This window comes from Diprion similis, chromosome 1 (assembly GCF_021155765.1).
Source record: "Diprion similis isolate iyDipSimi1 chromosome 1, iyDipSimi1.1, whole genome shotgun sequence".
Lineage (NCBI taxonomy): Eukaryota > Metazoa > Arthropoda > Insecta > Hymenoptera > Diprionidae > Diprion > Diprion similis.
This window is the reverse complement of record NC_060105.1, coordinates 2467644-2538757: the sequence shown is the minus strand read 5'-3', so window position 1 is coordinate 2538757 and position 71114 is coordinate 2467644. Positions and strand designations below refer to the sequence as shown.

General features: G+C 40.0%; 6 protein-coding genes across 8 annotated transcripts in view; 4 read left to right on the top strand and 2 right to left on the bottom strand.

The window, feature by feature from the left end:
• Nucleotides 1-8508, top strand: part of LOC124406218 (neurotensin receptor type 1-like) — an 8532-nt gene extending 24 nt beyond the window's left edge. The window contains exons 1-3 of the mRNA XM_046881577.1: nt 1-991; nt 5883-6088; nt 7517-8508. The exon at nt 1-991 is cut by the window's left edge and continues 24 nt beyond it. Coding sequence (XP_046737533.1) covers nt 1-991; nt 5883-6088; nt 7517-8407 — 2088 coding nt within the window. The 3' untranslated portion in view covers nt 8408-8508. The remainder of the gene's footprint in view (nt 992-5882; nt 6089-7516) is intronic.
• Nucleotides 8509-12128: 3620 nt separating this feature from the next.
• On the bottom strand, nt 12129-28684 carry LOC124410281 (pyrokinin-1 receptor-like). Its single transcript, XM_046888531.1, has 3 exons — nt 27785-28684; nt 15292-15518; nt 12129-12937 (listed from the first exon to the last, which is right to left on the bottom strand). Exons 1-3 carry the CDS (start codon nt 28647-28649, stop codon nt 12173-12175), a joined length of 1857 nt encoding a protein of 618 aa, XP_046744487.1. The 5' UTR covers nt 28650-28684; the 3' UTR covers nt 12129-12172.
• A 6265-nt stretch (nt 28685-34949) lies between these two features.
• LOC124410267 (neutral ceramidase) lies at nt 34950-70168 on the bottom strand. Of its 3 annotated transcripts, XM_046888510.1 has the most exons (16): nt 70051-70168; nt 69812-69971; nt 66312-66490; nt 65659-65802; nt 64604-64780; nt 63623-63750; nt 63211-63409; nt 62551-62757; nt 43445-43567; nt 41177-41371; nt 38673-38903; nt 38474-38569; nt 37932-38102; nt 36027-36142; nt 35318-35486; nt 34950-35240 (listed from the first exon to the last, which is right to left on the bottom strand). In XM_046888510.1, exons 3-16 carry the CDS (start codon nt 66444-66446, stop codon nt 35193-35195), a joined length of 2139 nt encoding a protein of 712 aa, XP_046744466.1. In that variant the 5' UTR covers nt 66447-66490; nt 69812-69971; nt 70051-70168; the 3' UTR covers nt 34950-35192. The 3 variants fall into 3 exon arrangements, with proteins under 3 accessions (XP_046744466.1, XP_046744457.1, XP_046744475.1); XM_046888501.1 differs by having other exon boundaries at nt 69812-70167; XM_046888519.1 differs by lacking the exons at nt 69812-69971; nt 70051-70168 and adding an exon at nt 68667-68839.
• On the top strand, nt 50481-52688 carry LOC124410291 (cuticle protein 8-like). Its single transcript, XM_046888543.1, has 3 exons — nt 50481-50590; nt 51784-52035; nt 52392-52688. The coding sequence occupies exons 1-3, from the start codon at nt 50492-50494 to the stop codon at nt 52686-52688; spliced, it is 648 nt and encodes a 215-aa protein (XP_046744499.1). The 5' UTR covers nt 50481-50491.
• On the top strand, nt 54953-56259 carry LOC124410306 (cuticle protein 19-like). The gene is made up of 3 exons (XM_046888568.1): nt 54953-55067; nt 55548-55799; nt 55895-56259. The coding sequence occupies exons 1-3, from the start codon at nt 55059-55061 to the stop codon at nt 56192-56194; spliced, it is 561 nt and encodes a 186-aa protein (XP_046744524.1). The 5' UTR covers nt 54953-55058; the 3' UTR covers nt 56195-56259.
• Nucleotides 61032-62312, top strand: LOC124410298 (cuticle protein 8-like). Its single transcript, XM_046888557.1, has 3 exons — nt 61032-61140; nt 61228-61527; nt 61901-62312. The coding sequence occupies exons 1-3, from the start codon at nt 61132-61134 to the stop codon at nt 62189-62191; spliced, it is 600 nt and encodes a 199-aa protein (XP_046744513.1). The 5' UTR covers nt 61032-61131; the 3' UTR covers nt 62192-62312.
• Nucleotides 70169-71114: the final 946 nt, after the last annotated feature.

Sequence of the window (71114 nt, the reverse complement as noted above, 5' to 3'; positions counted from 1 at the left end):
GGCAGGTGGCTCTACCGATACCAGGAGACGGCAAGTCCAACGTCGTTCTCCCTCTCGGAGGAGGAGGTGGCCTCCTCGTCCTCGGGTCTCTTCGCTGGTGCGACGGGAACTCCGGTTCCCTCGGGGTACCGGAGCACTTGGGGGGCGCGCCGGGACCCCCTCTACATCGTGATCCCGGTGACGGTAATATACGCGGTGATATTCCTGACCGGCGTCGTCGGGAATGTTAGCACCTGCGTGGTTATAGCCAGGAACAAGTCCATGCACACGGCTACAAACTACTACCTCTTCAGCTTGGCGGTGTCAGACTTGCTGCTCTTGGTCTCCGGACTTCCGCCGGAGATGTATTACATCTGGTCCCACTTCCCGTACGTCTTCGGCGAGGTCTTCTGCGTCATTCAGGGATTTGCTGCCGAGACTTCGGCCAACGCGACGGTGCTGACGATAACGGCGTTCACCGTCGAACGTTACGTGGCCATTTGTCACCCCTTCCTCTCGCACACGATGTCCAAGTTGACCAGGGCGATCAAGTTCGTTGTTGCTATTTGGCTCGTCGCTCTCTGCCTCGCTGTGCCGCAGGCCATGTCCGTTGGCATCGTTTATGAGACCTTCGACGACGGCAGGATTCCGTACGAGGATCACTACGTCTGCCTTGTTAAGCGAGTCGTCATTCCTCACGCCTTCGAGATCTCCACCTTCGTATTCTTCGTCGCTCCCATGACTCTTATCACTGTTTTGTACGTGCTTATTGGACTCCAGCTTCGACGGTCCAGCGTTATCGCGAGAGGTGGGGCAGCCGGAAGCAGCGTTTCTCTCAAGGCCAGGGGGATGTTTAAACGAAAGGAACGACCCTCTACAGAAGTCGTCGCTGTTATGCTGCCCGAGACTTGTCCGGCACAGGGAAACGATCCGAGTCTTAACGATGATGGGAGGAAGAATTACTCGAAGAATGTTCAGAACAAGGCGACGAGGCATGTCGTCAAAATGCTCGGTGAGTTTCGACTTTGTTCATTCATCTTGTAATTAAAAGGCATGTTTTATTAATGGAGACTCGTTGAGGAGGTTGGAGAACAAAAAAATTAGGTCTTTCATAATTTTATTACTGTAGATAGTCGCACGTTGAATATTTTAGTATCACTTATCAAATTATTATTCTATTGCTAAGTTCTACAAAAATAGAAGAATAATGAATTTACTGAGATAACTTTAGATATTGATGCTTAATTGTTTACTTAAAAATTGTTTAAAAACTAGCAGATTCTTTCGATTCCACTCTACAATAGCTCCTACAAATACTTAACGATATCAGGGTAATAAAAAATCAAGCGTTTTAGTCATTTTGCAATAAAAACTCTTTAGAATTGAACGAACAACAAATAAGCAAACAAATCGAATAAATCCAATGTATTTTCAAACTCCATTTTGAAGCGATTTGAAATGAATCATCGATATCAGTTTCTTTTTTACATAAAATACTAAAATATTTTCTTCATCTGTATTTTTTAACAGATATATAACAGATCTGATAATATTCATTGTTCGACTATCTCGTAATAAAATTAATACGCAATATTCATTTTTGGCTTACGAACCGCAGCCAACTAACTCGATCAGCTTTTTTTCCCTTCGTCGTATATTTCCCCCAGGACTTTTTTTTATCTACATTCACGTCTGATGCATCGTTATGAGCCGCCCTTATTTGAGGGCATGAAAATGAGCAAAGAAAAAGTGAGTCGAGGAAGGCTTTATACGATCTTAAAATTCGTGGCCGCTGTTTCTGCCCAAGTTTTACGACTTCGGAACTAGTTTCCAGCGGTTTCGGGCACCGAAATATATACGTTCTACACGTCTCAGACTTAAGTAACCCTCCCTCGGTGTCAAAGTGCTACTTTGTCGCTGGTCCATGCACACATTCAGCTAATACGGGATGCTGTTCGTCAGAACCTGCATGCGAGGTTGAAATATATCGTTGTAACATTCGCTGCAAGCTGGTGATTTGCGGAGTGAAAAACTAGAACGTTGGAGTCATTTTTCACGGTATTTTATAGTTACGAATTTATCTGCTGCACAGGCGGAACGATGCCGAGTCCTGGAAAAAAATCGATCAGTCTTTTTTTCGTACCTGTACATATGGGGTATTCTACGCCAACTCGACCAGTCTTCACTTTTTTTTTTTTTGTAATATTCTACTCGGTAAAAAACGTGACCTGAATTTTTTTTTAAATTTTATTTTTTATCAAACCGTTTATTTTTTATAAATATTTGAAGTCGATTGCGAATGCTCGTTTTTTTAAATCTGAAAAAAACTTTCTTTAACGATGCACTTTGAAAGTCATTTGAAAATTGTGAAATAACGATTTTTCCCTGATATTTTTTTCTCCGTTTCATTTTTTTTTTTTTTTTCCTTTTTGCGAACTAACTGCAAAAGTTACTCCGCGACATTCTGCTCCGGCAAGAAAGGGCGTTATTCTCGACTTTATGTTTCGCGGCTTCGTAATCGACGGCTCTGCAGGTTCGTACCTATTCCTTTAGTTCTGGCCTTACGGCTGCAGACGGCAAATCGTCGCCAACGATCATTAAACTTAAGTGCCTCGCTTCGCCAGGGATTGACGCGATAAATTACGACGCGCGAATCTATACGTGTGTTACATTAACGAACCCCTGCTACGTGCTTATGCACGTGTATGCCGAATATGGAGGGTGAAGTTGCAGAATTTTTATAAATAATCGTGGAACCACGAGGAAAGAGAAAATTTGTAAATCTATTCACCATTTTTACAGGCTCAAAGTATCGCCAAAGAATTTATCCTCGTTAATGGTATAATAATTTGAAAAATTTGTGAAGACAATTTTCTCAACCTGCAACAAAGCTTGCGGAAAAAATTAGCATCTTGTAACGTTAAAATTTCAACTTTTCGACTGATTTAAAAATTACACATCCGTCTGTCTATTTGTCGGGAATTAATTATTGGATTTAAGAGCAAAGCCTCGCTCAACAGTCGACTAGATCACCGGCTAACTACGAACGAATTAATTGCTGGTTACTGTTTAATGTCATTGATAGTCTGTAATCCGAAGTAATGAACCCCTGCCTCGAATAGATACGAGCCCAATACACCTTAACCGTTATCACGCCATTAATTTCGGCTACAGAAATTCCGAACCAAAGGTCAGCGCTTAAGCCGATAACGTTAGAGAATCGCGTTAAATACGAGGAAAATTTTCTGTGACGTGGGTATAATTAGTTAGGATTTTCCACCGAAATTCGTTTTCTCTTCTTTTTCTTTATGGATTTAAACGAACTGCGTTTGCAGAATCTAACTTTATATATTTGTGGTGGTGAAAGTAATTTAAAAAAAAATCTTATAAGTCGGTGTAAGATTTGGAAGTTAGAGGAAATAAAGTATCATAGAAAAAGACCTCCTTTCTTCTCTCAATCTTCGTTTTACTTCCGTTCTTTGGATTACATCTGTAATAGCTCGTGTAATATAAAGTCGAGTAGAAGCGGACACCCGGGAACTGACATTTTTGTTATCTTTTTCGTGTTATTTTCCTTTTCTCTTTTATTTTTTCTTCTTTATTTTTTACTGTGTTGCCAATCTTTTCGGCAGGAAATAAGAAAAGTAAATTAGGAAAGATTATCTCGGTATCTCGTCAGCGTCGACCTGACGTGAGATAATCTTATTCAAATGTACGTGCGAATGTTTTTAACTCGACGGTATATCTATACAAGCTGAGTGTGATTTCAAATTTCCATTTCGCTTTTTATATTCTAATTGTATTGGTTTGTGTTCTTAAAAACTCATATTTTATTTAAAATTAATAAAATCCGTTAAATAATATGCAAATGAAATTTTTACCCCTTTTTTATTTCAGGCACGTCTGTTAAATTTTTTAAATCACACTCGCATTCATACGTTATTATTTATTCATTCAGCAGTAAAATTAAAATCAAGTTTTAAATATGTATAAATAAAATCAGGGTGTAACAGTTATTGGATAAAAGTGTATAAATTTGATAGTTGAAACTTAGCTTTTACAAACATGTATGTTAATTATTTCTGCTTTTGTTCTTCCTCGGCTTACAGAATTCATCTTTCTACTTTCTATTAAAGATTAATTATTTTAAATCCCTACAGAGTTCGTAGATTTTTATTATAACCACAGAATACGTTGTTAAAACGTTCTAATGATATTAAATACTTATTACCGTAAATTACCGTGAGAAAAAAATCAAAATTAATTTAACAAAATACTCAATAAAGACGGTTGAAGGGCGATCAAGCTAAGCTCGTAAAGCGAGTATCGTAAACGTTGCGTGATGAAAGCCTCGTGATAGACAGTTTAGTGAAAATTAATCACGACAGACTGTAAGCTTCGCCCTTTCAATCTGTCTTAGCAAAAACCTTTTGTTTTTAACGATCGCATGTTTGCAATCGCGTGGTAGAATTTCGTCGGGTAAAAATTGTCAGCTTATTTATTCTACGCAAAATTAAATATTACCGCAAGGATACGACTCGTAGAGTTTCTTTTCTCGACGATGAGAATTAGGCTACCTCAAAGCATTTGCCAAGCTGCAGGTGTATATTGTTTCGCTCTTGTAATTATACAGCTTAGGGAACAAATTTTAGGTAATTTTGACTTTTGTGCACCCTCCTGATGCAGAGGGTCCATCTGACGTAATTTTAAAGGGTGCTTCTCGCTCGCTTAGGTGACGAGGGTTCTTGCGAAGGTGACAGCAGGTCTTACGCTCTTGTATTAGGTACCTGGCAAAAGTGAGAAGATATGTAAGCTGTTTTCCCTTTATTCAGGGGGCATGGAACCAGCCGTGCAGGCACCGGAATACCAAAGCAGAATACAGCCGCGGGTAATCCAAGCTGCTGCAGGTGGAGCTACGGCGTTGAATAAATGCGGAAAATTTATTCCTTGAAATTTATATATGCAGGAGCGGAGAGAAATTTACAGTGAAGAAATGTTCAGGTTTATACGTATTTTTTGCAGGAGAAGGGCTGGCGAAAAATATTTTTCTACTGCAATTTTCATACTCCGTTTCCGCAATTTTATTCTTTACGCCTGATTTTCAATTTTCGAAATCAATTGACGCCGAATTCTTTAAAGTGAATTTTCTTACCGACCTTCTTTGAACTAGTTTTCTCCTTTCCTACGATCTTCTTTACCGACTTCCTTGAACTAGTGCTGAGTATTAAACAAGGACCTTTCCCCGTCTGTGCAGGCTAATTGTTAAGCGAAATTCAAGTCACATTAACGCGGGATGAAAGCTGCTCGTGGACGCTTGAATTTGGGTCTAAGAAACAGCACAATATGCCCTGTCAGAAATTGTCGCAACATTGGTGCATTGCGCAAAGTGTATTCGGGCTGAATACTCGGTATGTATACCGAAGTAATTCCTTGAGTCAACGGTACGAATTCCAACCCTTTGCGCAGGGCGTGCCACGTGCAAATTTAATTTTAGCCATCCTGCAACGTCGAAACGAGAACAGAATAATCCCAAACTTCATAAAATTGCTCGTTGAAAAGAAAGGGTGAATATTTTCCACCCCTACGAGTGGCTGGGAAAACAGACATTTCATAAAACGAAAATGCTCGGTTTCAATAAAAATTTCTAAGCACGGAGGGTCCATCAGGAGTTACGAAGCACGTGAAAATCGCTGGCTCTAGCTATCGCAAAATCTATCTTCCCGAATGGGTTTTAGGCCTTGATAACGGGCCCGTTTCTTTGCCTCACAAATCACCGACGGAGACTCCCCTGCCGAATTCAAATCGGCGAAAGATCCATCGTTCCATTTGTCAGCCACAGGCGCTTCCCGCGATTTATTGCACGCACAGCCAACTACTTTATCATTCCGATTTTCTATTTCCAGTCGCTGTTGTCGTGGCGTTCTTTATCTGCTGGGCCCCCTTCCACGCTCAGCGATTGCTCGCCGTTTACGGCACCAACCACGCCCCCCACATGGTCGCGGTTTTCAACGTCCTCACCTACGTTTCCGGGGTGCTCTACTACCTCTCGACGACCATCAACCCCCTGCTCTACCACATCATGTCCAACAAGTTCCGCGAGGCTTTCAAGGTAATTTCAATTCAAGTCGATACTCTAGTGGTAAGATACTCCTTACCCGTAGCGGTCGGTCAAAGCGGTGCCCCGAATACCGACACTGACCGATTGTAAAACTGGAATCTGCTCTACCGTTTACGAGGGCTGGAAATCTCTCCTTTACTGACTTCCGGAGTGCTGGGATCCTGCAGACAAGCATTGATTAAATGTCACCGGCTTTTCCGATGCAATTTGTTACCGTGATTCCGCCCCTTAGTCGTCTAAACTTCAGCGCAACGGTCGGTCAAAGCGGCATCCCGAATCCGCCAATCTGAACAAGGGTAAAACCAGAATCTGCCGTACCGGTTGCAAGGGCTGGAATATCTTCCCTTACCGACTTACGGACTGTCGGTAAACTGCGGCTGACCCTTGATCAGAGGTCAGCGTATTTCCCGACGCAATTTGTTACCGCGATTGTATCCTTTTGTCGTCCAGATTTCAAACAAGAAGCTATCGGGCCAACGAACAAACTGTACCGCGAACAGCTCGTCGAGGGTGGAAAATTGCCAATTATGGAAAGTTTGCAGTGTATCAAAGGTCGGGGTTTCCCCATAACGCCAAACTTTTAATTGATCATTCCTGATCAGTCGGGTGTATAATTACACAGTCACGAGTTTTCCCCTTTCAAAATTCGTGAAATTTGGTCGCCGTACAATAATCACTTGCTAGCGTGCCCTACCGGGCTCCAAGTTGCATCAAAGTTCCGTTTAGTCGCTTATACCGAAAGTACAAAATCTTTCCACGATAACGAGGGTAAAACGTTGTCAAGTCTTCGTATATGAACAATATACATTCGCTTGGATCAAGCTGTGCGAAAAGATTGTCACCTTGTATGCTGACTCGGAATATTTGACGGATAATTTTTTATCTCTTCCCAAAACATTGTTTTCGGATTTTCCTGAGACATGCGTACCGTGATAATGATTTAAATACGGGTATTCGGTTTTGTGTTTTTTTTTGTTTTTCTCTTTTGAGGGGATAGAAAAACAGAATTTGATGACTTTTACTCGATGTACGAAGTTTGTTTCGCTTGTACAAAACTGTCACGGTTTTATGTAAACTTTCATCTACCCAAATAAAAATTCCCACCATTTTAGAGACCCAAATGGAATTTGTGTACACGAGGGTTCAAAGATCGCGAGTTTTTCATATCACATATCTGTTGAAAAAAGGTTCAAGTCGTGTTTACTCACGTTCCCTCCACACGAACGTGAATCCAGGATTTTCTCATTTTCAGAAGAACAAGCGAGGCCCAGCCTCCGTTGCAGCAGACATCTGTTCCGCAAAGTAAAAGCAGAATACCTACCTACGTACCCATCAAATCCTCCCAAAAAATCCCCCGGGATTAACGCTCCAAAAGGTGGATGAAGTAAAACTCCCTCCTTCTCATTTATGTTGGGACAGGACACGCTCGCCCGATGCTGCGGCCGAGGGCGACTCGCCCGGCGAAGAACGGGGGGCGGCGGCGGCGGGGGCGCCTCAGGAGGCGTAGGTAGGTGCTACTCGATCCTGTCGGGACGATTCTCACAGAACAACAGCACGAGCAACGGAAGTGGCGTCCTGGAGGACGACAGAGCCTCCCTTGGCGGTGGTCCCCGGTTCCTGCAGGACTGCACGGAGGTGACAAGCCTGCGAGAGTTTCGACGACCTTTGGTGGTGTCGTTCCGTCGACGGCAGGCCGCGACCGCGGCGAAACCGGAAGCTCCAAAGCTGGAGAACGAGCTGCAGGAAGCGCTGGCTGACCTGGCAGATGACGCGGGGAAAATGTCTCGGTCGAGGAGGTCCTACCTGGACACTACGACGCGGGTTCTTTCCGCCACCTCCTCATCGGCAATCGGGAATAACGGTATGCATTTCCGTCTGATTTCCAGAGGGTCGACTGCTGCAGGAAACGACGACGAGGTCCTCGACGCCTCCAGGGAGACGGTTGTTCTCTTGGAATCGTACCGGACACCCGAGGGAACTGGCAACGACGAGGACGACGACGACGATGATGATGACGTCGATACTGGTGAAAAGGAAACCTCCGATCGTGATCGAGAAGAGGTCAGAACTCCGGCGACGATCACTTCCGGAACTTTGGTGGGGCGGGGGGTCGGTTATGCAGATAACTTTGCCAAAGTTGAGGACATTGAGATATTCCACGAGCACCGATTCGTCATGCGGGATCTCAAGAGGCATAATTCAGCCAGGATATCCGATCCTTCCGGCTTTTCCCGCGGTCAAGCCCTACGTCAGACGAACTTTGATTCAGAACGGTTCTTAGAACTCTCTACTTCAGGCCTCGAGGGCTGATTGTTAATGGGTATAATACCGAGGGTCACCCTCGGCTTGCTATTATTATTACACTAGGTCATCCGCTTGTTTTTTGTTGCACTTGCTATATGGCTGGATACAATTTGACCGGATTAATTGACGGAGGACGAAGACCCCCTTCGGGGACTGAAAAAGTTTTTCAAGGTATGAACACGATCCGTTAACTGAAAATCTGCGACCCATTATACGAGGGGAAAATTCCAAGAGGGGAAAAGAATGTAAACGCATCGGTATCTTGAAAATCAAGGAAATAGTGTGATGATCCTTGGAATCTGTAGAAGGTAAATTTCTGAACGTATAGATACAAAAACAGAGTTGCCACAATGGCGAGATTAAATTGCGTAGTAGGCATAAAATGAAAATAAAATAAGTTCATAGAGAATATATATGTAGGTAGGGAGGGGGGGGGGGGGGGTGGAGGCAAGGTGGGCACCTTAAAGTTTTTGATATCTCAAAAAAAATTTGGGGGCAAGTAGATCCCCTGAAATTTTTTAAATAACAAGAGATAATATTAACCACCTGAACTTTTTATTAAATATGAATTATTCGAAAATCATTTACTCGAGTAATCGCACAGCTCATAACGCAAAATGTTTCAAGTTGTGCTTTACTCTCAACTGGTCAAAGTGAAATAATTTTCTGAACTTGATGATTATGATTATTTTTGTCACGAGAAAGCTAGATAATAATTAAACATAATTGTTTATATGAAAACTAAAAAATTTTATTCTGATTTTAGGCATTATTTACTTAAGGGTCCCACTTTGCCCCACCATTTCCTAGATATAAAGGCAAGCTCGAGGAATAATAAATGGTGCGTACCTACGTATGTAGATTTATTTATCACGTGCAATTTACCCTTGAGAAAAGGCTCTCTTCCTGTTCTCCGACTTACATTTATCGTATACTCGCGAACAAATAACGTTGCGTAGATGTAAGATTCCGTTGTGATTTAAGACTTTCCATTTTTGGCAGAAAGTCGCAAGAGACATTCATCTCTTTTTTCTTCTTTTCAACTTTTTTTTTTTTTTTTTTTTTTTTTTTTTGAAGCACGTACGTAAGAAGTATTCATCAGCAGCTCAGGTTAAATCGTTTTTGGATCCGATAGACGAAGATTTTACGATTAGTACTCGAAGTTAGAAGTCAACAAAAGACAAGCTGCTTCAACCCTAAATCGTAAATTTAACTTGGCGTGTTATACCGATACGTTTTCCAATCAGCTTTACGTCGACGTTTGTAATTTACGGAACTCTGCGATCTTATATCTATAGAATTTACTTACCGGTAAACCCTCTTGCCTGAATGAAACCTCTAATTCTGAGAGTACGTAAATAAGACGATTACTCAATATATATGAACAAATTTATATACATATTATATGTGATAACGTTACATACACAATATTATAATAACGTGTTTTTTTAAATGTAAATATATATATAGTACATGTATATACATATATTATATATCTATGTACTATATTATATTTTTGTGGCTTATGAATAAAATTTATGCATACTCAGATTAAACAACGCAACGCGGGTGTATTTTAGGTGGGCATGTTAATTAATTATTCATCCGAACTGTCCGTCGTACCTACGAATCGTGAAAAAAATGAATAGAAAATGAAACTGTAATCATCGAAAAAAAATATAAAGGCCTCACCGTAAGGGCAGGTAAAATTTGCAATTAAATTTTCAGCGTCGAGAACAGGTACGTTGTGGATGGTAAAACGGGTAATGAAACAACAGTCTTGCAGATTTATTCAGACAATATATATATATATATGTATATATCTAATATATTCAACTCGTTGAATTTTGGTCACTTCGCGAATGAAAAACTGTTGGAATTATTACCAGAATTCAAAAAGTTACGTTACATACATACGTTTTATATAATTAATGCATGTCTGCCACAAATCCGTTATACATATAGTAACATTCATGAAACACATAAGAAATAAACGTACAGGAAGAGCGAAAAACTTGGAACAATATTTCCTGTTAAAAATTCATACGTAAAAACATATTATTATAGTAACATAATATCACAGAATTTCTCAATCATTTTATACCTGCATGTTAGAATTGAATTAGTTTTTTTTTTATTTTTTCATTTTCGAAAATTATCGTTTCGTTATACCTATACGTATCTATGGAATAGCTGTCCGTTGATTATTTCTCACTTCAGTAATTCTACTTCTACGCCAATTAATCTCGCATTTTTACAAACAAAGATATTTGCAATTTTACATCACGCAGTAATGGCGTCTATTCCTAATTCTATATCTCAAATCGTTGTCCGTCTGATTGACTTCATTTCCTTAAATATTCGTATACTTTAATTCGATTCTTTTCAATCAAAGAAAATTTGACATCATTGTTACTTTTTTTTTTTCTTTCTACTTTCCCTTTTCACAGCGAATTTCCAACAAATTAACATCACAATAAATCCATTCAACCACCTATGATTTTTAACAATAAGCATTGAATGTACAATGATCGATCGATTCTCTAACACGTCGTACATTTGGTCAGTTTTTTTTTTTTTTTTTTTCCCCACGGTATAATTATAACTCTAACTAATAATTAGGCATATCGCGATCGATCACACGAGTCGTTGATGAGTAGATTAAATTTATTTACATTAGCGCCGTAAAGTGTCATTGCGTATATATATACATGCAAAAATTTTCCCTGCTATACGTTTATAATTCGTTTTATCAGTTTGAGCTTGAACGTTATTTCAATCGTCATTTACGCGAGACATTGAGAATTCGAATTAAAAAAATAATTTGCCTGAATAATTATTGACGTGAAAAGCGGCAACGTTTTTTTTTTTTTCATTTTCTTCTTTTTTTCACTTCCTTTGGAAATTTTAAACACACGCCCACGAATTATACTTACAGATCGTTGATTAATTTGAAAATCATGAATTTTCATTTTCACGTTACAATAACTATGATTATTATATTATAGAGTAGCGAAAAACACGTCACCTTAACGTGAATCGTATCTACCATTAATTGTAGAATAATATCTTTATACAGAATACAATCATATACAAACAGTAACAAACAGTCGATGCGAAAATATATTACATATTATATTAATAATAATAATCAGTTATATTTGTACAATTTACACTATTCTTGTCAATTTACGAACGCTGTACAGCAATCTCAAATGACCCGTGAAAACAAGACTGGACAAAAAAAAAAAAAGAAATGTTAATGAAAAAAGGAACACAAAAACTACCAGTAATAAAAAAAAAAAAAAACACTCAGCGAAAACACTCTTGTCATCTCTTCCACGCGACTCGACGTTAATCGTTAATCCATCATCGATAATAACCTCATTAACCGCTCGATGACCGGTTTGGTGTAAATTAATCACCTCGAAAATCGAGTCTGTAACACGTCGTTCCTCAAAACAGCAGGCATATAATCTAATATAATATAATATAACATAATGTAACCCGTCCGATCGGGGAATGACGTGATGAATTTTTTTTACATCAACACACTGCAATATTATAACAACGAATTTCAAACACCCACATTTTGATTAATTATCATTTTCCTCATCTCGCAGCCTGCGTGCCTACCAACCAACCTGAACAACTTCTCAAATGACGATTTGTTCAACACGTCACTACGGTTTAACCAGATAAAAAAATCTCGTTACCCATAATTTCGAGAAAAAGAAGACGAAAGTGTCCCTCGGGAGCGCAGGTTTTCGCCTAGCCGTTCCCTGAGGCCCTAATTTCACCCTGAACCTCCCTCCTTCTGATCTCCTCCATGTAGGCGGAAAGCTCCTCGTCCATTGCTGTGTGGTCGATGTCCCTGAGGCTGGTGTTGCTGATGTTGCACGGGGTCATCGAGTACTCCTCAGGGTTTATCTGCACGTCAATGATGACGTTCTCCAGGGGTCCGGGGGGCGAATATCCCGCCCCACTTCCGGCGATGGGCTTTCGGTCCGAAAGCCACTTGAAGATGTCCCACCACCGGCGGGTCCACCGCCTCCCCCCGCGCCTCCTGTAGTAGACGATCGCCGTTCCTCGAACCTTTGCAGCCCCCTCAGGACTCTGCGGACTCCCCAACCGTCGTGACGAGCTTTTGCGAGCTTGCGACCACCGTCCTCGCTGATTTTGAACGCTGATCTTAACGCTGCTGGGGTTCGCCTCGCTGCTGCCGATTTCTGTGCTCAGCGTCCGACGAGACGAGGAACGCTTTCCCGATATCGGGGGGCGCGAATCGCACGAAGGGTTCTTCGAGACCAAGTTGCAACCCCCGCCCCCCGAGACGCTTTGCTGCAAGCTGTCGTCTCTGATTGACTGCGAGTTGCCCGAACAGTCCGTGCTTTCTTGGGCCCCATGTGGGCCCCCGTTTCGGCAGCTAAAGACGCAGTTTGCTCGCTGCTGGGACCGCGAGAGGGTCGAGTAAGAACGACGCTGGCTTCGCCTACCCTTGTAGCCACCGAGTCTACAGCAGCGGGAGAGGGTTTCCTGGAACACGTGGATACCCTGATTATTCCTCGATTTGCCGAAGAGGCTTTTTGGGAGACTTGAGATGATGAAACACGTGCCGTTTATGAGAAACAAATGAGAGGAAATTATACAGGGTTGCTTGCGAGGCTTTTCGGGGTGAAGAGTTTATACAATGCCGAATTTACAAGTATGTAATAATTTATTTTTTATGGAATTTGGAAATTGGGAAGATTGTATGAAACAGTATCTTGCATTTTTGAAAAACCGATATTACGAGCCTTTTGCAGTTAAAACGGAATAATAAAAACTAGGTTGAAATTAAAAACGGAAAAAGGGTAGAAAGGGAGCTCAACTCTCGCGATAAAAGGCTAATACGGTTGGCTTACAACTCTATTTGCTGAATTAACACGTGGGCGAGATCTGACGATTACGCTCTGAACTGGCTCTTTGGTCGTTCGATACATAAACCCGATTAATTCCGAAAAATTTAATGGCGGCACATAATCCTTTGGATTTACGTACGTGGTGGTAATTTCATGGACAGCAAGTAAAATTTACAGCTGTTTTAATATTTGAAAGAACATTCTCGGATGTAACTTCAATATCATAGTGATAAGTATGTCATTTTGAGCATAATTTTATCGATAATTTTGACTCTAAAAAAAATTGTATCTTACAATGATAACAACCAATTTTCATATACTTATCTTGGGCAGTCGTACGTTTGTTAGATGTTATTCGGAATTAGTGAATTATGATTTTTTCCACACTAAATCCACGTTATTTCGCCTTCTTTACATTCGCAACAAAAATTTTATTCCTAGTATCGTTACTTTCTTTTCCTAAATAAGCATATTATTCAACATATCAAAAACGTTAATGGCAGCGTTTATAGGTGTAAAATTCTGCCCCTCCACCCCCAGCTTGAACTTGATTTGTTAATAATCGATAATCTGGCATGGCAACACGTCTCGACGTTGTTTTCAACGAAGAATTTATTATTTTATTACGATCAGCATTCGTTCGAATATGTATATATTATACTTAATATTGAGATAAAAAAAAATTGGAGTGCGAAACTGTGATCGAAGGCCAGAGTATGAATTTGGAAATTTATTGTGTTAATGCTGGAAATCGCGAAACGAGGCAATGAAAAGTTTCGTACCTTAGGTGTAGCGCTTGATGATCGACTGTTTGCGTTATGGGATATTCTAACTGCAGCTATTTATGGTCGGTATAACCCAGAGTCGTTAAAGATGAACGATTTTATCTCACACTGGTTTGTTTGCTTTAAATTCGCTTCGAGTAAACACGATCGTTGCATAAGGTTCGAGCCGGACTTAATTCACTTGGAAAAGTTTTGACCGAGACTTGATTCTCGCGTTTTAACCGCAGCTTCTTTAACCGAGAGTTGATTTTTACAACATCGAGACAAAAGCTCTGCGGCTTTCTGTATTCGTCGCAAAATTATTCGGGCATTCTCCTTTGCGACGTTTCTCAGTTTTCGAGACTAAAAAATATCACCCGACAACCTTGCAAGGAGGGTGTGAAGCGTGAAATTATTTTACATCATATTCTCCAGGAGGGTGATGTCACCGTAGCTCAGAGCTCGTTACCGCTTCGCGAGTCAAATTCAAGCACCGCGATTTAACCGGTCGCAAATAAATAACAAGCGAAAAGTTGGCTAATAATAAAGCTCGCGGTTTCAAGTGGCCAGACACACTGATAGAATTCATTGACCGATTTATAAGCGAAAACACTATAATAATCCATCAGCGAGTAACGAAATATCAAGCACACGGTCGTTTTTATTTGAGTGACTGAAAAATTTCGGTCCTTTTTGAAAGCGATTCTTTTAATTGACAGGAGAAAAAGCAAAACCTGTTCCACGTTCAGTAACCGGTTTTTATCCCAATAAAACGGCAGCGTATTCACGGTTCGTGAAAGACGAAAAGAGATTTTGTATTTCTAAAACTCTGAAAGGGTAACGAGATTTTACAGTTAAAAATATCGGTCTCACATGTTTTGCCTTTTCCTACCTGAAACGAAAACGAAAGAGAAGTTTAATCTCAGCTACATGTACTTTGATTTCGTTGCTTTCGTCGCTTTTTTTTATCCGCCCGCGGTGGACTTTGAGTGTATACAAACGCTTAACCACTCTCCGCGATTGATTTTTTGCAAAGTGTTATTACACCAGCTGGTCAAAAGTCCGGAGCTTACGATAAGAAGAAAACTTTAGTTCTGTTTGAAACTTGAACGATATTTCACGGGCTTATCAAGTGTCAAGATCAGTAAAACTCAGAGCCTAACTAACGAGTTTTATTTTTCTCGACTCTTCATCAACGCTACAAGCTTCCGGTGTCAGGACTCACCATGAAAGCCTCGCGGAACTTGTTGGACATGATATTGTAGAGGATGGGGTTGACGGTCGTTGAGAAGTAGTAAAGAACCCCGGAAATATAGGTGAACAGCAAATAGAGAAAGGCCATCCAAGGACTGTTGGAGCTTATGTGGTCCACCGTGTTAGTCCCGTAGATCGCGATCAGCCTCTGGACGTGAAACGGTGCCCAGCAGATGAAAAACGCCACCACAACAGCCACTGGAATGAGAGAAAGAATAATTCGTCTATCATAATGTCAACAGCATTATCGTTGCTGGAATCGTTTGGGTTCCGGATATGCGTAACAGATGAGAAACCATCGTTAAAGACAGCAGCTTGAACTTTATGCGAAACGTGTGCAGCTGCATTTGGTACCAGCCATCCATCCATTCAAGAACTGCGTAACTAGTTCAAGCATCAAGATCACAGATGCTCGATCCAACGATCATTCAATAAAACGGGGAGAGAATAAGGAGAGGAAAGCACGTAGAGGACGGACAGTCAAGTCACCTAATTGACTCTCTTTACACATAGAAGACATGCTGTTAATTATGCAGGTTAGCCGAGCAGCACTTTGATTATAATTGACACCGCAGTGTGATACTGGCTTCTGATCAGAGACTGCAAATACGCGTTATTACGCATTGAATCATAATGACTAGGCACAACCCGGCCTGTCAAAGGTGATTGAGGTGGTGGTATTACACGTGGTTTACGCGTGGAAAACTTGGGCGAGTCATTTCGCTAGTTGATATCGAACAGCCAGCATTCCTGAGTAACTATGCTATGGATTTGTCTGTCATAGAGTTCATAATGTGCCGCAGGACTGTAATTAAAAATGCTAATTTGCAATCGTATCACGAATCTATCGCACTTGCGATATTTCGCCGGAGTCTGCGGTCAGTGTGACGTGACGGTATTACGAGTGCTGAAAATTATTGCCCACATATTCCATATCGTACAAAAGAAGCGTAACGAGGCACGTGAGTCGTTACGACCACCTGATGATCATGGCTAATGGATTCGTAATTGAAGGGGTCCTTAACACTAAACGTACCGGGAGTTTAGACATCGCTATACTTACTATAGTGAAATCGCGCTTGTGTTCATTTTTTTTTTCTTTCTCTGTTCCTCTGCCTTGTCGAGTCCATATTCTTTTTGACTTCTTATTCCTAGATATATTAGGGTGGCGCAAAAAAAAACGACTATGTTTTTTTTTTTTTTATTTATCGTATGACAGAATGTTAGTTATTGATGTTTCAAGAGCCCACTCCAAAGGACAGTTCAAAAAAGAATTTTCAAGAGGTTGCTCCGCATTTTTAAAAACGTCAGAACTCGTTAAAAATCGATTTTTTTTTATTTTTTTAAATTTTTTTCATCGTTACGGTATAATTTTATAGACAAAAGAAAAATAAGTTTCCGAAAGTTTCAGTTCAAAATTTGAATTTTCAAAGGTCACTCATAATTTTTTTTCAATTTTTTGGTGCATTTCTTTAGATCTTTTCGAGCGACCTTTTAATATTCATATTAAAATTTCATAAATTTTTTTTCTTTAATTTAGTAAGAAAGAATCGATAACAATACACCACGACATGAATTAAAAATCAAACAAAACACCGAAAATATAATTTTTTTAATTCAATTTTTTGACGATTTTTGACGTTTTAAAAAATTTAGAGTGACCTCTTAAAATTTTTTTTTTTGAGCTGTCCTTTGGAGTGGGCTCTTAAAACATCAAAAACTAACATTTCGTCACACGAGACTCAAAAAAAAAAAAAATAGTCGGTTTTTTTTTCGCCACCCTAATATATATATATATATGTACCATATATCGATGAAGCATAAATTATCAGAGGTCAAATCGCGTTCAATTTATCCGAAGGATTTCAGTGTCTCATCCAGCTTATCATACTTTTCGTACAATGTTGTATACATATATACAATGTTTATCCCCGAAAAAATACATCCCTCGTCAATGTTTTGAGAGCTAACACCGTTGCAGAAACGAGGTGCAAAGATTGGAACAAACGTTAACACTGGAATTGGTTATCCTAATTCAAACTTTACCTCCTCACGTATTATCATGTATCTCATCAGAGTGCCTGTTGCCATTCGAATTTTGACACAGAGTTACGTCGATGCGTGGCATGATTTTGTAACAAGAATTTGAAACACTTCCTCTTCTATGTTATCATGGGTTACCAACTAAATTAGTGAACTTTCGAACTTACTGAAGTTTGATGGGTGGGTGATGACGAGGAGCTGTTTCGGTCCCTGATGTAGTCGTTAATTGAGGACAAGAGAGACGGAGAACCGCGTGTATTAGGAGAAGCGAACAATTAACCCACATTTCGGCAATAATTGAAGTAAACGTGTTTTTTTTTAACTTGGACACGAGTTTGAACTTGGTTGATAACAATTACGCATGGCGAATATAATACTTTGATTATACGATTCGGAGTAGAATATTCAAAGTGAATAAGGAACAGAAGCAAATTGATTACCAAAATAGCCTATCGAAGAAGCTATAATGTTTATTAATTTGAATGAAATTGAATTCTTGCGTATAATTATCATGCAACATAGTTAATCATGATTAAAAACTAAGCAAGAAATTGGTACGCGTATTACGTGTGACAAAGTCCGAGTTTTTGAATGGCGTTGAATTGCAAGAAATTCGAACTTTCGACAATAATTTTTCTCGAATATCACACGTCGCAGGTACCACGTGGTCCCGACTTTTTAACGTGTATCAAATTCGAACCATCGCTCGTTCATACTTGCAAATTGTGCGAAAAAATATTATTCCAAAGTATATATTACGCACTCGAATTTATTTACTTGCGAGCTGATGCAGTCCCGTATAATCGTTTATCTTTCCTTGAGCTGTATTTTTATTACGCGAACCATTAACAAGCCTACGTTGCAAAACAAAGACGTGCCTCGGATAATTAAAGGAAATTTTAAACTCAAAGGTGACTGTCATCCGTGCAGCAGGTGTTAAGCACATCCAAAAACGCGAGGGACAACATGTTTCATGCTCTCTGTACTTTTTTTTTTTTTTTTTTTTTTGTTTCTGATGATTATTATTATTATTGTTTATTTTTTTGTCTGCTTTTTACCTGAAACTTTACTCACTCTCCTCAGTTGAGTGAGCATTGTTACAAAGCCGAAATTTTGTGGCGTGTCTGTAATTTTATTCATAAACGAGAAACTCACTGGTAACGTTATTAACGCGAAGTCAACGAGCCTTTTGATCTTCATGGATAAAAGGTAAGAAAATATGGAGGGGAAAGAAAAATTACTTGCACGCTTTGACGCTGATTTTTCAGACATACGCGTTTGTTCGAGGAAGTTTTTACATACATGCAATATACGAAACAAGCTTGACAAATGAGCAATTACAATTCAATTTACATGATTTATTTCAATATGTGTATACATACATATCCATGCATATATGTATATCTCACCGATGACTTCGCGTCGTTGTATTATATATGAGAAAAAAATATGTAAAAATTTTTGCATCCTGATATTAAATTTTCAATTTTACAGTAACACGCCGTACACGTACGCACGTAACCGATGTGTTTGTATAAATTTTGTGAACACGTGTGTAAGATTCGTGTATAATTGTCAATGTCGCATGAGGATCGATAATTAATTAAAGCGATCGTATCGGCTGATTTTATATGTACAGCTGTATAATAATAAGCTGCAGGTGCGATACGTCGACGCTTGAATTTTACGTTTCCCTATTCTTCTTTTTAGAATCGATCAGCATGCTGAGACTGAGTTATTTTATCCTTACGCGGAATCAGACTATTACGCATGGAAGTGATCCGAACAAATGTGAAACAAGAAAAAAGTACAATCGTAGTAAATAAATGACAAAACATCGGATGTCTGACCGTAGATAAAATAAAGAAATTCCAACCATCTTATACGGCGAGTGTATACATATAGGTAATGGCTTAGCACTGTACAATTATAATAGCATTTGAGCTCATGTTTGTCGCTGTAATGAAAAACAAATTTATTTATAACGATTGTTTTATTCAGCCGCGTACGCCTGTAAATCTGTGCAAAAACTCGTCACACTTGCTTCGGTATTAAAGAAAAAATAAAGAAAAGAAAAAGAAAAAAAAAAAACCTCTGCAAACCATCAATGCCTGTCAATATACACATTTTATAATCGTCATTGTACGATATATTCGACGCTTCGTATTATATTGATCGTTAACCGTTTCGTGATACCACGCGATTGTTTCTGTGAAAGAATAATTCTTCATTTTGTCCTTCTACTTTTCTCCTATTTTTATTATTCCCTATTTTTGCTAAATACCGTCGCCAATAGAGCAAATCAAATATACTTGCTACAGAAAAATATTGTCGTGAATTATTGTAATTACGATTTTTTCGAATGCTAATTAGTTTATTTAGTTTTTTAAAATATGCTGATCTCCAATACTATAGTCATGTGTCTACACTTATGACTCACATAGCTGAAATTATGTATAACGTATGATTAAAATCTTAACCACAAACATTTTTCGAGCGCGTGAGCGTTGTTTATTATAATCACGATGGTGTAAATCAGCGGGAATGTGAATCGACGTCGATTTTTAACTTTCTCTTTTTGTCTCTTGAAGATAAAAAATGGTAGATAAATAACTGCGATTCAGGTAAATCGGGAATCCCCTTGATGTTTGTTTGTTCCTTATAATATATTCAATTTCGTTGTGACGATGCATCTGGATCGCGTATCAGCATCGATAAAATTACGATTAAGTAAAGGAGGGTGGGGGGCAAAGTGGGACCCTTAAGGAAATAACGCCTAACATCAGAATAAAATGTTTAATTTTCACATGAACAATTATGTTTAATTATCATCTAGCTTTCTCGAGAAAAAGTAATGATAAAATCAAGTTCAGAAAATTATTTCACTTTGACAAGTTGAGATTAAAGCACAACTTGAAACTTTTCTCGTTATAAGCTGTGCAATTACTCGAGTAAGTGATTTCCGAATAATTCATATTTAATGAAAAGTTTAGGTGGTTAATTTTATCATTTGTTATTCAAAAATTTTAAGGTGCCCACTTTGCTTCGCCCTTTTCTATCGAATACCGTATCGTAAATTCGCGAAAATTTAAAGATTTTGAAAAAAGAATGATTCCGAATTTCCGATCACCTCCAGAGCTGCCAACAGGCATTTAACCGCAAAATGAGCGGGGAAAACTTGGCACGTGTGTAAAAACTGCAGCACGGGTAAAAGGCATGCAACTGCAGGTAACGTTCAGCTCTCACGCAACATAACGATTAGAGGTATTAACCTTGATACATATTCAAGGCAACTTTTACCGCGGACTTCTCTCCGTCACGATTGTCCCGTAAATTTTTGAGCAATTTTTGAACAAACTGCGAAGATCGGTGTTAAAAATGGAAAATATACGTCTAAAAACGAAACGATAAAATATTCAACAATAAATTTATAGACCTCAAAAAGCTTCAGTTTAGTTTACAAGGAGGTAAAGTCGAGTCGACAGATGTACGTTGAAGGTATTAGGAAAAAAGTCTTGGTAAAAAGGGAAAGCTGAGCCATCTGTAGAAATCCGGTTCGCTTGAGCTTGTTGAATCGTCGCAAGAAAACTAAGGGCAAAAAATGAATGAGATTGCTGAAAGTTTGTGGAGCTTAAATATACTTGAAACGTCGTAGCAGCGCCCCCCACCACGTCTCGACGAAGCACGTCTAAGAGGTTTTCAAAGAGTCTCAAATTGTGTTACAAGTTTGGCAAATGTGCCTCGACACGTATACCGCGTATTTTTCCGTTCTCAAAAAAAACTGCTTTTACATAGTGGGTCAAAAACAGATTTCCCTCGTTTTGTCATTGTGCTTTTTAAAGAGTCTCAAAGAGGATTCGCAAAATAAGTCTCTGCGCGTTGCTCAGTGGTTAAAACAAAAAAAAAAAAAAAATTTCCCTTGCTTTGTGATAAATGTTTAAAATAAATAAGGCATAGCGTAAAAATTACAGGGATTGATTCATTCGCAGACATTCATAATTGCAGTGTTCGGAAATTTCTTGCTTCGCCACGTATTTTTACGTCGCAGTTCCGGTTACCCCTCGCGTAAATCTAAAGTCAAGCATTTTGGCTGCGACTTTGATTACCTACACGTCCATATTCCAAGTCTTTTGTACAACTGTAATTTGCGAAGCCGGAAAGTAATTCCCAGTGCTGAAATAAACAAAAATATAAAAATAAACAGCGATTCAACAGGGAAGAGAAAAGTTTGTATAATACGTTATACTTTTAACGTAACGAGTAGTTTATTCGGAGAGAAAATTGAACGTATGTGGAAATGAAGCTTGATCCTGAATACGAAAAGAAATGGATGAAAATGTATATCGCGGAACAGATTAGAATGATCCATACGTAGAAGTAAAATTGGTAGGTATATACGCGTAATGTACCTTCAAGCTCTTATTAGTAATTACCCAAAATGGCAAACCTATGATCGTAAGTACATTCATTCATGTTTTCGAATGGCTCGCGCCTGGCAATGTACTTGAGCTTTGTAAAGTTCGCCAAGTGTCTCGTTGTGCTCATGAATAATTCAACTGCCGCACTTGGAGGGGGGGGGTTCAGATATAACAAAAATAGTAATTGACTGACGTTCGACTTTTCGAGGGTGATGATTACGGATATCCTGCAGGTAATTCGGCGCTTCGCTCCGCTGGCAGGATCCAATTACGCGGCACCAAGATACCTTGGCAATTAGATGAATACTCGGCAATCAAACGAGGGTTGAACTTTAGACAAAACATGGATTTGGAATTGAGGACTTTCGGGGAAGTTGTAGACCCGAAACTCAATGACGGAAGGTATCGTTGATTCAATGTAGTCTATGTAGGTAACAGATGTTAGAGAATCAGGCTCGATTGCCGGAGGCACGGAAGACTAAAACACGTCTCGGATTTCGATTACTCTCGACGTGAACAAGATGAACATGTCAAGATTCGCCCGGGCGAGTAATGATTTATCCCCAGGCTCTCAGGACTGTCGGGCGTGGGGTTGAAATTACAAATTTGAAAAGTCGCCAAGCGACGAGCTTCGGAACATTTTACCACTTTGTTCTTTTTTGTTTTGGATCGTCGATATTTTTATTCTCATTTTTTACACTCACTCGTTGAGTAAACTAACTACGCTGTGTGCGTATATTTTAATTTTCCGAATTTTTCTCTATCCAAATTTTATTTTTTGCAATTTTGCTCTATCGTAACTTGAATTTTCGGAATCTTGCATTTTGGAACTTTGAGCCGTCGGGCTTCCGACATCTCGAGACTTTGTTGCTTCGTAAAGGTTTGATTTCTTTACTTCAAATTTTGCCACTAAATAATTGCAAATTCGGAACTTCAAACCAGCTCCGACTATCGAATGAGGCACCATTTTTCCAACTTTCTTTATATTATAAAGATTTTTCCTTACTTCTTTTCATTATTTCATTTGCCCCTCACGGGACTTGGCGAATTCAAAGTATTCTTTCTGACGAAAATTTTCGGCTCCGATTAGAATTAAGAAAATACATTTTTCTACGAAAGCAGAATTTCTCTATTATCGAAAATTTCAAAACAACAAATGACTATAATTACAAAATCATCAGAGATCCCGAACAAACGATATTCTGAAATAAAAAAAATAAAAACACGCACATTGAAGGAACGAGATTTGGTTTTGCGAGCGCGAATAAATTAAGAGAAATGTAAAAACTCCGTTTCCAGGTGAGTACTCAGAGCGGGAATAAGTAACTCGGATCCAAATTGTTCAGAAATTGTTTCTAATGCAATTTGGTACGAAAGCGAGAAAAATTGGCTCGCCATAAACTTCGGGTTGGAAATTACAAGACAATGTAAATTAGCGTGTGTAATTCGGTAGATTTCGAGAACTGCCAACTTGGCAGAGGATCTTCCCGCGGGTATTACATTACGTTACGCTTTGGCAAATTTCGCGAAGACCTAAAATTGCGAAAAGATTTATCGACGTGTCGACATTCCAGAGATAGAAAATTCCAATTTAAGAGATGAAACTACGTATTTATCATTAGCAGCTGCCGCGATAAAGTTTGGCAAAATATTATCGACTCGAGGAAATAACGAGGGTGAAATATGATCGTCATTATGTAACGAGCTTTAAGCCGTTTTACGTCCGTAATAATTATCCTTTTTACACGAATAAGTGATAACCGACAATTAACGGTGCAAAGCTGAACGACAAGTTTGCGTAAAACTTGCCGCCTTTTACAGCGTTAACGGTGTTGTAAAACGTTGCGAATTTGTAAAATGTTCCGAATTTTTGACAAGCGATCCTGACCCCAGACAACAAAGATGCCTCGGATAAACGCCTTTCAGGCATCTTTAACCGTTTTTTTTTCCGTTTCTAAGTTTTTTTTTTGCCGGTTCTCCTTCGAGAATATTTAAATACAGCCCAATCCGGTCTGTCTTAAATTAACAAGTGTCAAGATTATTATTATAATTATTATATTCGGTCAATTATTTTATACAATTATTTGCATCGTACCAAAAATAAAATAAATATACTTTATATTCGCTTACATTGCATCGTTGAAACGATTTTTTTCTTTCAATCGACAATAAGAATGGAGATTTTACTGAACACTGTGATGTAAATCAATGCGACACGTTTACAATATTTTTTATTTTTTTTCTCATGTATAAAACTCACCAGAAGACGTTTCCGAAAAACGATTTTTTTCAACGCGTATATCGAAATCCATTAATTTAAACGTGACAGATAAATTTGATTTAACGTGAATAAAAGAGACGAAGAAGAAAAGAAAGAATAAGAATATTTGGACGGTTAAAGTATTTCTCTCTTCTCTTTGTACAACGATATATCAAATATATATATATATATAATAATATATTTTTTATATTCTTGACAGATGTGAAAATTCCGCCTATATATTACTCAGTATGTTCTTATGTATAAAATTTATCTGCCACGCTTAAATTATTGAAATTTAATCCATTCTTTGAATAAACGTTTATCGAAAACCTCTTCTAGCGAGAAAATTGAGGAACGTTGGACACCTAATTAATATGCGATTTGGCCATGATGAAATTATGATGATTGACAATTTTTTTTTCCTGCTTATCGTTTTTTTTTTCTTTTTTTTTTTTTTGCTTGCATAATAACTCCGTTATTTTTACCTGATCGCGGTCGTTACTTAACGGACGGAGTTGATACGGAGAGATAAAAATCGCTGGATATTGTTATACGTACATGAAATGACCAGATGCAGGTCGAGCCTCATAAATGTAGATAAAATATACATTATTCACACACATACGAGCGTGCTAAGTCTGTCTGCGTGAATTGATTGCGAACCTATATCACTAATCTCTCATTTACAAGGCGCGTTTTCCGTACATACAACCTTGCAATACTAAAAAAAAACGTCAATAAGTGAGAAATAAAGGCACAAACCGGTCGCTCAGACACTCTGAGAGCCTCGCGTTGCAGGGAGAAAGAGAAGAAGAAAAAGAGTAAAAATAAATTAATCGAGTAATAATTACTGCATGAGAATGGAAATCCCGTCTCAGCATAGATCGAAAAAATCAAAAAGAGAAAAGATCGAAAACCTATATGAGTTTTGCTGAACAATCGAGACTTCGATGTATTACACTTTGTTACAATAAAATTTATAAAATTTCTTCAACATATGATGATCTAATCGTGGAACAGAGTATTGACAAAAATTTTTAACGAACAGCTGCGAATATCGAAATCAATTTGTTGTCTCCTTTTTATTCGTGTTTTACACGCTCGTTTACATCAATTTCATGCACCGATCCGCGCCGCTGCTGCGTAGTTGATATTCACGTCATCGATTTTTTCGTTTTCTCTTCTTCCCCTTTTTCATTTACATCGCCACGTAATATTACATTATCAGTTTACATGTATTTGTGACGTAATTCGATGATTTTTACCCCAGTTTTCGCCCTCTTCTTTTCCCAAATTCACTTCGATTCATCTCAAATTCATCGATTGTTTAAAATAAATAAAAAGAAACAGTCACGCGTCTAATGCAAAACGGTGATAAATTTTTCTCAACTAGTTGTTTGGTAAAAAAAGAAGAAATAATTTATCGGAAAAATACTTTATCACACGTTATATGAATGATAAAAAGATGTTTGGAAAAGAAAAAAAATATTCTTCCTGCTTTGCGGAAAAATTAGTGACAGAGTGAATTATCATGATTGAAGAAAGAAAACTGAAAAGAATTTGCATGGAGAAGTAATTGATCAAGTCAGTTCTGACGGTAAAGAAGACGAGAAGTATTTCGTAATAATTCTTGCTAGTTTGCGTGTTTCATGGTGATATTTTTTTTTCTCTCTTTTTCTTCTTTTTACTTGAAAATCATATCCTGTGTTACACGGGCGGACGATCAAGCGACTTTACAGAACGAACCGTCCAAGATTAATGCGCCGATATAATAAGACGGTGGGCAAACACAGCTGAGCATTCACTTTGAAACGATACATCATCGTTTCGTGATCTAAATAAATTACCCGCGAGTATTAGCATAGACCGAAAAACACCTTTGGAGTCTAGTGGCTTACAGGTATATACATATGCACGACACACATGTATCTATATAATGTACGTTCAATATGCGAGAGTCGGTTGAAAATTCGACTTGCAAATAAAGTATACCTGCATCATCGAGCTTTACGCTGTCCAGGAAAACAAACTTTGCATTACTATTTGCTGCATCTTATATCCGGCAAGAAAATTAATGCCAAATTAATCGACGCTATATAAGCCTGATTGATAAGAAACCCAAATTGACAGCAAAAAGGAATTAGATAAAAACAAAGTTCATCTCTTTTTTTTTTATTACATTTTACTTCTCGTTGATTGTTCATTCATTCACTTCAGGATACTCTTGCTTCAGGGAAATATTATTACCAAAAGCGTTTCTAATTGCGAGACTTTTCGACATTCACGGATTTTTTGAAGCTCGTCCATTCGGTTTATCTGTCTGTCTTTTTACCAGCTATATATATATATTTATATTCCTGACTATTCTTCATACGTTATCCCATGGATTACCCCGCCATCTGTTTCTAGTTTCATGATGTATTATGTAGCGAGCTTTCGTGCATCTTACGTAAGACATAATAAGCCGAGATTTGTATGTTCTTTCTTTGATCCTGACACATCGACTAGATCTCGAATTTTTACCGAATTCTCGGGAATCTTTGATGACCCGATATTTATACGCACTGGAGGGAAAATATTTTCCAATAACGTTAACGACGATTTAATAAAAATGAATGTTGGAATACCTGACATCAAAATCAAGGATTCTCAGAACGATATTCTGTTGTTACGCCACAATTATTAATATAAATGTACTTCTCAACGTCGTACGATATCCCATGCAAGAAAAGCTGAGTTAGCGAGGTGGAAAAACGAATCCAAATATTGTTAAAATTGCCGTGATTTATCCTCAGGTAATTTCGCATCAGAATTTATCCGACTCTAATCATACGAAAAAAAAATTACTCCGGCTCTCTTCCTAAAAGGATAAAAATAAATCAAGGATTGAATTCCAATTCTGTCGGGAAAATTCGTCAAACGTTTCGGTCACAGGTATGCGCGTAATAAAAAATTGCAAACTCGCATACAACCCACGAGAAGAGAATTCCTAAATACTTGTCTTCCCGGGCTGCAAAAATTCCGCAGCTAAAAATCGATGATACGAATTCCGGGCGATTTTGACAATAGAAAATTTTATCAGATCACGATTGGTAAAGTCATTCTCCAACCGGCATTTTCGCGATGGTAGAAAATTAGCGAGGCGAAAATTTTTTCATTACTTCACAGTGAAACCTCGTTCACACACTTCGCCCTTTTAGATTAGTAAGTTTTTTTCTCCTTTTTAAGGACGTTAAATTCTCTCGGTTCTCGCCGGTTCTGCTTACAAACCAGGTAAAAAATTTGCACTTGTAGGTTATTCGTTTCTGTACGTCTATCGCACTCGTAAGTCATTTATAATTCTTCATGCGGCTATATTTAATTTTACCACTTAAAATCGTAAACTGAGAATAAATTGTGAACTAAAAATACACATTTACTTTATAACGTTATCCTCAGTTATTCTACCCCACAACTGCCATACCTCGTGAAAAAAAGTATTCCAACGAGTTTTTGCTCTGCAATATCTCCAACATTTGTGAAAATATTTTAAACAAGATCCGAAACCCAAAAACGTGTACAAATCGTAGAATAACTATAGGACTTAAAATCGAAGCTAAAGAATTGTTTGCAAGAAAAAAAGAAACTTGTACAGAAATATGACGCAGCATCAAAAAAAGCTCCTCGCACTTTGATATCTCGTGAAGTGCAGAAGTCGGTTACAAGTAATCGAAAAAGAAAACGTTTAACCAAATCCTCACCGAGCATTTTAAGAACACGATGCGACGACCTTCCGGTGCTGTGTCGACAGTTCCTGCTGTCCTTCCTCAACGTGACGACGGCGCCCTTTCGGCCGTTAGAACCGCTGCCTGAGACCCTTTTCATCATATTCGACTTCCTGAGCTTGAGTCCGATGAGAGCATAAAGAACAGTAATAAGAGTCATGGGCACGAGGAAAAAGAGGAAGGTCGAAAGCTCGAAGGAATGCTCAAGGATCACCGTCTTGTAGGTGCACATAACGATGTCCGAAGCGTTGTCGGGGTGGACGACGATGCCGAACTGGAGGGCCTGCGGCACGGCGAAAGAAAGGGCGACCAGCCAGATCACCAGGATAAACCTTATGGCTCTGGAGAGCTTGGACATGGTGTGCGAGAGAAAGGGGTGGCAGATGGCCACGTATCGTTCGACGGTGAACGCCGTTATCGTCAAGACGGTGGCGTTCGTCGACGTCTCGGCTGCGAGTCCCCTTAAGACGCAGAAACCCTCGCCGAATACGTACGGATACTTTGACCAGACGAGATAGATCTCCGGCGGAAGTCCGGAGACCAGGAGCAGCAAGTCTGAAACCGCCAAGCTGAAGAGGTAGTAGTTGGTAGCCGTGTGCATGGACTTGTTTCTGGCGATGACGATGCACGTGCTCACGTTACCGATTATCCCCGTGAGGAATATCGACGCGTACATCACCGTGATGGGAACCACAACGTAAAGCGCGTCTCGACGTGGACCCAGCATCTGGTAGGCGGCATCTCCATCCTTGGACCACCCGGAATCGTTCGACGAGTCAAACTGGTTGTCCAGGGACGAAAAAAGCCCCGTCAAGTTGTTCCCAGACTTGTTCCAGGCCATCTCGAATCACTGATGGGCGGCACTTTTCACCTGCATGGTTTACTTCTGATTATGTATCGGTGAAAATTTTTTTAATACACTCGAATTTCACTTATCGCGAAATCTCGTTTCTTCGTCACTTTTTTCGCCGTCGCGATTTAAACCGGCTACCGAGTTGCCGCCGGTTCTGGATTCCACTCCGCGACTCTCCGCTTCAATGGGACAACTGCGACGGCGGGAAAAGCGTCGCGGCGGAGGCTTCCAAGTTCTCGTAGTGGGAAGGGAATCCCCGACTATGCGCGGCCACGCGAATCACCGATACTGACGCAGGTTTTGCACAGTGATCTAAAGGCGATGCGGAATTCTGTTGCTATTGCCAGATTCAAGCGAACTACGATTTCATCCCCTTCGAAATTTTCTCATTTCTCATCCCGTAATTACTGATTTTTCTTTTCTAATCGTCGGCATCTTGAGATTCATGCAGAAAAACTAAGGAAACAAATATATTATACTTGCAGGTTGATGGGAGAAAAAATTGATGGTAGAAATTTTTCTAAAACCTGATCGAACTTTCTCGAAGTCCTCTTAATTATAAACTAGAGTCTATTACTTCTTGGAATACAATTACAGGTAATCGAAATTCGAAATAAATTTCTGTTTTTTACCCGTTTTCTTTCCGTCCGGATGGATGAATCGTATCCCATTAAAAAACTGATTTGGGATGTTTATAACGAGACGAAAATTGGCTGTTTAAACGGAGCGGATAATGAGTTGAAAAAAGTTCGATTAAACCATTCGATAAAACGTATATTCTGGAACTGAACTGGATTTTGCAGAAATTTAACGTCAAACTTAGTAATAGTCACTTATTAGACAAGCGTAGTTTATAGCTCAAATAATCGATGGACGAAAAAATGTATCTGTCGAAAAACCTTTGAAGAAATTCTTCCCCAGAGGCTTTAAAAATTCTCAGAATCTTTTACCCTTGAATTCCCGCACATTTGGAATAGCGATGTATCTTCCTGCGGTGAAAAAAGAACAACAAATTAAAATGGACGAGATTCCAAAGGCTATCACATACGATTTATATTGTTCCGGTTCGGGGAAAAAGAGACGGGAATCCCGCAGGGTGCGCAAATCTTGCCCATATATTGAACTCAAGCAATTTAAGCTAAGTTGAAAAAGTTGCCAAATATGTATTACAGTATTTAAATATGCGTAAAACTTTTAATAAATTTTCAGTACTGTAATCGACAGCTTTCGCAAGCTCTCTGTATTCAATTCTGAGAGAATAAAAGCACGAAAACGAGCGTCTGGATGTTTCCAGACGGTATTTGCCTTGCATGGCGAGTTTGAATTCGCAAATAAATTACGCAGATCATTTCAGACGCGGAGGATACTGGCATGAATGCAAATATCTGCATCCTTTGAAACGAACCGCTATGCGAATCATACTCACTTTGTTCAGAGGCTGAGAATCCGAATAAACCTGTTATCGCATGCTAGAATCTGCGTCGGAAGCGCCGGTGATATTCTCACGAATTTCTAACTCGAGGTGCATCTGTGTAAATAGTTGGTTATATTTTTATCATACATTGCGGCAGATGTGTTCACGGTCATATTATTATACATAACATAGCGCAGGTGGTGTTATGAAATAAAAAATTTCGTCTGCTACACATAATCATTGAACACGCGTCATTTTTTCCGATTTTTGTGCTAGAAAAATGTGGGTATCATTCTAAAAATAAGTTGAAAAAAAAAATTCTAATGTACGTATTAGGCACTTTATAAAAATAAGAAACTTCGTTGGGGTTTTTAGATGATGACAATCTGTTAGAATATCATTATATATACACTCTAGTTATAAGCCTACGTCGTATCGCTTCTCGTGGAGCGAATAGAGTGACCATATGTCAGGTTTCTTGAATCGATCAATATCCATCAAATTTTATGGAGAAATGATCGAGTGTGAAAGAAAAGTAATGGGGAAAAAACTGCGTTATAGTTATACACCTACCACGTGTGCAGTTTCTGCAATGATGAAAAGAAATGATCGAACGAGGGTAGTAAAACAGAATTTGGGGAGAACCGATCATTTTCGAAACTACTGGTCAAATATCCAGTCGACACTTTTTCATCATTCTCTCTGATAACGGCAGTTTCTGAGAGTTTTCGAGGAGGGAAAGGGTCGAGGTCTAGGTTACGAAAAGGTCCATGACAAGGGTGCGTCGTACTAAACGATTTCACACCACAAGAGGAACTGCCGCTGCCTTCTCAACTTTGGCAATTTGTCCGGAATTGAATTCTTGCTGTTGGTATTCACCGGAAACGCTCTCAAGCTCCACGGTTTCACGCGTTCCGTTATAACGATTATTTAAAGGCTCAAAATTACGGCTTGACCCTTTGCAGCAGACGTCTAATATGAAGGAAAGACGTGTCCCTTATTCAAGATTTGTTTTTCCAGCTTGTCCCACTTATTCATTCTCATATTACAAAAGCCTCCAGCTAAGGGTGGATAAATTCACGAGAGGGAGTAAAATTTCGAATTTCAGATGATGTGTGAACGCAGGAATTGTGCCCAGTCAATTGGTCGTCTCGATGTAAGGTAATATAGAATCGTTATATTGTATCTTATTGGAAATACTTACGTATGCACAGACATTAGATACGTTTGAAAAACAGGAGAGAATTCAGATGAATCGAAAGAGACACTTGACGCAGCTTAACTTCTATTTTGATCAAACGATTAAAATCGATTTACCGCCTCGAGACAAAGACGAGTATTTAATTCTGATCAACAGGCTGATTGGAACTGAGATACAATTACAAAGTCAATTTCTCCTTCGACACGCCCTTCTCTCAACAAAAATCAACCCTTTCTATACCACATTTTTAATTCAGTTCAAAGGTCAATCGATGCCCGCCGATATTTATATGATAAAAGCTCTCTTTAGATGTTGCAAAACGTTCGTTTAAACAAATTGCAATTTTCCTACTCACATGACGAGGACATAAAGTAGAGAGTATATCACGTTTAAAACGCTTGTCTTCCAGATAAACGCATGCAGTGCATCTATAATGCATATAATATTGAACTCTATCGTCACACTGTGCAAAGTTTACTTTTGAGAGATCGAACGGCACGTGTGAAGTAATCGTCTTTTAACCCTTGCTCGCCAACTTTATCGTTCCCGTACGTCACATTACGTACAATCAAAATCGTTCCCAACGGTACACAAAAGTCTAGACACCCCTGAATGAATGCCCCGTAAGAAACGGCGTCGATACAAGGGTCAAAGACGAACCATAGTTGGTTCGAATCGTTTGAATATTTGTGGAAAAAATTTTCAATTCATCCGATAACAATTATTATTAATATTTTATTATTTAATCTTATTAAATTAATGTTTCTTGTGTGAATTTTCTCACTTCGTTTATCTATCGCCTCTCAGTAAGAGCCGAAAGCAATTATAATTAACACACTTCTATTTCATTGCCCATTTCTTTATTCGTGTTTACTTGTTCAAGTTCTTTTCATCTAGATTTCTTAATGTTTTTTTTTTTTTTTATTTTCCTTTGTGCAATATCAACGAGTCGCTGAGCAAATTCACAATTTCGATGGAACGAGTGTGGTTTCAGAAACCGATTAACGTCGGTGAGAGGGTTGGGAAAACGGGATCGCAGGCGGTTTGGTGAAATAATAATAACTCAGAAGCTCTCAAACCATCCAAGCCAACAGACAAAGGGTCAATGATTAAATTAGCACGAAACAGTCGGTTTTTTTTTTATTTTTTTTTATTCAGTCATGTCTCATCTCCTGAGCCACTGAATTACTAATACGGTTATCGACCTGGCATTCGAGGTAGGTCGAATCGTTAAATTTAACCAGTAAGCTTTTTCGTATGTGCCTCTGAGGTGTCAAGTTGATACGTACGAGATTTATGTCACGCGAGATTGCGGTGTGAAACCCGGATCCATGAATATGCAGAAATCAGGACCCTAAAGATAAGCGGAAATTTATCCCGCACTTTTTTGGAACGCAGTGAAAAGACAGAGAGGCGCGGAAATTCGTGTAAATCACTTAACGAAGCGCTAATTTGTCAGGCAGCTGTGAATTTTACGGGAATTTGCACTCAAATTTATTCACGGCCATCGAAATGGGAAGTGGAACGAACTTAGTGATTCATAACCCGGAAATTGTCCGGTCCGATGCACCAACTCTGCAATTATTATGTAATAAGGATGAAAAATGACCGAAGAATGGCGCGGGAGGATAGAAGAGGGTGGAATTTAGGTCGGCAAAATATGCCAGATATGGTCTCAGACAAATGGAGATGCCGAGTTGTAATCAGCCCGAGGCATTAGTCGCGCAAATCGTTGCAATTCAAACTGCATGGGATAAGAAAACTTCGTAATTTAACCGGGACTAAAGTTGCAAGGATTTTGTTAGGAAGTAAGTATACTGAGCGTAAGCTTATATATAGTAACTATAATTTTTTCTTTTTTGTCTTCTTCTTTTTCTCATTTCTGCAAATATTCTATTCATTCTTTGCAGGATGAAACTGATTTAAGCGGATTATAGTTGAAACGGATTTATGAAATGAAATAATTTTCTAATTATTGTACAAAAGCAGGCAAAAACAAATTACTTGTTTCGAGCAGACTGTATGCGAATTTTGCTTACATTAGCTGCGGAATTTCTCGATGCTTTTTAAGTGATCTGAACATTTATAAAGATAATTGACGAACAAGCTTCTCGAACATGGCTAAGCAAGAATTATTGCGCGTGATTAAGGAGATTTAATAAGCGTGGAATGAAATTATAAAGGAAATTCTACCCTTGAGTGAAACTGGTGGATAAGAATTGATTTGAAATGATTTCACATCCGTCATGGAACGACGTTGGATTCTTAATTAAGATTGAGTTCTCATATTAAAACCCATGATTATATAGAATTGGATAGAAAAAATTTGCAAAAAAAAGAATCACTCTATAGTGTGGCGGGAAAAGTGACTTTATGAAAAAAATGTGTCATCGTCCGAAAAAAGAAGGAACGATACCTTGCATGGCAAGAGTCAGAGAAGCTCTACATTCCGGTGACGAGGGCAATTGAATAGCTTTTTCCATTCCCGGAAAATCTCGGCTGTGGGGAAAACGCCAAAAAGAAACTGTATCCTTGAGTTTGATAGCTGTCATAAACTCCCTTTTTCACTGTCGGTCGCTTCGAGTGACCCACTCCTAGTCCTCTCCTTTTCCTTCTTCTTCTTCTTCTTCTTCTTCTTCTTATTTTTCCTCCGTTTCAGCTTTTAACAGGAAAAAACTGCACCCCGCGTTTGTGAAAAGTCGCGAAATTTGCGGGGATCACGAGATACTGAGAATCTGAAGATGTATAACGTCGACAAGAAGACCTTCTTAGTCGCGGTATTTTCTCCAATATATCGTGACTTCATTCGTTGTCGTAAACAGGCGACGCGGGTTTCCGGGGTTTTCAACTTCTATGGGTTAAATTTACGCTGTCCATCCACCAAAATCAACCATTTCCGAAGTCAAGATAAGTTAATAATTATCCAAAGTTCCTAACGAATCGCAAAATACCTTCGTCCTCACATTTAGCTAGAGCAGGACGCTTTTGAGCTTTTTCGGCTCCAGGTTTCACGATTTTTATAGGCTACCATCCCTCTTGACACCGAGCTAATCTCTTTCCCTGAATTAACTTTGCGCTCGTAAGTCAATTTCAAAGGCCAATTTCCACGGATCGACTCTAGATTTTCTTTTTATGCTTCGTCAAAAATGACGAATGAAATTTTTTTACAGCTACTATTCATTTGAGTTGAGTAGCAGCCGGTTAATTCAATCGGATAAATTCTTTTCTTAATATATTATACATATATCGTTTATAATATCTGACCGAAAGTTTATTAACGAAACTGTCGTTACAGGTTTCTCTTTATCAATGTGGATTAAGTTTTTTTATGTGACACGTAACTTTAACCCTAGGATAAATATTTATACGAGAATAAGATTCAATTCGACCGAGAAGTACCACAAGTATGATGTGAGGCTGCATGAATAATAAGATACACGATGTTATTGCAGAATAATTCATCGAAGTTTGTCTTCGTTTTAACGATATGCCGACTGGTATATTTTTCGCCCAATTACCCACCGCGGAAGAATCGTTTAAATATTCATTGAATACCGAATGAAATTTTCATTAGTTACAAAATACGTAACTGATAAAAATAATACTTAGAATATGACTAAACGGCGTAGAGAGTGAGATGCGGATTACTGATCGTGGGAATTTAATTTTGAAATAATTTTTCGAAAAATTATAGTGTATTTATTTTCGAATCTCTTATGTGAGAATATATAAGTATTAAAATAAAATCTTAGTGGCTAATTAACTACGTAATATGTAACGATGACTGGGATACTGTAACGAGAATAACTACTTTTCCACATAAAATACAATTATGCATGTAAATCACGTGTATAAATCACTGGCAAGCATCTTCGAGCAATCTTTGTCATCCTCTGATTCTCAAAAATAAAGAAAACTAGGCAAAGTAGTAACGTTTGCGTCGACTCGATCCAAAGGCGACCACCTGAAAGGAATGCGGAATATAAAATCGAACGATTCATAAATCGGAACTATAAAAACCATTAAAAATAATAATAATACCTCTAAGGAATTACTGACTCCTTGATAAGGATAAATTCCACCAAGGATATATCTGTAGTTTCCCTTATGCCTGATGCGGTATTCGCCGGGCTCGACGTCGTCGGGTATCGTCCACGATATGGTAACTTCGCTGGATCCCAAAAATATCGAGGTTCGTTTCCAGATAAATCTGTCGAACAAACGTATGACGTAAATTATACATATGTATTATATATGTACATATATGCCTACACAGGGAGAGACAAATCACCGCCAAAAGTTTCGAGTTCGATTTATGGGGTAACACATATTATAGAATGGAAACTCTAGAGGCCTGTTGTTTGTGTGAGTTGTTGTTTTTTTTTCTTTTTCTTTTTCTTTTGCCCTCGGTATCAGCTATCAAAGTTTAAATTTATCCCTCAGGGAGGTATTTTTCAGACTCTTGAGACACTGCGCGGAGAAGTTAAGAGTGAAGGAAGTCTCATTTTTCACCGGTTTATAAACTTTGATATTGGCGTAAACAGATATTGCCTAAAACCAACTGTAAATGCGTGAAATCATTCGGCTCGTGTGATATGTGTATGTATATATTCGGTATTTACGAAATCAGCTGGAAAGTCACGATAATATAAACGACGTGCTATGGGATTTTTTTTTTTTTTTTTTTGTTTGTTTGCCACACTCACAAAAAAATGATTGAAAAATTTATCTACCAAAACTTGGAACTCACTTCGTCTCCCAATCAGCGTCTGTGGCCACCGTTTTCCATGTCTCGTCATCCTCGAGCCTCTCGATAAACAGAAACGAGCCACCAGCCATTGGATTATTTCTGGGATGACCAGCGACCTTAAATAAAACAGAGAAACAATATTTTATATAATTGCACGAATTATATTTGCAACAAGAATAAAGAGGAGAATAATAAAAGGCTGTAGGTGTGATTTAAAAAGAAATAAAAAATAAATAAATGAAAAATAATAACCCACAGCGATAAGTACTGCTATGCAATTAAGATAAACCAGTTTTTTTTCCAAATTTTTAAACATTTTCTCGCTGCAAGCACTTACAGCCTTTTGTAATTCTCCTCTTCACGCGGGTGAAATTGGGCTCTCCGATAACTGCTTTTTATTGCCACATGGGGTTCAGCGTGCGAATGAAATTGCGCATAATCTGTTCAAAGAGCTGTAATCTAGCTGAGTGCTTTTCCCGATGTTCGTATAGAGGGCGATAGATCACCGACGTTGGAAATATTGAATCGCTGATACGAATTTCTGTTGTGCAACGAGCAGCTTATGCAATTTTCATTCCTGAAAACTTGCAGCGAAACTTGCGAAATAGACTCGTTTCATTTCGTTTGTTTTCTTATGTGTATGTATATGTATGTACACTAACAATAAGTATCTAACGAATTTAGATACACCTTGAAATCAAACTAATGAATTAAGCTATACCATCGTGAATTATTAACGATCACATTTTCGTTCTGTCTGCGCTGCTGCGTGCGTCGTAGTAAATTTTATTATCGTTCTAAAAAGTTTTCAAATTAATCGCATACATATATGTTTGGCTAATAAGCAGACCGACGGTTCGTTAATTTCAAATTTATCATCGAGTCAACGTTTTTTTATTATTAATTTTTTTTTTTTTTTCAAGCTTCGTAATCATTTAAAAATCTCTGTTCGCCTTACAATTTGCGATTCGACTGTGACGAATGTTGCAAAAAAAAAAAAAAAAAAAATAATTGAGAATAAGTAATTCAGCGAATTGAATTTTTAGGACTGTTGCAAAGTGGTAAAAATAATCCACGATTAATGTTTCTATATTTTGAACAACTCTCGACGAAATTTACTTGAAATGAATAGAAATTTTCTTTCTTTTTTTCTTTATTTCAAGTAAACTACAAGTAATACTCGCAGCCAGAAAAATTCCGGCTATCAAAAATTCCATCCACTGTTTCCGCAAAGAATTTTGTTCACTGAATACACGATTCGTACTAGACGTATACCTATTCATGTTTGCCGAGGAAAAATAGTCCGGGGATTCCATCGCGATAGTAAAAAGCTCGGCGTGCATCGTGGGTGATAAGTTACTGCGGATTGGCAAGCTCGTATTGAATCTCATCCTGGGAAATTCGCGGTCAACCGGGATTTGAAGGCGTTCCATCAATCTCCGGTAATCCCCTAACCGATCTGAGTAAAAATCGGATTTCGATCACGAGTCGCAACGTCGCGATAAAATCGCTGGTCTAATGTTTTTTCCGGGATGCGATTTGACCTCGCGAAAAGCATTTTGTACCGCGATCGCGGTGCAGCTTTCGATTCTTCGAGATTTTCTTTGAGGAAAAATCTTCTCCACTTTGGTGAGAAGGTGAAACTTTCTGCAGTAGACACAGTGGTGAAACGAAGGGCGAGTAGCCATCTTCTTGGGCTCTGTTCGGTCTATCGATCCGCCAAGGTTCCATAAAAACGTGTAACGACCATCAGAAAATTTATTGCAGAAACGCGAGACGCCCGATGCAAGGTGACGATGATAAAATCACATCGTTCCGCGAAGCTCATATTCGTCTCGCTTCTCCCTGGATCTTTGATGCCCTGGATATGTCAGTGGGAAGCCGTGATTACGAAAGAATACTCACGAATTTTGCCGTCACCGTGTCTCCAGCTCCGGCGACTTTTGCTGGATGTTCAAGGCAGTCGCCGAATTCATGTCGCCACTTAGGAGTGTCAAAGAGGACCGGCGTCACCAAAGAGATCAGATGACTCGAGTAGAGATCCGGTGGCTGGGGTCCAGGAACCAGTGACTTCCGCTGAAAATTTCCACTAACCTTCAGATCGTGCGATTGAATTTCCGACCGCGCGTGCAACCCTCGTGTGAGGGTAACTTTTTTTTTTTTATCAAGACCGACATTACATTGAGTGCAATACATAGAGTGAAAAGTTTTCACCGATAATAATCGGATATTTGACGAAAGGTTAAAGAATTCTTCTTTCTCTACAAAAAAAAAAAAAAAAAACTCCTTCAGTTGTTACACAAATATCGTGTAAAAATGAGAATTCTCTTTGTGATGTAAACTTTTGCCAACGTGCAACTTTTCAACTTTTCACTGGAAAAGGTAATCACTCGACTGCGAAACAAAAAGCAAACAAAAAAGGAACTTATCATGTTAAAAAAACTCACGGCCAGAAGTGCTGTGACTAGTTCCTTGTACTGTTTTAAATAAATGGTTAAGGTGTGGGGTCCGTAGATGGTGGAGGCTCCTTCATATCTCTGGATCTAAAATAGAAAAGCGAGAAGTTTGAGTCACAGCAAAAATCACAGCGACCTGGAAGCTTTAAGGAAGGTATCGAGTAAACGGAGTCCGAAGTATCTTCTGTACCTGATATTCCTCGGGTGTCGTTATGTAGTCACTGTAGGTGTTGCAAAGCCCGGCAATGACGACGACGCTCTTATCGGAACTCGAATTCGGCATAGCACTCTTTATCGCATTCCTCAGTCTCCGACCCGACATCGTTGTGAACTCTCCCGGCACTCCGGCGATTATCACATCCCCTAGGAGAGCCACATGGGTCGAGACCACTTGTGGCTGCCATTCGTACGGAAACACCATCTGCGGGTGAGTGAATAAAGTCGTAAAAATTTGCTTCCCTCTTTTTAACAGCATGTCGCCTTGTAATATCCAGCCTTAAAATGTTATCCTACAGGATATGCATAAGTGTGTACGAATAATAAATAATTTGAAATTAATGAAAATTCAAAGAGGCGTTTATACGCTTCGTTTCCTTATTTTTATCATTGTTAAATTTAATGAAAGTACTAAAACTTTCCTTTTTCAATGAAAATGCTGAATTGTCTTCAACCTTCATCTCTTCTTGTATATAATCTTGTTATTACCTCAATTACGTCGCGCGACAATATCCGCCGAATTTAAGCTTCAGCTTACAAGCTTATATTCTTGAAAGTGAGTCTTACGATTCAGGATAAAGCGAACAAATATTTCCCCAGAACTTTAAATTCTATCAACGTGCGATGCTCCGTATGTCCCGAGTGCTTAACAGGGATCATTTCCGGCCCCGAAGAAACGTCGGGACCTTCGTCACTTCCGTTTTCATTCGGTTCTTGACTGGATTCCGGCAGCCACCACGCCCCGAGCGGATCTTGAGCAAGGATATCAAGACGGCCAGAAAGACGTTCACACGCCTCACAATCTCGGTTCAAGTTCCATAACACAGAGGCGTGCTCGCGTAATTCCCTCGCCTTGAAACGACGTTACATGATCTCACCTTACGCACGGCATACGCCGTATGAGATTCGTCGTCGACCATGCAACCGAACTTTTATAAAGACTCGAGAGCGGCCGACTATCCTATCCTATCTTGATTAATGTTGCGGACTTGAACGGTTAATCCTTGGCAAGGTTTTTTCACTCTACGAAAAATGGACCTCATGTCTCATGAATAAACCATGAAGTTCATTCGACGTGTAAATTGGCACGTTTTTTAACTTGTGTGCAGAAATTTACCGCCTGAAGATTATAATGCGTTATTACGAAGCGACGGAAGTTATCGATCTTTGTAACCAAAATTATGTCCCTCTATTATAGAGACACGACAAGTTGCGACAGCACTTTTTACGCGAATTGCATGATAGAGCTTTTTGACTTCATATTTCTTCATCAATTTTCCCGGACAATATTCGCACGGTTGATTCTCTCATCTATTTCGATTTCGAAAATAATTCCATCAGACTCATTGAATCCGTTATTTAATTAATCATCTAATTAGCGACTGCCAATGACATTGCATTATAAAAATATGACGTGGGAGTTTTTAAATGAGCTTAAATTATTCGAATGACATAAAACCACGGGTTTCAGTGTCGACTGAAAACTTTTATCGTAATCGGGGTTGTATGTAATTACTTTTATTATAAAAGCTGTATAACTTAATGATTCGTTCGACTTTGAAAGACAAAGAGCTTCGACCTTCCAAATTGATGTGAACCTTTCCTGCTCTGTATTGTGATTAATATTTTCCCCACTGAGGTGAACTCTCGTCAATTCTGTTACCTCCTGCATTCAAGAGTTAGTTTCGAAGTACTTCATGCGTGGAACCTGACGCAGGCATGGTCATTTAAAACGAGTCATAAACCGCTGATGTGGAAATGTCCTGAAACCGTGACGAGGGTGTAGTGAAGGGTGTGAAACATGAGAAAAGGGACTCGAATTTAAACCCAGCGAACCGTGCCAATGGGAATATCATCAATAACGCGAATCAATGGTGTTTGTTTCCCTCATTGACCAAATCGCGCACTCAAGAAAGGTAGAAATATCGATTTGTCCGATCATTTTGCAGGTCCGTGAGTAACACCGGCATAGAAACGTGTAATATAAAGCCGATGGATAAAATAAATTGTATCGATCATTCTACGACCCTCGAATTCCAAACAAGCTCGATTTTTGGGATCGTCCAAGATTACCGAAACTTTAAAGCGTTACAATTTTGTAAATTTTTCTCCCCGAACCCTCTTTCAAGACGATTTTTGCCGCGGTTATTACGATCGAGTCCCTTTGACTGATGCAAATTTATTAAATTTCCGGGAATCAAAAAATCGCCCACTAATTGGATAAGCAAGTAGGCCAAGTCGCTGTCTGCGGTGTCGCAAGTTTGTTACGTTCGGTCGTTATAAATTACATGTACACGTACCTGCATGGCCTGAAAGCGAAAAGTAATGGCCAGTTTGTCGTAACTCACGCATCCGATAGCGATTAATTAAAATTGCAGAGCTATTAAGTACACCGTTTGCAATGATTGAGTCGCAAATTGAATTTTTTAACGTGAAATTTGAAGAAAAAATGACACGATTCAAAGCACTAATTCTCACCCGTCCAGTAGCCAGCAAAATCGGCTTCGCACCGTGGCAGAGAACGTCTTCCTTGCTGGGAGCGGCGATAAAATCGCGAATGGCGTTCCACAGCGGATTCGAAGTCGTCGTTCCCTGTTCGAACGAGAAGGAACCAGGACCGTCAGTCGTTCCGGCGGCGAAGCTGTATCCCATTGCAGGAAGACATCCGGTGACCTAATCGGAGAAAGAAAGAGATTGAAATTGAGGAGATCGGATGACGATTGGTAATCCAACGAGGCCTCCTTATAATTTTTCACGTGTACTTACGTTACGTTATTTTCTGATTCGATCTTTTCGCATGCGTAATACGTATACTCATAACAATGTAGGTGAGATACTTCGGTTAATGTGTGGTAATGAAGCTGATTCGAAGGTGCTAATTGGGCGATCGCTCAGCATGAAGCATAATGGTATAGGTATGTGAGACGGTGAAATGAATTAGGCAGAAGAAGGAGCGTTTAATTAAGAGGAAGCTTCTCACTTTCAATTCTGTAACAACTTTACTCACGTAACTCCTACGATTTATACGCGTATGTATACATATATTCACGCCTCAAATAACACCGCGGAGTAAATTCTGTTCCATCTACGGTCGCGATATGTATACGCAAATTGAAAAGTGAGGAAATACTCCTCGGAATTAATTCAATTGCCGGTATAAGGCGCACGGTATTATTACTTATGGGGTATTCCACGCCAAACCAACGGGTCATCGGTCTGACCCTCTGGGATTCCGAGGTCCAATAGACTTTTTGGTTTCGTCTTTGGTCAACAATATTAACTGTAGTTTTTTCCAAATTTTTTTATCATTTTAGAAAAGTGTGGCGAACGTATGAAATCAGGAATTGTATCCTTGACATAAAGATGAACATTTTTAAAATTGATGAAGCTAATATTGTAAAATCAGGGACTTGAACATACACACTTTTGTCATTATTCTAAAATTGGATGAGGATGTTAAATATACATGTATTTTTTTTTTTCAATCTTTGTATTTGGAAAAACAATTTTCCTTTTACTTATTTTCAACAGTCGTTTCTTGTAGTAAAAAATGGAATAAAAAAAAACTTAAACAAGGATATTTCTTTACTTGACGAGGTCGCCACACTTGAATCCGAAATGGCAAAAAAATTTGGAAAAATTATTAGCCCTACTTCTGACCAAAACAAACAAAAAAAAACTATCGATCATCCGAATCCCGGAGGTTTGGGCCGATGATCCGTTGGTTTGACGTCGAATGCCCTTTATGCGCCAATAATTTTTGCGCCACATGTCCATACGTAGTTCGCTCCCACGCGAGATGATCGCAGGAAGTCGTGAACCACACTTATTGCTTTCTTTTCTCTGCTGCCTGGAGCAGCGAATATAAGCTAAGGGAAAACCGTTCTTGGTACTGAGATGTTATTAAAAATCACTGTTGTCCACTGACGCGCCATCATCGAACAGCGAAGAGTGTCAAAACACTCTAAAGGTTCGATTAGTGTGCGTTAGACAGGCCATTATTAGACAACGCGGAGCAAGAAAAAAAAGTAAAAATTAAAAAAGAAATGATATTCAAAATCCGTGCCAAGAAATTTCCCCCTTAATTTCGTTTTTATATTTTTTTATTTTTTTTCTAATTTCTTTTAATTTTCTTTACTCACAGTTTCTCCTTCAATTCTCTATATATATATATATATTCCTGTACCCGGCAGAAACTCTCACGACTATTTGGCCGCGATATGATCATCGTCGCGCGGAAAAAAATACCCGGTAAATAGGCCAGTACCTCTAACAACGTGTTGCTCCGGCATCTGGGAACGTCACGACGAAGAATCGTTCAGTTTCGTATTACACCCACGTATGTTCCTCGAAATGGCAACAGTATCTCATAAATACACACACGGATGATGTTATGCCGCTCAATCAGCATTAACAACAAAGTAGGAAGTCTGTCCCTGGCCATTAATTACTCGCGGTTGTTGAAGTCGGTCCTAATGGCGAAAAGGATGAGACGACGAATTTTCCATAAAGGATTGGGGGCAAAGTGGGCTCCCGGAATTTTTTTAAATAACAAGGAATAAAATTAAACACCTGAAATTTTTATTAAACATGAATTATTCGGAAATCATTTACTCGAGTAATTGCACAGCTCATAACGCGAAAGGTTTCTGAACTTGAATTTATGATTACTTTTGTTACGAGAAAGCTAGATAATAATTAATCGAATCTCCTGGGTACTTCGGTAAGTCCCTTTTTTTAACTCACGTTTTCGACTTTTCCGCTCGTCTCGTTGAAGAACTCGGCCTGCTGCTCCGGCATCCGGACGTATTGATGGATCACGCGAATCGGTCCTACAACTTCGGTCGCCTTTCCACCGTGCCAGAGCTCCTGAAACACAGTTAAATATCGCGGGCTTGTATATAGTTAGCCGTGAAACTGAGCTATTGCAGTATTATAATAGCTGCCGACCCACGGGTCGTTCTACTATACAGCAATTAGAATATTCATGTGGAAATTCCTCCACGGTCGCTGCTCATGGGGTTCAAGACTAGGTACTCGATTCTATCACATCTCTGGGCCAACTTTTTCCCAGCCAATTTTCCTTTCCTAAGAAGCGGGGAAAAGACAAAACACAAAACACACCCGCGTTCGTTCGTTCGTTCGTTTTTCGAAAAACGATCGGGGCGAGTATATTTTTGAAAAATTGTTGTTTTTTAATATGAATAAAATTCTGCTATTTCGATTAATTTCATTAGCTACACTTTTAGCTTACGCTAAAATGCAAAGTTTTTATTCGTATCCCTTATGACGATGACTCTCCATTCAATAAGCATGCTTAGAAAAGTGAGAACTCGAGCTCCGAATTATCATAAGTACACAATGGCTAGGCGGCATGTGTCGCGAGTTAACTAAAGCGTGTAATTATCGAGTAAACCGTGATTTTCTCTAGCATGTGGCAAACGGCGTTCCCGAGGCCAATTCGAGGCGCATTGTACCAACGGTTGTGACTGATTGCAAACTGGGTCTCACCGGCTGACCGATTATTGACATGATAATGAGCCGCCCAAGTAAATCTCCGCATCTAATCTCTCGAACCTTGCTTACACTTGCTGTCCACATACGTGTGTTCCACTTCCGCGTTTTGTATTTTCACTCCGATTTTCACCATGTGTGTTCATGTAGAGTACAACATGCATTATACATAGGTATATATATATAATATGTATAACGCAATTAGCTATGGTTAGCATATTTACGTCACGGACCGGAAGTGGCGAGGTAAGAAGCTTGATTATACAGTGAAAATATCTCGATTTTCTTCGCCCTAAATTATAAATATTTCCTTATTTTTTCACCTATTTTCCTTTCGATTTTCTTCTCTATTCATTGCGATCCCAAAAAAAAAAATCACTCGACGTTGCTAACGAAAGGAAAATCTTCTCTAATCAGATCTTACCGAGTTTTGGAACAACGGCAGTAAAATATATAAGATATATGAACACACACACGCATACCTTATATATTATGCATATGTATAGGTACAGATTCATACGCCTTGTAGAAACAACGGTGAGATTCATGTGGCTGAGAGCGCGGAGGCAAGGCCGGCGAACAAGGACCCAGAAATGTTTTGTTTAGTTTTCTTGCGAAAGGGAAAGCTAGACAAAAGGTTCGCAATAAGCAATCCGAGCACCGTAGATAAGAGACACGCCGCACCGTCTCAACGCGATTACTTTTTTGCATCGTTGAATTGCGAATGGAGTGCAGAGTAGAGAAATGAAAAACGGGGAAAGGAGTAATCGGCAAAAGCGAGGAAGGAAACCACCCCTAAATTATTGACTGCTAGTAAGGTGGCAACAGGGTGGCAGATTATTACTAATTATTAATAATAATTATCTCTCCCCTTTATAATGCCAAACATATTTCTGCTCAGATTCCAGGATTCCATTCTGCATGCACATAATTCCACGATAGATTCTGAGGAAATCTTACTCCATTAATCAGATATATATTGCTTGACACGCGTCTCTTCCTACTTCCTTGGGTGAAATTTACTTTGGGGGAGGAGTGAGGGGGGGGGGGGGGGGGAAACGTCGTAGTTACGGAGTATTGATTAATAAGAAATTCCATATGACGTAGCTTTATGCATCCATTGAAATTTCATGCCAATGAAGCATTGTAATATTGAAATTCCTGGTTGTTTATACTGATTAACAAATCGTATTTATCCAGGCGGACAACTGATTTTACAATTCATCGGGTACTGTTGTTAAAAAGTCTGCGATACGCAAAGTTATGCTAATTAATGTCAAGGCTTTGTTTCTGCATTATATAAAGAAATGTTACGATATATAAATATACTGGCTGCAAAGTACTAAACTCGGCTAATTAATTATTATCCGCGAAGGCGAAGAGAATAAGAAGCAGAAACATACGAAGGAAATAATCATCGACGCTCGATAGCAATTATTGTTATTGCGATAGCGGACGTCTTTCGTGGTCACACGCAATTGTTATTCACTATATTGCAAGATCACGTGATCTACAATTTTGCATAGTGGATCGTTGATTCGGAGACTGGCAGATCAGTCATCCCCCGCAAAATTCGATCAAAGAGGTTGAAACTGTAGAAGTAAAAAACCGTATTATTTTACGTTCCAAGTTTTACATCTGAAACTTAATTACATTCTAATCTCTATTCTATATACCGGCTTTATTTAATTCCAACGATCCGAAGCGGCATCGAAAACCGAGTTAAACGCGCGATAAAATTCAGAGGTCAAAGTACGGCCTTAAAAATATTTTATACGTAATTGAGACAGCTTTTATTGTCAACCCTCGTTCTACAGGATTTCGTTTCACAATTTACTGCATAGAGAAGATATATACTGCAGCAGAAAATTCGGGCAAATGTATAAACGGGATTTCAGAATTCACACCGAAGAGGATCGCAAAACGGTTGTCTTTACGAACCAGTTTACATGCATATAAGGTGCATGGTAAAACCGCGCTTTTAAATAATTGATTTTCATCGTTGCGAAGGTAGCCGGGAAATCGCTGAACCTTGGGTCTCACGCCGTTCAAGTATCACAATATTATAGACCAGGAACTACTGCGAAGTTAGATCAATAGTGACATGAAGTGTCTCGCGAAAGCTCACCATTCGGAGGTGAATCGACTTTGGAAGCGCTGGAAATAATAAGATCCAGAATCCATCTCCATGTCATTCATCTCGTAGTCTGGGCTGATGGTATATGAGATTATAATGCAGTGCATGAGTGCAACATTAGCTGAATCACGAAAGTGCAGGTTGAGGCACAGTGCCAATTTCGGTGCAGTTTGCGCAATTTTATACGGTTGTTTACCTCATGCATAGCTAGTGGCAATCGTGTGCTTCCATCTCAATTTATTCTTATAAGTATGCAAAAAACCTCGTCTCATTTCGATTGTGTAACGATATGATACAGAGTAAGTAGGTTACGCGGTAGACCGACATTCACTCGATTCTTATAGGTTTGTGCTTCTTGCGGGAAGCTGTTAAGAACGCATATTCCTTTTATTCTGACAAAAGCTTGCGGGTAAAGAAAGCCTAGAACTCAGCGATGGAGAATTGAGAGGCTTAGAGAAGCGCGGGAGATTACTGTACTCGGTATATTTCCGTTGACGGAAAGAGATCTTTCGGTCTATCCGAAAAAGATTTTAGTCCTATTCAATGGTCGAAAGTGTTCGATACAGTGGTCAGCTTTCGTGGCTTTTTATGATCCCATTCGGATCAGAAACGGAAGAAGATCTTCAAAAGAATTCGGACCTTTTCGCGCGACTTTGTTGCAAAGTTTTAGACCCCAGTGGAAAGAAAACTGAACGTATCGAAGTATTTATCCTGAAATCTTCCCGACCTGACGCTCTGCTGTAGGAAATTGGCTCCATGAAGTGTTCGAAACTTTGTTGACAAGCTTCAGCATCCCCTTACAGAAAACCTTTTACCACTGAAAGTTCGGAAGTTCGGAAGTTCGAAAGGCTCGCACTTTGATCCTAAATAATCAATTATGAATAGCTGACACATTATTTTCAAATCTTCGAGGCAAACGAGGTTCAGTTGTGATCTAAAATTTGGACCGAGAGCTGGAAGCTCACCAACTGTATTCAACGAGCCTTTTTTCAATGTTAGATATGTATGTCTAAGCTGCGATCCCGTGGCCTCATCGCGTTTCCTTATAGTAGCCGGAATCCAATTGGCCTCGCCCAGGATTGAGTCAGAGTGCGACTGGCAGCCAGAGCCAAGGATACGTACGTTGAGACATTTCTCTCCAAAGTTACGAGAGCGAAGTAAGGCAACTGGTTCACATCATTGTATTGAAATGCTACTCGTGAACAATATATTGCATAATTCCTTGGCGCTAGCTGCGCCATCCACATCCACATCCACCTCCACCTACTACCTCAGCGATGGCAGATCTAACGTAAAGATGTCAGAGGTGGAGACAGGAGCACAGGACCAGATTCATCAAGACTCTTATTTCATGACCGTGAATCGCAGGGTGGCTTGAAGGCTAAGAGGCGAAAGCCTGTAACATTCGGTAAGGCATCGAAAGGTGCCAGGGGAAGCGTGGGAGACTCCACGCCCTGGTGCAATGTGCCCTTTGAGAAGAATCTTTGTCGTCAGGAATCGACAAGCGAGTGTTCGCGCTGGAGCAGGAATAGCCTGGGAGAGTATCAGCGTGTAATATGGATCACGGACGAGATAAAGTCCCACGGAGAAAAGGGTATCTATACTAAACGTTCGCACATGGTGCAGGAACATATGGATTTGCTGCAGGATGCGATGTAACGAGTTTCCAGTTTCTCTAACACATCTTTTCCAAGTCCATTCAAATTGCCATACCACTTTTAAATTTTCAGTTCATTCTTTTCTTCCTTTACGTGAAGCCCAAGTTGTCATTCGTGTCGCAACCTGGAAAGTTCTGGCATGGAACAACTGCACGCGTATTCTCCAAGTAGTGAAGGAGTCTCAACTCGCGAAGCGTTACTTTCTTGTCTCATCGAGGGGACCGTCACGTATCCCGGAGTAATTAGCGTCGTCAACGGATCGTCAGCCTGGCTGACGCGTCCAAGAACAACGAGGAGGAGGTATCCTGGGTTGCGCTGAAGGATCTGAGCAAGAAAGCAGGAAAACTGATGCCGCGTACGCGTGACGATGATGATCACGCACTTTCACTCCCTCCGTCCGGTCTTGAAGCCAGTGCAGTTTTCCCGGACTTCCACTGTGGAAATTGATCCGGAAACGTCAAGAGTTGTGCAATTCGGATCGACGACACGTCAACGCGAAGTTTCGACGTACCTTTTCCTTATATACCCAGAAGACGATGGGACGCCGGGAACCATTTCGTAAATTTTCAGCTCCAGCTCGTTCTACACTCGAGTCTGTATAAATGGCCCGAGAGACTTGACTTGCGAAATTGGCGTTGCTTCACATCCCGGAGTTGATGGGTATGCGCAAGACGTACGGTTCCTATCGCCAAGGGGTCGGCAGAACCGCGTAAAGACACATAACTGATCTATCGGAGGATGTGGATGTTTACATGCTAGACGAACCCAGACACGCTTTCGCGTCTATTTTGCACCACGTCTTCTCGCGTTGCGCACCGGGACGTCGCTCCACGCTTCGTCCATCATTACAGGAAGCATCTGGCTCCTTTGCGATGTGATGTGTCTGGTTAGAACGACGATCACGTTCCTAACAAGACACCTGGATGCTGTTGCTCGTTTGCTCTTGGAACGATTGTCGTTATAGCATTTTGTAAATTGTATCAGGGAAACTGTGTTCAGACCAGAAATTTGAATGTTGAGTTTTTAAAAGTGCGTTTATATCTGTCGTTACCCAATTGGTGTAGTTTCAATGGAATTTTCCGCGTGATTTGAAAAGTATTACGTTTTTAATTTAGTTAGTGATAATATGCTTTAGTTTACTTTTACTTTAGTTATTAATTTCATGTTGGTTTATAAAACAAGCTGTTTACTGATACGTTAAGCTTCTGCTTGAGAGGGTACGGAGGATACGAAAACCCGCATCGAAATATTCTCCGCACAATGGCAATATATTATATATTATGACTATACGCGTACGGCAAACATACCGAAAGGAGAGGATATAAAATTTCCACCGATGGAAAAAGGGTCCACGTTTTTTAGGTTATTGCTATTTTTTACTGCAGTAACTCGTAGAGTCATTTTCCGTTCCGATTCGTTCGCATTTTCTGATACATGATACTCCGAGATTCATGCTAGAAATATAATATGGAAGCACAGCAAATAGACGTTTTTTCTGAACTTCTACTTTCCTTTTCTCGATAGATTAAAAATTTCCTAACAAAACTTACCGTTTTCATTTTTTCAAATCACATTCATCCCGTCGTTTTGGTACTGTAAAAAAAATTCTTGACGATGTGCCGCGATTTTTTTTAACGTAATACTTTTTTCGCTGTCTCTTTACACCCGGTAAAGATGTTCATTTGGCTAGACCGATGATTTAATTAACGATGTAACCCATAAAAAATTTACCATCATTCCGTCTTAGATCCAAGGTAAGTTTTATTCCGGAAACTAGCAGGGCATGTTGAGATGTAAATTCGACTGGACAATAGTTAAACCGATTATCATACATCAGTTGGTAAGTATCTCGTCAGTTGTAATCTATTTTAGCGTCCGGTGATCGCATTATTCACGCAATATTACTTCCCGAATACAAACTCGAGTCGCTTGATTTCAAACAGTGCGCGTAATCTCCGCAATAATTATATAATACTCGCGTTTCCGTGAGTTTCTGCAGAGATTTCGAGAGCCAGAGAGAGAGAGAGAGTGTGAGAGAGAGTTTCACCTCAGATTGAAAAAGTGTCAATGGTTTAAATCCCGTAGAATGTTAACCTGCTTGATTATTTTCAAGGTGGAAATTGTACAGAAATAAGATTTTTTCTCCTCGACTTTTTCCAAATATCAATCACTGGAAGTGAGATAAATTACTTTCGGTAGGTGGACGTGATAGATTTTCCTAGTTTCACAAATTCTTTCCTCTTCTTTTCTCTCAACAGGTTTGACAATTTTTATATGTATATATATAACTTAAAAAGAAAGAAACTTGCTTTTTGAATCGAGCCTAAAGATTGGTTTCACGCGTGAAATGGGAAAAAAGTAAAATAAAAAAAAAGGGAAAAGCGCTTCTCCCACACACGCGAATGTCGGTAAAAGACCTTGAGCTAAGCCCCGCCATGCCGAGAAGCAGAGGGTCGAGCGCTTCCTCTTCTGACTTGGAGGGAGATGCATATAAGCCAGGATCCCGGGGATGATGGTATCAGTAAAAAGACTCTCTCTCTCCGTACGATATTCGAGGTTCTCGCGTCGAGCACCATGCTGAAGGTACCAACGGTTAATATTGGCGCAGAATTGCACGCGTGCCGTTTCAAAATCTGCAACTACCTGAACATTTTTACATTACATTTTCGCAAAATGCCTTCGAGAAGTCGTTCAGTGTTTCTGCGGGGAAGTTGAGAAAAATTGCACAGTGCCAGCAATATAGAAAAACAAATTAACTGTGATACTTGTTTTGTGTGATTTCTACTATCTTATTATTATTCATCGCACGGTCGTTTCTTCATTCATTTATTCATCGAACTCTAGCGAATCTGTACATTTCAAACGAATCATATTATACATGCCGCATATTTTGTGCATCAAAAAAATATTTCATTACAATTACCCGTCGAAACAGGGGGTTCGTCAAAGAGAAGTTTCACTTCAGGCACTGGAATTTCACCTCCGTCAGACATTTTCAATCTGTGTTTTAACCATGTTTCAAATATTACATCGACATTCAATTTCATTCGTAAACGAGTAGGAGGTGTGGATTGCGAAACATTCGTTTCCCGTTCAACGAGGCGACTCGTTGTAATTCCATACCGAAATTCCAGTAGTGCGTAACTCCGTAATTATTCATTACCAGCTCTGTCGTTTGAGGAGAAGTTCCGATGATCTTCCTCTCGGAAATTCGTATTAACTCTAACGCAAATAACAACATTCATTACGGCTGATAGAAATTTGAAGCATTTATCGCCGACAAAAATTGCCTCGAGTTTTGCTACGATCTGGATTTTACAAGAGATTTTTAATATCGTTCCAAACAGAATACTCTCCCCATAGTGAATAATTTGTCATGCGAATTAAGATGGATTGCAGGAAGTGAAATGCAGCCAAACCGCAAGCCCTGCAGCTCTATTGATTCAATTAATTTTCCACATTTTCATCTTCCTGAACCCTAAATTCATCGCTTACGTCGCAGATATGTTTTGCCCTCTCACAGTATCGAGTTGAATTTTCCCGCAGTAACTCATCGCTCGACTTATTTATTGCCACATATATAACACATCAGTCGTACACAATATATTGCACGTAAAAACTTAGAGAATATTGTTTCGATTCCTCGAAGAACTTTCTTCTTCTCTTTTGTCCCTCTGCATTATTCACTCGTCCAGAATCGATAAAACGATTCTACTAACAACAGCATTGAAAACTTTCTTTGCCTCGTATAAAATCTTCTCCGGCGATTTCCGCAGGTCATAAGTTTTCTTTGGGTCGTCGCTGCGACATGCGAGGCGGTTTTAATCAGCGGATATGACGGAGGACATCCCGGTTCTTATTCCCCGGAATATTCGGGCCACGAAGGGTACGTGAACCCTTATTCATCACACCAGGTTCTTCCCACCGTTGGCGTGCCAATCCACTCCGTTTCGGCCGCACCTCCTCTACATTCTGCGGTTCACGCTACCGGCCACGGATACGATTACGAAGACGAACGCGATTATTACGTAAGTGACGAAAGCTCGACACGTGTGAATAAATTATGTGATTAAGAAAACTAGCGTTATTTAAAAACCGAAGCTTTTCACAGCGTGCTATAATAAATTATTGCTCATTATAGAGTGATTATTTTTCGTAGGTATCATTAGAGGTTTGATTGCTAATTAGGACAAACTTGCCCCGTAAGGTTGAAAACAATTTTTTTCCTCATCAATCTTAATCAATCAAACACAAATTAAAAGCAGCCGTATAATATATCTGTGAAAACAATTTTCGATAAGGTGAAATTTTGTCCTTTTTGTCAACCTCCGAAGCTTGGAAAACAACACTTCGTTTAATTATGTAATATCGGATAATGTTTCAGGCGCACCCGAAGTACACCTTCAACTACGGTGTTCACGATCCTCACACAGGTGACGTTAAAACTCAGCATGAGATACGCGACGGCGACGTCGTCCACGGATCTTACAGCGTCAACGAGCCCGACGGCAGCGTTCGCATCGTCGAATATACAGCCGACGATCACAACGGTTTTAACGCGGTTGTAAAGAAGGTCGGACCTGGTCATCATCCGGCACAAGCCCCAGTAACGGTTCCGAAATACGTTACGAGCTACGATCATGATCAGTTCAATCGTTACGCGTACGAAAAGCACTATTGAACAGCGGTATTTGCGTGAGCTTGAATTATTTTTTTTCTCTTTCTTTTTTCTTGCTCTCTCTTTCCAAGTTTTCTAACAACCTTAAAAAAATCACGCAACGACAATAATTTACCTCACGCACGTTTATGTTTATATAATAATATATAATATATTATACGTATACATATTATGTACAAAGCGTCAAGCATTCATGTAATAAAAAAATTCACATATTTTTGTTATACATAAAAATAATATGTTCGTAATTTTTTGTTCGTTTATTCTATGGTGCAACACGCGAGTTGTTCCGATATATCAAAAAACTACCGCATACCTCGAGAATTTTCACCTCTTATTTTCTCGAAAGCCGAAGGTAGACACAGACTCGAGTCGGAAATCCATGACACTTTTCATCAGCTCATAGAATATGCCACGGGATGAGGAAATAAACCGCAGCTATCAATCCGACTGGAGGAGGTATTCAACTATGGAAATACTTTCTTCTGTGTATATAAAAAAAGCTCCGGTGACAGGAGAAAAATAACTTGGTTTCGCTTTATTAGACGTGGGCAATAAAAATGGTTTTTAGTAGGAAACCCTGGAATGAATATCATCGCAGGAATAAACAGAGGAGAAGAATTCATTGGCGACTTAGCGGATGATTGAGTGTTTGTGATTTTCTTGTCTTCCTGCTCCAATATTATACTTCCTGGATACTTCCTTTTTTTTTTTTTTTTTCTTTCTTTGAGAAAGAAAAACATCTTATACCTGGAATATTTTTATTTAACGCCTTGTTATTTCTATGGCCTCGTGGTTCCCGTTCTCCGTCCAAACATTTCAGACCATTCCAGGAGAACGCACCGAATGCTCAACTAATCTTGTTTGCGGATCAACATTCGGAAGGACATGCTTCGGGAGACAAAGAATACGCCTGTAACCATCAAGCCTCCTTAGAAAGTCCTTATTTCTGACTAGACGCCTTGCAGAAGGTCTGTCATCTGCAGGCCGGAGGCAACGCCAGGATCAAAGGACACAATTAGTATGATCGAGTTATTTTTCCTTGTCCAATATGGCTGTAACTTGACTTTATTCGAGAATTTGGTACGTGCAAAAAATCAAAGGAATCTGGTAACTGAAAACTGACGGAACGGCGACGAATGAGGTCCTTCGGCTTCTCAAAACCATCATCAATGGACTCGCTGAACGTGGGTGTATAAAACAATCTCCGACATTAAAACGCCCCTGTTTCGAAGGGCCTGAGAATTTCCGAAGATCTGAACAACAACGCTGACAATTGTGTGCGAAAATAATTCGACGACTCCGTCAGGCGACTCGTTAACGCGAGTCGTGTTTCGTCAGATCTATTGTGTCGGCGGACAAAAGGACACTTTGTTCCTACCGAAAGCCGGACTTGGGAAACGGAGAACCTTCTCAAAGAGATTCTGGCACACATTTTCTCGGCACCTCGTCCATTGACCAATTTTCTGAATGCAGTCTGACGTGAAGAGGTGCGTTCAGGTGTCATTGCTACCGGAACTTTTACCAGCGGGTAATAGAACGAGCGCTACCACTTGAGCTGACAATGAGTCGTTTGCGCAACGTCTGCAGGGTCACCATGGCGACTCTGTTAAAAGCGAGAAACGCGAGCCTTTAACGACCTCGTGGTTGGAACAATTAACGTGCAACGTTTCGTACTTCTAACGCAATGTGACCGCGGAGCTTTTTTTCAACTTAGGTGAAAATTTTCACTCTCATAATTACACATGGAGTCTTGGATCCCGTTTTGACCTCTGTCTTACGACAACTGTTGCACACTGCAGTTGTTATGAAAATGAGGAAATGTTATTTGTATACTTCTGGCTCGATGATCCCCCACAACTCGATCACTTACCATCCTAGTACTTCGCTTGCGATTAGTTGCAAGCACCTTTATGTGTGTGGGTCTCAGTGGTGCCTCTTTATCATACTAAACGACTCTAAGTTGGGGAATGATTAAGCTGGTCTACCCGAACTCCATCTCTTAACCAAAACACTCGTTTAAATGTCTTTAACATTAATTCTGGACGTCGAGTCATTTCGACTCTGGACAATGTCTCGTCACGCGATCTTGAGCATTGTAATCCTTCTCCGGTCAAATGCAACATAAACGAGGTGGTGATTCGTTTTTTTTTTCTTTTGTTTTCTTTTTCTATCTTACTTTTTACCCTGTTCTTACCTTACCCAGTGAAAAAACGAGAGTTCAACCTTCAATGTCATTGCGGAATAAGGCAACGCGATTTCTGGGATCAGCCTACTGTGACCAGTTCAGGATCACAGACTGCATATTCTCTGGGTATATAAATTACTTCGTTCGTTTTGTCCGGACATCAGTGATCTTGTACAATTAGCACCATGCTCAAGGTACATGACTAACATTACTCGGTATTAATTCACCAGCTTTGCGGATACAACGAACTCCTTTATTATTCGTCACTAAATTTCACGTTCGTCGTCAATTATATATATGTACTACGGTCCTTTCAATCAATCTCAGGACAGTTCAAATACTCGTAATACGTATCGCGGCATCGATATTTCATCAATTTCAACATCTCACACTGTGTACCAGACGCAAATATTATGTCTATGTACCAGAGTAAAAGTTGTTGTGTTTTCGTCAATATTTGGGCATGTTCAAATTTGACTAATTTCAGACGTAGACGTAGACGTAGTTTTTCACGTCATCCCGAAAAATTCCCTCACCAACCTTTGTTTTGAGTTTTCACTATTTTTTTGAATCCGTAAAAGTAATTCAGTCGGATTTCTTGACATTCCATTACAAAAGAATTATCCCTGTTCCTTATTTTTTTTTCTGTTTTTTTTTTTTTTTTTTTTGTTCAGCTCGTCGTTTTCCTCGCCTCCGTCTTCGTCGCATCCGACGCCATCCTCGTCGGTTACAACAGTCCTTCGGTCGGCTACGAGGCATATGCGGGATACGGAAACCCGGAAGGGCACGAAAGGGCGACTTCGCACGCTTCGATATCCGGTCCCGCTGTTCTCCTTGAGGTCACAGGTTATCCTGCGGGCTACGCAAGTTACGGGAACGACGAACTCTACCCGAAATATGAAGACGACGATTCCCACGATCGTTACGTGAGTAATTTGAAGGAAAATGTAGAATAAAAATAATAGAGCCTGAAAGTGGTTCGTCGCCGGCTTTTTTAATACTCTTTGCAACCTTCATGCAGGCATATCCCAAGTACGCCTACAGCTATGGCGTAAACGATCCTCACACCGGTGACGTCAAGAGCCAGGAAGAGGTCCGGGATGGTGACGTCGTCAAGGGTTCCTACAGGCTCAACGAGCCCGATGGAACGGTTCGTATCGTCGAATATACAGCTGACGACCACAACGGATTCAACGCCGTCGTAAAGAAGCTTGGACACGCTGTACATCCGGCTCCGATTCCAGTGGTGAAGTACGTCGCTGGAGGACCAAGGAAGTACCAGGATTCCGAATACGAAGGAGGATACCGTGGACGCTATTAGGGCCTGATTATTTGTTAGCATCGACGGTTTTGTGCGGAGAAATAAAACGATGAAAAAAGTGAAAATGAAAACCGAATTTCAGAGCGAAAGACGTGAAATCCATAAATTTTATTTCCGAACCCTTTCGTTGAATTAAAAGGACTTCGAATCCGTATAAAATAGAATATTTCAAAACAAGTGGAGCCTGGTTTTATCTTTATCGCAAAAAACGGAGCAGCTGGGAAAGTAGTACATGCATGCGATTGAATTTACTTCATATCGTTACGTTTCGAAACGAAAAAGGAAAAACGATTAAAACCGATCAAATTATTCCACACCTCAAACTATTAAAATGTAAAATAGAAAAAATTCATCGAACTTCCATAGCAAAACCATTTTTCTTTTTCTCACCATTTCGAGCGCTGTACAAAAAGGCATAATTTAAATACCACAATACCAGGTTGTGATAAAAGTATCCGAACAAAACAAAGTGACGTGAGAAAAAGTGGATACGGAATTACGTCCGATTGTATATATATATATATATATATATATATATATGTATATTGTAAGACAGCATAGGTGGTGTGTTTCGGTATCAGAGATCACGACACGCACTTTCTCTGTTGCAACGACAATAAACGAAACAATTTTCATTCACCTAATAATCTGCAGCAGCTGGCAACGAGTTCCTTACAGCACGCTATACGTGACTTTGAACTATCGAGCCATTATTTCACATAGAAGCCACGTGGCTTTGCATTGCGTCGTAGGCCGACGAAAAGTAATTACTTTCGTTATTCGGTTTATACCAAATAAGATAAACAAAAAAATAAAAATAAAAAAACCAGATAAAAAAAAACAGAAGGAAAAACAGCCAGTGTAAGCCCGGATTCTGTACCAGATCTCGAAATACGTTTTATTCGGTAGGTTGAATTTCACGCGGCAATTGCGCGTATTTCGGTAACACGTGCGAATTATTATTGAAAACCAAATGAAAGTAACGATTGAATTTCACACGGGCTAATGCTGGTTGAGGGAAATCGAATTGGCCTCACTCCCGATCAGTATTACATACATTCGAGAACGGAGAGGGAAAACTTGAAATCCTGGAAAGAGTTCACGGGTCAGTGAAATCGGCTTCAAACCGACTCGTCGACCGAAAAGGTGCGACGTAGTTTCGCGAAGGAAAAACGCCGGTTGGTTTCGCGGAAAATGTTGTATGTTGTTCACGAAGTGGACTACATTCGTGTCTCAATTTTCAAACTCTAGTTTTAATTTCACTTTTATCAAACGAGTCGATCCTGTTCCACGTACAGATCAAATTACAATACCAAAAAGGCGAAGCTTTTCATTACGTTCTACCGAGTTATTCGCGTTGAATACATGGTAGAGAGCAGAGAAGGCTCGCCTAATTAATAGTCATGTACATTGATATTAAAAAAATTTTTCCGATAAAATGGAAACTCGTTTATCGTGTTTTGAAGTGTAAAAAATCCCAACTTTGCTCATGTCGAAGGCAAGTAATTTAAGAGGAATTGAAAACCTTACGGGCTGTTAAATATTGGGATTTATAATGGTGGGATATGAAAAAGTAAAAAATTCTCGTTGAATTACCAACAACGACGGTAGACTTGATAAATTCAACGGTGAACACTTCTTCCCGTATTAACCAGCTTCTTTTCACCCGAGCTCGCGCCTTGTGACCCAATTTTTTCCACGATATTGAGATAGATATTCACCTTACATGCAGACCCAATCTATTCAGGCAAACTCGTCATGAATATACGAGAGGATTTCGTATTTCATTCGCCCCTCCATAATCCAGGTATCAATCATTTCGGTCCCGTGTCAGATTTGGCACGAAAGGAAACTCGGTAAAAATGCATCCTTGCTTGTACGATATTCACTTTAAAGCAAAGGGGTGAGTAAATTTATTTAAGACGTGCCTCCCTTTGGCCAGTAATAAAAGCGGTGCAAGTCGAATTTGCAAAATTTGTAAGATTGATTTTTTTCACGACGTTTCGTCGATCACTTTTGGCGCTTGAATAACGACTTCGAAGCTTAATCTTGCAAGAAATAAAAAACGCCCTCGTATTCCTCAGAGCTCTCCTGACGGTGTTGGAACGAAATGCTCGTCTTGAGAAAGAAGAGTAAAAAAAATCTATTTATAGAATCGTGTTATCCGCTGATCATTACTGGATCGTACGATCTGGATACAAGTGAAAAAATCATCGTGTAACCAGTAGTGAAGATGGGCTGAAGGTTGACATGGTGTATAACCAATTGGTGCTCAACGCGAGGAGATCATTATCGCGGGGGTTTGATTAACTGCCTATCCAACACCGCCCTTCTGCCAACAGCGACCTGCCGACTATACCTAAGACGAGAAAACTCATTCGCCTTTAAAGACGAGAGACTGGTCCCAATTTTGCGAGATCTCTGAAGAGAATCAATCTCTCTAAGACCAGGAATTCCTTTCAGGGTTCGATTCTAGTATTGAGATAAGAACAACTTTTACAACCTGACGTAAAATTCTCATCCCCTAATCGAAATCAAATTATTAAATATATTGAACGTATAATGACAGAGAAGTGAGCCTTGTGTTTCAAATGTAATTTGTTCGAGACTTTTTTATTCTCTTTTTCTACAACGTGTATGTACAATAAAGTGTGTATGTATATATAATATATATATATTTACATCGAATTATCTTTAATTGATTTATCATTCTCATATTTCTCGCCGTTACTTCCGGTTCGGCGTAACGTTTGATTTCGAATTGAGTGCTGGCACACGGTATGCCTGGGCCTTTTGATCTCTGAAGCAGCTATTACGCTATTCCTCATTCGAATTTATAGTCTTCAAATTAGGAATACAGTAACGGCTACGTGCCAGCCAATTTGGTGCAGTTTGTGGTCTGCTATTAAGGTCAAGTATTTTCAAAAGCTAGAAGATTTTATCGATGTAGATATTTTATACCATATGTCCTTCCTCCTCTTAACGTCTACCAAACGATACACGTTTACCCGAACTTGAGAGATTTCGCAATCTCTACACGGATACACCTTAACTGTCTTAACTTGAATTATAAATCACAGCTGTATTACAGCGGAGCATTTTTTTCTTCCACCTGCAAAAAAAAAAACGCGTCGCGCAATATGATTTTTTTACACCCAAGTTTTATTCTACTTCGTAGAAATTACGGAAGGCTCAAGAGTCTTGTTAGCAAGATTGCAGAATATTTTTTGCGATGAAAAACGATGAGAAAAAAAAATTCAAACCATGTTTCTTTAAGGTTTCAACTACATATGACGATATGGATTTTTTCCAACGTTTTTAATTTGAAATTCGCAGTTGTAGCGATATTATTTTTTTTCCTTTTTGCAACGTGGGAAGTAGTTTTTTTTTCAACCTGGTATTTTGCTCGTATATTCAACAACACGAACCCAAGAGAGCGTAAGTCACGCGGTAAACGACTTCAATCCAATACACAGACTAAAAACAAAGATAAAAACTTCTGATCCGGGAAAATGCGAAGCGTATCAAAACTCACTCCAGGACACATGTTATCGATTGTCAGGCACCCGGGAATCGCGAAGGTCGTACATTTCGCGAACTCGGTTCAGGTATATACAAATGCTTAGTGAAAGAATAATTGATCTCTTTGAACGAATCGGATTTGGCTCGTTAGGTGACTCGGCAACAATCGAAACCACGTAAATACACGTTTGATACGAAAGTAAATCCTGGGGTGGCTTATTTGAAATAATAACAATGATTACAATGAACTTCTTTGTCGAAAAGACGAAGTATACCGGTGAAAAAGAAGCTTGCAGAAAGTGGATCTATCTCGACACAAATGGAGAAACTTTTTCCGTAGCGGGCTTCTCTCGAAATTGGTTGATCAATTTCCGAGAAAGAAAATCGAGTCCGACCGATATTTTCCAATCATTTTCCCTTCTTCGTATACGTAGGATACATCGCAAAATCTAACCGATAATTCTGGATTTCATATCTTCTATACTTAAATTAGTTACAGCCTGAAACTCTTACTGCGGTGAATGTGTACGTAATTCAGAATTCACGCAACGTGACTAGACGCAACGGCCTTGATATTAATCCAGTGAATCAAGAGTCCGGAAATGAGGACTTTCCCTAAAAAATCATATAACATCATCGAATAAGCTTCGAGATACAAGCTCTTGAGGAATAATTAATAATTCGATGATTGGCGAATAGGCTCGTTAATTAGTGAATTTAACTAGGTGGGTCGTTAGCAAAGTTAGGAAAGCAGGCATATAATGGATACGATCATAGACTGACTGCAGTGGTAAATCCTTGATACAGTGGATGTATAAATAATGTTTTATTCACAGCCTCGAAGTCGAGTGTGTGAAACTCTCAAGTTGTAATAATTACTCAGCATAGTATTATATATATATATATATATAAATAAATAAACAGAGTACATAGAGGCGAGTAGCGATATTGGGCAAAACGCAACGTGCCCGCATTCTTCAATTACTTTCGTGAAGTGACGCCAGATCTTTTTCCACATGGGCATTGGTCGAATAAACATGGTCACACCGGGGGGCGTGGAGGCAAAAGGTACGTGCGACGTCCTTCAGAAACAGCGTGCCTCCTCCACCTTCGCCCGACAGCAATGCGAAGGCAATGGCAGAGGTGCAGTAGTAGGGTTAAATTGTCAGGAGGTACCCAACTGGGAGTTTGGCCAGAAAGAAACAAAACGATCTAATATACAGGAGTGAAAAAACTGACGCAGTCTTACGGGAAGAAAAAACACCGACAAGGCCTTGAATTACACAACTTGTGATACACAGAAGGAGTCGTTACCGTGATCCGCGTACGCTGGACTTTTGCGCTATAAAAGCAACGCCCCGGACTTTAATGTCATCAGTCCACTCCAGAACTGCTCCGTAAACACAAGCGCAATCATGTTCCGGGTTAGTAGAAGTTCCGAAGAGTCTTCAGACAGTTCCTAGACCACTTGAACCTCCAACTTACACTAAATATCTCTCCTCGATTTTCAGTTCTTCGTCGTTGTCGCCATGGCCGCAGTCGCCACTGAAGCTAGTGTTCTGGGATACGAGGGTGCCGGGTACTCCGGACTTGCAGGCCACGGTTACGGAGGCTACGGTGGATACGATGGATACGCAGGCTACGGTGGATACGGCAACGCCATATCTCATGGTGCCGTTGTTGCCCCGGCCATCGCCGTTGCTCCGGTTGCCGTCGCCAAGGTTGGATACGGAGGATACGGAGGATACGGAGGATACGGAGGATACGGTGCTGGTTATGGATCCGGTTACGGAGGTGCCCATGACAGCTATGTGAGTTCAATTTTTTCACCCAACTTCTTCCGGCTCAAATTTATCGGAATTTACCCTCACGATACACCCCAGTGGTCAGTTCCATTGTACAAGTGAAGTATTCGACGTTGGTTTGCGTAACTTGAGTAATTTATCATCAGTAAAGACCAACGAGGACGAATCTCAGTAGAGTTCGAACATTCATCCCCATTTTGTAATCCTTAACAATCCTTAACGGTCTTCAGCACTAAAGGGTTTAACACCGTTCACTGTTCTTCGATGAAGAGTAACACGCTACCTGGTGTCTTTAACATTCGTGAAGAGACAGTGAAACAACGTTGAATCTGTATACTTTTTGACCTCTGCCACTTATTTAACAACCCTTTTATTTCAGGCCTACCCAAAATACTCCTACAACTACGGAGTCCACGACCCCCACACCGGCGACGTCAAGAGCCAAGAGGAGGTTCGCGACGGAGACGTAGTCAAGGGTTCCTACAGCCTGAACGAGCCCGACGGCACCGTTCGCGTTGTCGAGTACACCGCCGATGACCACAACGGATTCAACGCTGTTGTAAAGAAAATTGGACACGCCGTCCACCCCGCACCGGCAGTACCAGTTGTCAAGTACGTCGCGGCACCAGCTCACTACGATTCCGGATACGGATACAACAAGTACTACTAAACATTATCGAGCGCCGATTACAACGATGCGAATTTTGAACGGTTAAAACGATCTATGTAAATAAATTATTCGAGACTTCATATATCAATGCGACAATAAAACAAAAGTTCTATATTCAAATCGAGTACTTGATTATTGAACTGAAAACTTCATTCCATAGATTTGTACTTTGTACCGCCGTTGAGGTAGTTCAACCATGGTGCAGACTTACGTGCGGCCTTAAGTAGCGCCAGGGCGTGACGTGTGTGTAAAAGTGATCGAGGAGAGAAAATTGTCGAATCATTGCGTGTATCAGATTTGAAGGACGTTCTGTAATGGTCGATAATTGACGTTTGTGAAGTACAAAGCGTATCACTCACCAATGCCTTTTGGTACATTTTATTTGCTATCATGCTCGTGCTTTCGAACATGTCTCTGCCGGGTCCTGATGCGAAACACATCTCGTGTTTACCGGGGCAGGTATCAGCGCCAGAGCAGGTCTCTCCTGTAAACTCGCATCTTGGTCCTCTCGTATTTGGTGACACGTCGCCAAGATTCGACGAGGCGAAGGCAGCCACAAAGGAACCCTATCAAGCAAACACGAGCGCCATTAATGTCAGGACAGCAAGTCTGATTCAATCGCCCAATTTTTGGCCTTGTCAGGTGATAATATGAGGCAATCAGACAATTAGTTTCCAGGTTACATACATTCTATGATGGTAGGTAACAAAGGCTGTAGACCATATTATAGTGTCCGGAATTAGACGTTCGTTATTGAATTCTGGTAAATGAAAAAGTCAAAGTACAGGATAATTATTTATATCAACCATTTGAAGAAATATGATCATCAGTCGATCCTGACCGGATGGGTACTTAATTTTACAAACTTAGTTTACTAAGTACAAACTTTACTTTTTCGACTTAGAATATTGCCTATCATATTATCATCGTCATTTATCATACTAATTAGAGTCAATTTTCTAGAGCCTCGAGTTTACATGAAATCGATATCCATCTGGCAATGAGAAATATAGGATTACCTTCCCAACCATGGAATTCTTGTTCATCGTTTTCTCAAACAGAACTGAGGCGTACCCAACATTGTCGCTGGACACAAGCTTGTTGGTGTTGTTCATGCTGGTCGGATGAACAGGGAACCAGTTTATCACTCCTAAAGATCTGTCATCAGCAGCGATGAACTGGAGTTGAATCATATTCTTGTCAACGTTGTACGCGTACCTGAAAAATATACAGAAACGAGGTAAGTTGGAGGTGCTGGAAACAGAATCAACTCGATTCACTTACAGCAGCCATTTCGCTGTATCATATCATGTTTTTGTATACAAGAGAGTCATTTTACAAGTGAAGAGGGTAATTCTCGAAATATGAAGGTTGAACACAACGGAGTAGCACTCGACTCCACCGCCAAGTTGAACTAAGCTCTCAACTTACTTGGCCCTTTCGGTTTCAGGATTATTAAGGTACGCTTTGGGACTTCTGTTTATGTTTGCGCCCATTAGCTCTCCTTGAGTAACGAAAATTCTTCCAGGAACAATGGCGTCGTGAGCTCGTTCAATACTCTGTGGAGAAAAGGTTAATCCATCAGTCCTTAATCGAGGTAAGACATCGACAACTAATCCGATTACATTTCTCGGCTCCGTTTCGTCGTGAAAAATACAGCGAACTGCGCATGAAAAATAACCGGATGCAATAATCTTGACCGGATGTCAGTCATTCTAATTTTAACGCTAACTGCCTCTGCAGGAGCAGCTTTCCACACACTTTTGCATGCCAAATTGTCCCACGTCGTGACAGATTGGTCAAAAGTAATGGATTCGTCCAGGGGAGTAAGTTTGACAAATTGAAAAAATACACGTGCCGCTATTTTTTAATAATCTTGATATAAACTTGAGTTTTAGAACCTAGTAAGAAAATCTCTGACGTGAACCAAGATTCAAGCTCTATCACAAAACTTTTTCTAAATCTTTCGTCATCATCATTCGATGTAGGCAGATGAATATAAATGATCTATGGGTAATAAAAAAGCATGAAATTCATTCATGTCAAAGTAAACTCAAAGTGCTCATCGATCCGTTGAATATTTAAACCGAAACTAGACCACGAATACGATGACAGTAATTGATCGGATCTAACCTCCAGAGAGAAGCGACCCTCAAAATCCAGCATGATTTCAAAGTTCCGTTCTACAAAGGGATCGCTTAAATCTTCCATGACAACCCTAACTCCAGTCCAATCTATTTTGACCAAACGGTAATTTCGGAGCCGAAGTCCCCTAAAGGTTACGGCAAAAAGCGAAACCCTTGCCTTGTTCACGTTTACATAAATTTCTCAAGTGACGATTTTTCCCGCCATTGATATAATGTATGCAAAGTTGAACGCGACCCTTCGAAATGACGCCAATAATGTCCTCACCTTCGTGATCCCATTGACAATGGCGTTGAACGATTCTTGGACGAATCCGAAAGTGGTGAGATCGAAAAGAACGTCCATCATGTATCCTCCAGGAGCTGAGTGAGTGTGAGTACCGCTGATCATTACGTTTTTATCGTTGTACATATCGTCGAAACGCCCTGCCAACTTCTTCAGTACCTGTAATTAGAATTGAACCAATCAATTGTGGTCGAACGTAAAACAAGTAACGACGTAATTAGAAGTTTCATCTGGTAATTCGTATACTGAGATCGTTAAAGCTGCAGATAAAGTTACCCAAAAGTTCATCGAACTTTTCCATCGCAGTTTGGGTAAGATTGAAGAAATCGTGAAATACGACCCTGACGAAGCCAGGAGAACATTTCATTCATCTGTTTTACACTGAAACTCTAAACAGATGATTTTACATCTTTGAGGACGATTGAGGATATTTCAGAAGTTACACACTTTACCATGACGATTGGCGTCTCATTGACCTCATAGCCAACCGTGTATTCATCAATGAATCGAAAACCGAATCAATCGTTTGCAATTTGGTAGGGAAACTTCAAATGCAATCGGACATTTGGTAAAAGATTTCAATTTCGATGAATGTTTTCCGTAGCCCAGCGATGCGAGACTTTCCACGTGAAACCTACGACCTTGTATTTAATTCATATAAATATGAGACCCGATTTGTTAGACCGTGATATTTCTTTCAGTAAATATTACCCAATCGCATTCGTACGGACCAACGTTATGGAAATTTACGTAACTTTTAGGGTCGGGTTTTTAGCACGCTCCGTTAATCGTTTAACACAGATTTTTGCTGTAAAGTTACTAATTGTAGAAGCCGAATCCATTGACCATGAAACGAAGTATCATCCTGCGCATAATATTGCACTGTGTAAATTTCTTGAGATACTTTTCTGGCCATTCATTTCCTTTCTTTCTATTTCAAGATACGAAGAATGAGGAAATTCATCATAGCTCAATGAAACCGGCACGGTTGCATGGACCGTGGAAAAATACACTCATGAATTAAGATGTTTGATTACCGCCAGCCTAACACCGTGTCCAATCATAGCACTGTCGACGCTGACGAAGACGAAACGTTCTTCTCCATCGTCGATGATAAAAGCTCGGGAAAAAGTCCTGAGATGAAGTCCCGATCCCTTTTGCTCCGGCCTGGCGTATCCCATCTGTAAGTTAATTTTCATAACATCAGACGCTTGATTGTCAAAAGTGTCGCAGAAAAGCTTAAATCTCTTACAATGACGTTTTTTCCTTTAATATATTGATGAAAATATTGACTCCAAACTTGATGAACACTTCATTTCGAACTCTGATTTGCATCAAAAGCAACTTTAAAAGGTGGAAACACACAAATTTCCATTTCCAAAAAATCACCCCCATACTTGGTATCTAAACTCCAACCACATGCCTCGGCAATCTCTATGGTTAACTTTTGAAATACTTTGAACACAACTCTCATCTTCCTACTCGCTGTTCAGAGGTTGGGGCTTTTGTAAACTAAGGAGAATTCCCGGACTCCTTTGAGCATGACTGCAAGCAAGTTATTCAAGGTCCTCTAACGATAAGTTAGTAACTGTTCAGTCAGAGGGCAAAATAGCTGGGAATTTTTTCCATACATGCTCCGATCGAAGAAAAGCGTTCTGGATTCGACGAAAAAAGACGAAACATTACTCACGAAAACGATCTCAGCCACAGGTCCTGTGGTATCGGCAATCCCGACACCGAGGTTGTACGACGCCCCCGCAACGTGGAATGCCGTCAACGAGAAGCATAGCGTTAGCAGCCAGTGCAACTTCAACATCGAATCCATCAAGTCTGGCTTAGCTTCCTGCGGTAGCTACCGCTGGTTCTTTACTAGAAGGAGGAAAAAAATTGGAGTGAGAACTGTGGCAGGTACCTACTTGGAAAGCTACGTGGATGTTGGCGATTTTTTTGTTACAGAGAGGAAATAAATTGGTGAGAATCCCTATTTCGCCCCGCTTCTTGGAAGGGATGTTGAGGCGTGGAAGCCCGAGTTAAGGAGGGTGCCGAGTTACTATTGAACCAATCGGCCAACGCACTCTGACCATTTGGAAATTACTTTCGCGAAACAACAACGTTTCCTCAATTTCGTAGCAGACTCCTATTTTCTCAGCCCCTTTCCACAACCCTGGTCATCTGTATTTACTTCTGTTTTTCTTATTGTATACCTCCCAAAATTGACTTATCACGTCTTTCATCCCACACTTCCCGAAAAATTGCTCAGCAAGATAATCTTATCGACGAATTTATGATTCTGATATAAAGATGTATCTTTAATTATTTTTTAAATCAAAGCGAAAGTCGAGGACTTTATCTATAGTTTGGAAATAAAGTTACGACACCGATAAGATAAAGTTCGGATTTAATGTAGATTTATTTGTTTCGGATATGCTATTCGGCACAGCTGCTTTCATCAGATGCGAATCCAGCTGAACCCCTTTTCGGAGAGGCAGAATGAAGGGGTGAGCTTTGTCCCGAAAATTAACAGAAGGGGTTGATGTGTAAGTGTTCACCGAACCAATGCTGCTGGCATCTCAAAATCTCACTCTCTGTTCGACTGTAGTGATATTCATGATGAAATAACGAAGTCAAGTGCGTAACCGTGCATCAGCCTGAAAGCTAAGTACATTCATTATATATTCACACTGCGGGATAACAGCTTAATTCGAGTTATAAAATTTAAAAACGTTTCGTAACTGGGTTCGAATTTTCCGTTCATTTTTTTCCTTCCCTTTTTGTAACATGAATCCTCAGTGAAACTCTTCTTTGCGTGTTGGAAGATGTCCGGCGTAATTTCCGCGTGGTTATGACATGTATACTTATATGTATATTTATACCTATAAATGTTCTTCCGGAGAAACCTGTGAATCAATATTGTGAGTATTGGACAAATGCAAACTGCACCGAGACCGCACGATGGAATCGCATAAAGAAAATAAAGTTGTTTGTCTGACGAGTGGTTGATGAATAAATTGTTGGCTGAAAGGGACGATGAATCAGCTCACCGTCACAAAGCGAGCAAGGCAAACATCCGTTCCGGCCACAGGAGAGCGGAAATGGTTCTCGGATATCCCATACGTCGGTGGTTTTATTTTTTCTTCATTAATTTTAGTCACGAACCGCGATCAATGCAGTATGCGAAAAGCTACTTTGTACGGATATTACGTGCCTCTGTATTTATAAACAGTCTCTTATTCCAAAATTAATGGGGTAAATTGCCCGCACGTGCACGAGATGATATTTTAACTTCAAAGGTTTGAATTTCATTTTTCTCATGTATAATACTGAACGGCTTTCAGACTTTTTGTCGAGTTTGTGACTCACATCATAATTATCTGATGCTACGCTGTTACACAATACCGCTTCGTCGCATCAACCGACATATCGTAGGTATGAAAAATTGAGCTTACAAGTTGATTATAAAACATGATCATTTTGTATAAATGCGTACGAAAGACGTTGAACTGATTTTTACGAAAATCCTCTTGAACTTCAAAAAGCTAGAAAATAATATTTTTCACTACAGGTATGAGTGAGCCGTTCACATTGGAAAGTTGAAGAGATTTTCTCTGTTAAAAATACGTACCTATATCTACACGTATAATAATATACTCTGTCTCGCAATAGAGCAACGTGTAAATATTTTTACGCAATCTCGCGAGAGAGAAGAAAATGAAAAAAAAATCAATATTACCAGTTAATTGCAATTACCGCACTGGATGATCAATTCCGAAACTGCTGATACGTCTGGCGCCAAGATCTACACAACAGTCCGCTGCCAATAAGCCCAAACTATAAATCTTGTAAATCAAAGTATTCCCGATAGTGTGAATAACCCAGAACCGAGTGTGAATGTCGCAATTTTTGTGCCTCAGAAGACGATAGCTTGTTATTGGATCGTCGGATGATACTTTATCAGATATAATATCACGGCAGAGGTTGCAGTTGCTCAAATTCGTATCACAGTGGATTGGATGTCGCGGCTATGCCTGCGGAATTGTATACTTGCCGATTATGCAATTATTCCTGTAATCCACGTTCTCCGTTGCAGACTATCGGAGCTTCAGCAATTGCGAGATGAACGTCTGCCGTCGAGAGACTAGCAGAGGAATCGCGATCCTCCCATGAAGCTTTCGAAGTTGCTTTGTCCTGTCAACCGTCTAAATTGGACAGCTTATTCGTCTCTGGTCTGGTCTGGTCAACTCCGGCCAATCAATTGCCGGTCACCACAAGAGTGTCCATAATTATTTAAAGAAAAACTTGTCACGTGTCAAAGTCAGACTGTTGCGACGTAGAAAACGCGAATGCGAATGACCGGATCAGACCGCGAATAACAGACAGTGATTAAATCAACTGCGCTGCTGTGGATTCCACTGGGAATGGTGACCGTTGGCGCATCGTACAGTCATTTTAAAACCACGGGACGAAAACAAACGGAGACTACCGTGAATCATTTCTATTTCTGAACTCCAACTTGAACTGAGAAATCTTCGCAAAGAATAATATGAAGACTTTTTTTTTCTTCGATGACTGTCATCTCTACGCTTAGCGCTTCACGTGCGCACCTCCGCAGCATAGCGCAAGCCTAAAGCGCACGTGGAGTAGACACCATAGTGCTGACAGGTGCATCGAGCTATCGCCGGAAGTCTGATACAACGCTCGAATCAAACGGGTGACCTAGAAACCCGATGCCTTTGTGCCGCGGACAACTTTTACTTTTTAACCACCAGCCACGCTCTTCACGATTACGTTAATTGCACCGCACTGATACAGAGATTGAGAACGGTCTACAACCTGACAGAGTTCCTGCGGTTACCGTCTTACCGGCGTACTTTTACCCGAGATAAAATACCGCTGCGATAATGTCCACAATGTTTAATTCAAAGTCTTTCTTTGATCATAACTTTGCTAATCAATTTACATACGTTCAACTCTGTTATGATCGACTTTTTCAAAAGGCGAGATAATTGGATCAAATACTGGGGGGAAGAGGGATCTTGTAGATTAAAAACTCTTGTGTCGAACAGCTTATCGGAAATTGCTCTTGATTAGTCAAGAACGTGTGAGTAATCCATGGACAGATGTATATAATTAATGAGAATCGAGACGTATAGAGAAAAGGTATGAGGTAAGTCCTTGGACTCTCGCTCTTACCTGAAATGTGAATATAATCCTTTCTTGAAATGTGATTTCTCCAAGGTATCCGATGCATGATCACGATCCTCGCAAGATCTAGGCTTTGGACTCGGAGGTTCGGCGGCAGTAGAAGGACCGCGAGCTTCTCAGCACTTCGTATCTTGATCCATACGTCACTCTGGAATCAATCTTCGTCAATAATACTTCGACGAGGAAATTTAACGAGGAGAATAAAATCAATGTAGACATATACAAACAGAAGCTGTATAAGGCCAACCGTTACGAACAGCGTGGTGACGCGACTGAATTTATACACGTCAACTGTTAGAAAGCGAGTGTGATAATTCGACGACTAGGTATACGTATACAGTAACACTTCTGGCTCCCATTCATTTCACTGATATTTTTATGCCAATCCTTTTTACTTTTTTTTCAACAAGTTTTCTTCGCACGTCAAAAACACCAACAGACACCTCGCTCAAAAATCGACGGTGAATATATTCACTGCCGTTTAGAACGACGCGATTATTATTTCCCCCCGATGATTCTAACTTCCGTAGCTAACTGTTTAATCCGACGACAAGGTGGCCGTTATCGCGTAGCGGTTCAATTGACTCCGATCAATATTATACCATGGTAACGGTACTCACACACACTGGCTGACCATTGTTTTACACTCTCTCAACCTCTGGTCACTTCGCCGATTTTGTTCCCCTGCCTCTCTATCTTGACGGTCAACCTGATCTTGCACCGGAAAAAAGGCGAAATCAACCAACAAGCGAGAGTAACCGGAGCACTTTCACCTCTGCTTCAACTGCGGTTCCAACGAATCAGCGATCAGTATTTTTCGCATCTTCTTACAATTCTCGAGACGATTTTTGAAGGGATTTCGATTTTTTACCGCGGTTAGACTATCGGAAAGAAGGACATGACAGTCGTCCGCAACGCCGGCGTCGACCGGTCTGTTAAACAGTGGAATCGGTATACTGATCGCGAATAATGCGAGTGCGATGACGTTGGCTAGCTACTGCCGTCACGTAGGAGAAGGAAAAGATGAAACCTGGAGAAGGGGCAGGTCTAGAGGCTCATCACCCTTCTCTACGATGACCATCAGCTTCTGGTGCATCTTGGACTGGAAACGGAATGCAGCTGGACCAGTGCATGGTGGTGGTGGTGGTGGTGGACCGGCCTAATTGGCCCTGGCTGACCTCCAAAGCCCGACTCTCTAGTGTTACTGGGAAAAGAGAATCTGGAAAATCGGAACTGGAAAGAGGTGAGGAAAGAAAAGACCGTGATTTGGAGGTACCTTCGTAACTTTCCA

What these genes read in the sequence shown, in the direction of transcription:
- LOC124410291 (XM_046888543.1), top strand. Translation starts at nt 50,492, where the DNA reads ATGCATATAAGCCAGGATCCCGGGGATGATGGTATCAGTAAAAAGACT. An exon ending in CGTCGAGCACCATGCTGAAG is followed by an intron (nt 50,591 to 51,783) that starts GTACCAACGGTT and finishes CGATTTCCGCAG; the next exon opens with GTCATAAGTTTTCTTTGGGT. An exon ending in AAGACGAACGCGATTATTAC is followed by an intron (nt 52,036 to 52,391) that starts GTAAGTGACGAA and finishes ATAATGTTTCAG; the next exon opens with GCGCACCCGAAGTACACCTT.
- LOC124410281 (XM_046888531.1), bottom strand. Translation starts at nt 28,649, where the DNA reads ATGGCCTGGAACAAGTCTGGGAACAACTTGACGGGGCTTTTTTCGTCC. An exon ending in TCGTGTTCTTAAAATGCTCG is followed by an intron (nt 15,519 to 27,784) that starts GTGAGGATTTGG and finishes CTCTCATTCCAG; the next exon opens with TGGCTGTTGTGGTGGCGTTT. An exon ending in AGTTCCGCGAGGCTTTCATG is followed by an intron (nt 12,938 to 15,291) that starts GTGAGTCCTGAC and finishes CACGTGTTCCAG; the next exon opens with GAAACCCTCTCCCGCTGCTG.
- LOC124410267 (XM_046888510.1), bottom strand. Translation starts at nt 66,446, where the DNA reads ATGGATTCGATGTTGAAGTTGCACTGGCTGCTAACGCTATGCTTCTCG. An exon ending in CTGTGGCTGAGATCGTTTTC is followed by an intron (nt 65,803 to 66,311) that starts GTGAGTAATGTT and finishes ATTAACTTACAG; the next exon opens with ATGGGATACGCCAGGCCGGA. An exon ending in TTGTCAATGGGATCACGAAG is followed by an intron (nt 63,751 to 64,603) that starts GTGAGGACATTA and finishes TTTTCTCCACAG; the next exon opens with AGTATTGAACGAGCTCACGA.
- LOC124410298 (XM_046888557.1), top strand. An exon ending in GAGGTGCCCATGACAGCTAT is followed by an intron (nt 61,528 to 61,900) that starts GTGAGTTCAATT and finishes CTTTTATTTCAG; the next exon opens with GCCTACCCAAAATACTCCTA.
- LOC124410306 (XM_046888568.1), top strand. An exon ending in ACGATTCCCACGATCGTTAC is followed by an intron (nt 55,800 to 55,894) that starts GTGAGTAATTTG and finishes ACCTTCATGCAG; the next exon opens with GCATATCCCAAGTACGCCTA.